This window comes from Cavia porcellus, unplaced genomic scaffold (genome assembly GCF_034190915.1).
Source record: "Cavia porcellus strain 051 isolate PalLab524CR breed Dunkin Hartley unplaced genomic scaffold, mCavPor4.1 scaffold_14, whole genome shotgun sequence".
Lineage (NCBI taxonomy): Eukaryota > Metazoa > Chordata > Mammalia > Rodentia > Caviidae > Cavia > Cavia porcellus.
Window position 1 is genome coordinate 46,789,547 of NW_026947497.1, and position 72,089 is coordinate 46,861,635.

The 72,089-nt window shown below is 40.7% G+C and overlaps 1 protein-coding gene across 1 annotated transcript; it reads right to left on the reverse strand.

The window, feature by feature from the left end:
• Positions 1 to 13,465: 13,465 nt before the first annotated feature.
• LOC100718982 (alpha-1,3-mannosyl-glycoprotein 4-beta-N-acetylglucosaminyltransferase-like protein MGAT4D) lies at positions 13,466 to 52,096 on the reverse strand. The gene is made up of 12 exons (XM_063260522.1): positions 51,828 to 52,096; positions 46,367 to 46,525; positions 44,062 to 44,199; positions 42,147 to 42,277; positions 38,895 to 38,941; positions 36,223 to 36,333; positions 34,710 to 34,785; positions 32,432 to 32,546; positions 29,890 to 30,020; positions 27,927 to 28,034; positions 26,323 to 26,372; positions 13,466 to 13,505 (listed from the first exon to the last, which is right to left on the reverse strand). The coding sequence occupies exons 1-12, from the start codon at positions 51,928 to 51,930 to the stop codon at positions 13,466 to 13,468; spliced, it is 1,209 nt and encodes a 402-aa protein (XP_063116592.1). The 5' UTR covers positions 51,931 to 52,096.
• Positions 52,097 to 72,089: the final 19,993 nt, after the last annotated feature.

Below are 72,089 nucleotides of genomic sequence, written 5' to 3' on the forward strand. Positions count from 1 at the left end.
GGTGAGGGAGACCTCAGTGATGGAGACAGGAGAAGGCAAGGCCGAGGCTGAGGGAGGCCCCCAGTTCCCGCAGAGAGGACACACATGGCTGCAAGAAAGCTGGCAGGTGTTCTCAATAAGCAACTGAGCTCCGAGATGATCTCCTGCCCACAGACAGCACGGCCAAGCCCTGTGGGCACCACACTGATGCTGTAGAACTGCTGGGTAAGAACAGAGCGCTGCTAGACAGCCGCACATGGGCACCGTGGCCTGCAGGTGTGAAGACAGGCAGCTGCTGAGCTGTGGAGTCTTCACTGCTTCCCAGCTGGTTTAGAACCTGAGACATCTGGTCCTGTAGAACAGCGCTGTGGAGGAGGTAAGCTTCGTGGGGAAAACCCACCGAATCCCAGTGCCTGCATGCTGAGTGTGACCACCCCTCACACCTCCGCATTCAGGAACCCTGCAGGAGGAACAGCTGTTATCTAGAGCAGCTGTTCAGACCCACACAGGAAGCTTCTGTTTATCCACTGATTGGCCTCATTTCCTTTATTCACCTGAAGATACTGATTCAGAGATCTGGAATCCAGAAATGTACTATTTTTAAAAATGCTCATGTTCTTATTGCATGCACACAAATGACTCACTCCTAGGAGACAATGCCTTTAGGTCCCTAACTCAGGATACCTGTATTTTCTGGTGGATCAGCAATGGTTCTTAACACTGGCAACGTGTTCGAATGGCTAGCAAGTATTTTTTAAGTAAAATATTTATTTTATAATAGTTTTATATTTAAGGAAAATACACAACCATCAGCTCCTGTTAGCCTGGCCTGAGGGTTTCTAACTTACCAGCCTCCATCTCTGTGTGTGGTAATTCCTAAAAATAAATCTGTTGATATGAACAGAAGAAATGGGGGAAATGGCTTGGTCACCCCTCAGCAGTGCAGTTAGGAAATGAAGGAACCTTGATGAGATTGGCCTGCCAGAGGTGTATCAGTTTAGCAGTGATGGTGTTAGATTAACCTGCATGACCTTATGCATTGTGCATGACTTTAAAAAGCATTGCTGACATGGGCGTAAACCGTAAGTGAAGATGAGCTCCAGCAACCTGGCCTGTCTGTCAGATTCTTGGGTGTTACATGGTTGGATAAGACCAGACCTTTGAGAATATGCCGGTGACAGTGTATGTGGTCTTGCTGGGTCCCTGGTAGATGCACCACACCTAGCTACTCTGCTGTGCCCTTTATACCACAGGACCAAATGGGCTGACGTGGAGTTAAAGGGGGGAAGCAGAAGCACTCTGCTGGGTTTTGGTCATGGTTTTGAACATGAGCTGAGAGCCAGCATTCCTGATTGAGACACAGTGGTGCTAAATGCAGCTCTTTGCGCCTGTGAGGAATCACGGAACAGATTGAGGGCTGATGAGGATGGAAACAGCCACCCCAAGAGTGGAGTGGCTCAGGCAACTACTCTCATGCACCGGGAACATAACTCCAACAGCAGGCCTCTTTCTTAGCTGGTCTGGTGGCAATGGTTTGGGGACCTATAATGTACACGGCCCAGGAACCCACTTGGGAGGACAGACTATAAGGTATGACCTCTAGACCTTATAGTCTACAAAAGGAAAAAGAGGGACCTCCAGCTGATACCAAATGCACTGATGGATCTGGCCGTGACTCAACCCCACAATTGACAGAGGTCACTGTCCAGCCCTGAGTATCGAAGTACTCTGATTTAAAACCAGAGCAGGCAGGTGAAGAAGCCAAAGGACAAAGCTGGGGACAATGTGATTGCTTGTGATGAATAATAATAATAATAATAAGAATAATAATGATCTCCTATGTGTGTGCAGAGACAGCTGGGCCACCTGTAGGGGGCCAACACTCTGGTTGCCAGCTTGGGCAGCTCAAGAGCAACAGATAGCACAATAAGAACTGACAGAGATGCAGCCCTGGATTCTCCACTAAGGATCCAATGGGCTCTTCCTGACGATTGCTGAAAAGCCTATCCTGATGCATCCAATCTCTGAAGACCGCCCCAAAGAGAACACACTCAAAGCCCTGCCCTCATTACCCCGGAAGCTGACAGACAATGCATGGCTGAAGATTGAACGTTCACCGTACACTGGAATTTCTGAAACTTCCACGTACTGCTCTTTTATTGAATTCTTGGTCTTTTCCCTCTCATTAGTCTTGGTGTTTGCTGTTGCATTTTGGATTATGTCCCCAGAGACTGGGGAGTTCTGCTCTTTTGTTCTTTTCTGCTTTTGTTGTAGTTAGTAGACTAAGCATGCTTAACTGTTTAAAATGATTTTCCTGTGGTTAATATGCTTCAGCATACTGGGAACGTATGGTAATTCAGGACATTGGGAATTCAAAATTCAAATTAAGTCCTGTCGTGACTAAATCAGACCAGATGGAAGCCCTCCCAGCCAATGGTGTATCTTTATTTTGATACCTGCCCAGCTCAGGCTGAAACCCCAAATTAAAAAAAAAAAATCACTACTCAGGATGCAGAGGATTAGATTGAGAACAAAAATGTCACCCCAATAATATGTGTATCTGTCTAGAATGATGACAGAACAGGAAGTACTGTAACTTCCTATTTGTTCCAAAGATCAAAAAGTCTCTGCTGACCTTAGGTGTGCTGACTGTTACTTTAGGTTCTCTAGGGGCTCCCCATGGAAGTTTCTCTGTTTGCTCGGATGGAGACCACCAGATGTTTATGGTAAGCCTCCTCTGTGCACTGGCTTTTCTGGTCCCTGACTGCTGTGTTTACTCAGGTCATTGAGGCCCTATGCACACTCACCAGTCTCCTCAGAAGCATGAGCCTGTTACATTGTCCATTCTAGCTGGACAGTGATCACATAGATAACACTAGGTGTCAGTGCCACAGCCCTGGGTTAGGTCACCAGCCAGGCTCACAATTAGCAGGAGATTTTGCTAACATACAAGCTTCTACAGAAAACACTGCAAGACCAAATAGATTCCTTGGTTGCAGGCTTCCTCCAGAAAAAAGCACTTTGGGTCTCCTGAGGCCCAGCAGGGAGGCACTTATTACCCCTGGAGGGAAAACGCTGTTACTATATCAACGAGTCAAGGATCCTGAGAAAAAACTCTGTCAGCTCTGAGAATGTCCAGAAGAGAGAACTATAAACAGGATAGGGGTTTCTTCCTGGTGAGGGTCTCTGGGTTTTCCTCCTTCCTGGACAGGAGCATTGTTTGGGCCAACAGCCAGGATAAGGTCCCGGCTGGTGGAGGCCCGGGCTGCGCCGAGCTAGGCACCCATGTCTCCACACAGCAGGTGGACACGGCCATGGTCCAAGAAGCCGGCAGAGCCCACTCAAAAGCCTTGCCCACTGCACCTCCATCTTCTAACTCGACACCTGCCCTCAATGGTCTGATGGATTGGGCCTTTGCAGTCACAGGAGAAAGGGGTGCAGCCCAGGACACCCCCCCCCCCCCCGCCTTGAGCAGAGCAGCAACGACCCCATCCCTCACTCCAGCCTGAGCGCAAAGCGAATCAGGAAGCTGGCCCGGGCCTCACACACCAGTGCTGCTCAGGGGCCCGGCTCTCGCACTGCGGATGGCGCCCCGGCTGTACCCTAGTGACTGTTAAGGGCGCCTGAACACATGGCCACTGGCTGGGCGCATGAGTGCAGACCCTGCTCCAGGGCCGGAGCCGCAGGACCATGTCCCTTGTTTCCCCACCCTCCCCTGCCACTCCCCAGTCAACCTGCTGGGCCACACTACTCATGCTTGAGCCTGCGCCTGCCCATCGAGCATGGGCTCAGCCCCCAGAATTCTTCCTGCGTACTCTGAAGGCCTGGTCCTCTGAGCACTGCCTGCCCTCCCTACACTGCGGTTCCACCTATTGCTCCACAGCCGGGTCCTGAATTTTATTTAAATTGTGCTTGTGAAAGGTGCCCACTGCTGGGGGGTCTTGCAGAGTTCGGTATTTTAGGAGCTGAGCTGTCCTTGTGGTCAGTGGAGAAGCTTCCTGTTTCATGTGTTTACTGTGTTAACACAATAGGTATATATGAAAGTGTTTTCTTTTCTGACAAGGTTACAGTAATTTATGTGGACACATCTTCTAGTGCTTCTTATCGTGATGGTTTCAACCCTTGTTGGCACCTGGAGTCCCAAATGTTTCGGTTTTGTACTTGTAATTGTAAATAATCTCTGTGAGCAGACTGTGACATTATGTAAAACCATCCTTCATCATTCTTCATCACAATGTACTCTATGGCCTGGCTTTAGGATCTACCAGTCATTTTTGTCCGAATAGTGTTTTCCTAACTCCATCTGTATTTATTAGGCAGCATTCTATTAAAATAAAAAGAACTTTTATTTATCCATCATCTATGTGCTTTATTTTATTCAGTACATTTTTATCATTTTTTTCCCCATTACTAGGGATTTTCATTATATAGCTACGTCACTCATGTCCCCTTTTTTATTCTTTATTTTGAGGTAGAATTTTACTGAGTCTGCTATATTGCCAGTCTCCTGCCTCAGCTCCTTAGAGTTCCGGAATCACTGGTGTGCACCACTGTCCCTGCCTTGTTGGATGAGTTTTAATTCGTTACTGTTTTTAGTTATTAGAGTGCCCAGGTATCAGAGGAAGTCTCTCCAGTCTAGTTCCCGTGCCCTTCTGACATGATTCCACTCTTCTTCTGACATTTATTGAAACATGTTTCACATGCAGTTTGATGATGTCTGACACATGATGTTTGACGATCAGCCACCTGCAAAAGTTCCTTATCTCCTAAGCCATCATGGATTTGTTTTATGTCACTATTGGTTTTGAGTGCATTTTGCTTAAATTTACATAAGTGGAACTGTTCAGCATGTACTTTTACTTTGGTCTGGCTTCTTTCAATGGGCATAATTATTCTGAGACCCACGCATGTGTTTGTGTGTGTCGGTAGTCTGCTTTCTATTGCTCTCTTAGTAACTTTCTCATTGCTAGGACAAAACACCTCACACCCGCAAGTTAAAGAAAGAGAGGCTTATTTCAACTCACAGTTTGTAGAGGTTTCAGTCCATAATTAGCTGGCTCCGAGGCAGGTCAGCATGGCAGAGGGGTCTGGTGGAGGAGAAACAGCTCATGGCAGGGCTGGCAGAGGGCAGCAAGCAGTGGACTCCTTTTCCCTTCTATTCCATCCAGGCTGCAACCCTATTAGTTGTGGTGTCCCTCACCCAGGATGGGCCTTCCCTTTGTTCATACCCAAACTATGTTAAACTTGTCAGTGGGCTAATTTAGTTATCACACCCTTAATCCCGGCTCGCACACCTTAGATCCAGCCATGTTGTAGTTACTTGTCTCATTATTGCTTAGACCAAATACCCAGCACCCAAAATTAAGGGAGGAAAGGTTTATTTAGCTCACAGTCTATAGATATTTCAGTCCATAATTGGCTGGCTCCAAGGCACAGTGGGTTGGCAGAGGGGCACCCCAGAAGAGAAACAGTTCATGGTGGCAGAAGACAGCAAAAGCAACAAGAAAAAAAAAAGGGCGGGAGCAGGGGTAAACAAGTTTATTTCTGTGCTCCTTGTATCCAGACCATTAGGATTAGAGCAGTGCCAGCATTGATCCCAGCATTATCAATCACAAACCCTAAATTCAGCCTCCCCTAAGAAGCCTCCACAGCATGACCAGGTGTGGCTTTGGGGCAGCATCCAGACAGAAACCATAACAAGCCATCTCGGAAAAGCCCCACTTAGGAGCACATGAGGCTTTGAAGGGACACTGAGACATGAGCCATAACATTCCTCAATAATATTCCTGGATCCAGATGCAAACTACTTCTTAATAGACATTTTGCTTTTGGCAAATGTTTTTGGCAGCTTTAAGCAAAACTGTTACAAGCATCTGTGCACAAGTTTTTGGGTGGACCAATGCTTTCATTTCTCTTGAATAACAGGGAGTGAAATGGGGGGGGGATCTGTTTAATTGATTAACAGTATTGTTTTCAAACTGTACTGCTTTAGTTCCTGCCAGTGATGTGGGAGGGGGTGAGTGCCCCCATAGTATGGTCAGTCCTTGTTTTCAGTCTTGCAATTGGCCAGTCAGAGATATCTCACCATGATGTAAAACACATGGTACATAGCTTTGCTGTGTGTTTCCAAACTCCCTCTGTGATGTTACATCATTTTGTAGTCCCACTGTGTATGACAGTGTTTATTCCAACATGTTTACGCCCATTCATTGTAGTTTTAATATTTTTGTGAGAAATAGATACTGAACTTTATTAAAGGTGTTTCCAACCTCTGTGGAAGCAATCATATGATTTTCCTCTTACATCTGTTAGTACTATCTGCTAAATTTACAGATTTTCGAGTAGAATCCAGAAGGTTCTTGCACTTCTAATACAAATACCAAGCCCCAGGGCTGTTTTGTTAATGTGGCTTAGAAGTCTATAGTTCCTAAATGTAGTCCAATATTGCACTTAAAATTATTGCACTGCCATCAGTAAAGATGCTGGTTTGTTGTTTCTTCTTTGTAAGCTATTATTGTTGGAAGTGAATTCTGTTATATTTACATCATTGAAAGAACTTGAACATTTCCATTATTTATGGTACTCAAAGGCTATTTAAAAATACTAAGGGTATTTGATCTTTAAGAGTTTGGTTGAATTCCCCTGAACAAGCCTCTGGGTCTTGTGCTTCTTTATCTTTTCTTGTCATTTTCTTTGACAGTTTTCTCTGCTTCATCTATGAAAATTATTGGTTTATGCATTCTGTCTTTGCAGGCATCAATTTCTGTAAGTGTATTTAAGAAATCACATTTTATCTGGGCTTATAAAAAAGAGAATATTGGCAAAATATCAGCTCATATAAACTTCTTCATAAGTCATTGTCCAGCACACCAGCGGGGAGAGTTTAAGATCATTGCTCCCAGTGGTCAAAGACCCGCTTAACTTCCAGCTACACTAGACTGGGCTCTGCAGGTTTTGTGGCCTGACTAGACCACTCCCAGCAACCTTTTTACATCAGCGAAGTTGAGGGCATATGAAATGAGTTCCAGCGAATTGGTGCTTGCCTCAGGAGAGCTTTAGACTATCATTCATAGTGATTAGGTGCCCACCCAGCTTCCTGGGATGCTGGAGGTGGCACAGGAGGTCCTGTGGGCCTGACTAGACCATGCTCAGCAGTCTCCATTCAGTCCCAGGAGCCGAGGGCATAGGAGACATTTCCAACATGCCCAGGGGAGGCTTTGGAACATCACTCGAAACACGGAAATATAGGAAAATGACAAAACAAAAGACCAAAATGCAATCTCAAACCTCCAGCTCATCCCAAGAGAGCCTAGGAGCTATGTACATGGAAGAAAATATATGCCATACACCTGAAATACCTGAAATAATAGCAACTGAAATAAAGAAGCAACTCTGGGAAATTTTAAAGGAATTCAAATTATAAATAATCTCCCAGGTAAAATATGAAATGATAAAAGTAATGAAAGAGATGTTGAATACATCTAAAGAAGACACAATTAAAAAATTAGAGGAACAAAACAAAAAGATAGAATCCCTGGATGAAAAATATAAGAAACAAACAGAATACATGAAGCAGATTCAGAGAGATACACAGGAAATCAACAATTCCATTGAAAGTTGTCAAAACCACCTCAATGAAAGTGAAGATAGAATTTCAGACCTCAAAGACAAGATTGCAGCTAGTGAACAGGAAAGGAAAGATCTTTTAAAAATAACAAGGATTCAGGAAATAACAATTCAACAGCTGCAAGATGATGCAAAAAAAAAAAAAAAACAACATAAGACTGATAGGAATAAATGAAAAAGAAAGAGACAACACAAATGATATCAAGAGGCTATTTATAGAAGTAATAGCTGAAAATTTCCCAAACATGAGAATGGAAAGTGACATCAGGATCAGTAAAGCATATTGAACTCCAAATAGCCATAACCAAAATAACACTACACCCAGACATATAATAATCACCATCCCAGATCCAACATAAGAATAGAATATTAAAAGCTGTTAGAGACAAAAGATGGATCACCTATAAAGGAAAACCTATCAGAATCACAGCAGACTTCTCAACACAAACAATGAAATCAAGAAAAGCATGGAGTGAAATATTTCAGATCCTAAAGGAAAATGGTTTCTAACCTAGACTGATGTATCCTGAAAAACTATCCTTCAAAATTGATGGAGAAATAAGATACTTCCATGACAAAGAACAACTGAAGAACTTCATGATCACCAAACCAACTCTGCAAAGAATACAGAAAGACAGTCTAGATACACATAGGAAAAAGCCACTAAGCATGGCAGACAATTGAACAGAATGGAAAGATAAAGATGCAACAGCAGAAAGATAACATCAACAATAAACCAATATATAACAGTTATACCCATTAATGTAAATGATCTCAATTCACTAATTAAAAGAAACACACTGGCAGAATTGATCAAGAAACAACATCCAACCAAAATTCTGTCTATAAGAAACCGATATAACCCAAAAAGAAATTTACAGACTGAAAGTCAAAGGATGGAAAACAATACTTCATACAACAGGAACCCCACCCCCGAAAGCAGGGGTAGCTATTCTGTTTGCAGACAATGTGAACTTCAAACCAAGAATGATCCTAAGAGATAAAGAAGGTCAGTACCTATTAGTTAGGGGAAAACTTCAAGAGGAAGAGATAACAGTCTTAAATATATATGCACCAAATTCCAGAGCATCCAGTTATACAAAGCAAGTATTAACAGAAATGAAAAATCAAATAAGCAATAACCCAATTATAACAGGAGACCTTAACACACTATTGACACCAAGGGACAAATCAATGAGAAAGAAAATCAGCAAAGAAATAACAGAACTGGATCACACCTATGAACAAATGGACTTGATAGAAGTATACAGAGTGTTCCATCCAACAACATCAGAATATACATTCTTCTCAGCAGTACATGGGACATTCTCTAAAACAGACCATATATTAGCTCACAGAACATATTTAAGTAAATGCAAAATAGTTGAAATTATCCCATGCATGTTATGAGGTCATAGCTCCATGAAACTAGAAATTAATGATAAAAGAAACTTCAAAAACCCCACAGACACATGGAACCTGAACAATACACTCTTGAGCAATCAGTGGGTCACAGGAGAAATTAAAGAAGAAATTAAGCAATACCTACAAGCAAACAAAAATACAAATACAACTTACTGGTATCTGTGGGATGCAATGAAAGCAGTCCTCAGAGGAAAATTTATTGCACTGAGTTCCCACATCAGGAAAACAGAATGAATACAAATAAATAACCTGATGCTATACCTCAAACATCTAGTAAAAGAAGAGCAGGTCAAGCCCAAAGCCAAAGAAGGGAGGAAATTATAAAAATCAGAGCAGAAATTAATGCAATAGAGACTAAGAAGAATCCAAAGAATCAATGTCCAAAGAATCAATGAAACAGAGAGTTGGTTTTTTGAAAGAATAAATAAAATTGATAAGCCCCTAGCCAACCTTATAAAAAAAGGGAAGAAAAAGCTCAAATTGATGCAATAAGGAGTCTGGAAATACAGAAGATCATGGACATATATTTCAAAAACCTCTACTCTCATAGGTTCGATAGCACAGAAGGAATGGACATATTCCTAGAAATGTATGAAGTACCAAAGCTGGGTCAAGAATATGTAAAACTGCTGAATAACCCAATTTCTATGAATGAAATTGAAAATGTAATTAAGTCCTTACCTACAAAGAAGAGCCTAGGCCCAGATGGATTCACTGTGGAATTATACAAGAAATACAAAGAAGACTTAATGCTGACACTCCTCAAACTCTTCAGTGAAATTGGAAGGGAAGCAATCCTTCCTAAGTCATTCCTGGAAGTAAATATTACTCTAATACCAAAACCTGAGAAAGACTCAACTAAAAAAGAGAACTACAGGCCAATCTCACTAATGAACACAGATGAGGAAAAATCCTCAATAAAATATTGGCAAACAGGATGCAGCAAATCATCAAGAAGATTATACCCCATGACCAAGTGCATTCATCCCAGGTATGCAGGGATGGCTCAGCATATGTAAATCCATAAATGTAATCCACCATATCAATAGGGCCAGAAGTAAAGATCACATGATCATTTCTATAAATGCAAAAAAGCTCATTCATGATAAGAATGAGCCCACACTCATTCATGATAAGAACCCTACAGAAAATTGGAATAGATGGTCTTTACCTCAATATGATAAAGGCCTTCTGTGACAAACCAACAGCCGGCATCACATTAAATGGCCAAAAACTGAAGGCCTTTACCTTAAAATCAGGCACAAGACAAGGATGTCCCTTATCATCACTCCTATTCAACATAATACTAGAAATACTAGCCAGAGCAATTAGATGAGAGAGAAATAAAAGGGGTAAAAATAGGAAAATAGGAAGTTAAATTATCATTATTTGCAGATGACATGATACTCTACATAGAAGACCCCCAAAACTCCAATGAAAGATGCCTAGATATAATAAATAAATTCAGCAAGGTAGCTGGATGCTGAAAGAGTTTTGGCCCAGACAGGATACTGTAGCCAGTGAAGCCTTAAAGGCGGAACCAAGGAACTCCTGTCTCCCTTACCCTTAGGAATTTACCTGTGATGCCATCTTCCCCACCCCCTAGGAATTTACCTATGGCGCCAAACAAAAGACCAATGGGTTACCCGTACATCCCTGATGCCCCTTTAGGTTCCACCCCAAACTGAGGCTACTTACATACCCCCCACACCACGTGTCCGCCAGAGAGAAAGCCAGACTCCAGCGATCAGGTTTTGGTTTTCTCTCTCCGTGTTCTCAGAATAAAGGCCTCTTTTGTTTTATACTTCTCATCTTTTGGATATAATCTTATCATTTGGTGCCATGACTTGATCGGCAGGCAATTGACTCCTGGGACACACACCCAGTTGAGTCCCCAGCCGATTCATGAGCTGGATTACATCCTGGATTACTTCTCTACTTTTCCTCTCCCGGGACCTGCTTGACTTGTCGCCTACTGCTCGCACACAACACTGGCCCAATTAATCTCAGGTGAGCAAACTCTGGAGAATTCTTGATGCAGGGCTTGGCCCCAGGTGAGTTTTCTCCCTCTTCACGTGGGTTTGTGATGCTCTCACGTCCTTAAGACAGCCCAGGGAAGGGTCTTTCTGGGCAACCTGCATCCACACTCGAAAATCTCTCATGTCCTTTGGGTTCAGATAGCCCAAGGCAGAGTTTTCTGGACTGCCCACACTGTGAGACCCTCATGTCCCTCAGAGCTTCACACCCTCACAGGCAGAACTGTTACTGACCCCACATGGACTCCACTCGTAAATCTCTCAGTGATGACTAGAATATACAAGTTTTTGGACCCTAACCACCGTTAGGTGCCACGGGATGAGTGATGGCTCACCCTCCAGACCACGGCTCATTTCTTGCCTGAATTAGTCATGGGAAATGTTTTTTTCTAATACCCAAAAGAGGCCTCTGCAATGCCTAATTTCCAATCTACGTACTTTTAAAATTAAAAGCACCATAAAAATTAACGATTAACTTTTTACTGCCAGGAGGTTTGGCCGATCTACCCACTTATTGGCAGCCCTTGGCCCAGAGAGGGGACGTTTGACCCCTATATTTTCAAAAGCCTCTATGATTTCTGTCAGTCTGGTGACAAGTTAACAGAGATCCCTTATGTACAGGCTTTCCTTGTTCTGAGAACACGCCCATCTCTCATTAAATCTTGTACCCCCACCCAGAGTTAGGGGTACCCCTAACTCTGCTGCGTCTCAAACTCTCCCCCCTGCCTTCATGATCTGCTTGATGAAGTACCCCTGGTTTTTTATTGGCCACTGCCTGCCTACCCCCAAAATTGTTCCTCGCCATTACCTCCCGCTGTGTGATCGTCTTCCCCTCCCTCGACCCCTAATTCACCCAGCAGCTCTAATCTCTGTGTCACAGTTATCTCCCACTATGTGATCATTTTCCCCTCCCTTTCCCAGAGCCCATAATTCTCCCAGCAGCTCCAATCCCTCTGTTAGCATTTCCTTGAAGTCTCCAACCTCTTATTCTCCTGAGAATTCTCTATCCCCTACAGCATTCTCTCCTCCAGCCCACCATACTAGGTTTTGGTCACTGTTTCCTTCTGGTAAGCCATGTGACTGTTCCAGCTTGCACTGGGAATAGTCGCCATGTTGTGGCCCTCTACCATATGACAGGGCGCTGCCATCTTGGGATGGATCTCACAGTCAATGCCTGTCCCTTGTGGCTCCTCTTGTGATCAGCAACAGCAACCCTGTTGCGGATCATATGATAGTTCCCTGTGTCACAGACAGCAATTTCATTGCTGCCAGGCACACAGTGAGACGCCATCTGCCTGTGTTTCCTCATCCCAGGATAACCGGCAGCCACTTTGTGGCTGATCCACAGATAATTGTTCACATGGATCTGCTGGATGGATGGCTGCTGAATGGCCATCTACTCTGCAATCTTCTCCTCAGTCTCTGCTACCATTTTGAGAGCAAGCTAGCCCCAAGGGACTTGTTAATATACATGTGCCTTTCTCCCTTTCTGACTTATCTCAGATTACCCATAAATTAGGTAGCTTCTCTGTTGACCCACAGAATTATATCAGGCCATTTGAATTTATAACTAATTGTTATGATTTACATTTTAAGGATGTTTATGTGATTCTAAATACCATGCTCAGCTCACAAGAGTGAAATCAGCTGTGGCAAGCAGCTTGAGAAGAAGCTGATCACAGACATAAGGCAAACACCACTGATAATGACCCTGGGCCTGTAGCTGTGCCAGAACAAGATCCTAACTGGAACTATTAAAACGGTAAAGTTTCGACAAAATTACGTAAAATGATTGAGTGTCTGATTGTGGGCCTTAATAAGATTGCTCACAAACACACTAACTATAACAAACTTTTAGAACAGGTCTAGGAGGCTAATGAAAACCCAGCTGTGTTCCTAAATCAGCTTCAGGAAAACTTAATTAAGTTTACTAATGTGAACCCAGACTCTCATGAAGGGTGATTGTTGATAACTCTTATTTTATTTCCCAGTCTGCTCCTGATATTTGTGCAAAGTTACAAAAGGTTGAACATGGCCCTCTGCAAGGGGATCTACTTAAATTAGCTTTCCTTGTCTTCAACAACAGAGATAAAATTCAAAAAGAGGAAAAGCAAGCTCAAAAATTAAAGTTTGCTAAATATCAGTCTGATCTCTTAGCAGTGGCACTCAGGACTCCCAGGACAAGTAATCCAAAACAAGGTGTGGTTGCCTGAGTCCTGCCCGGAACATGCTTTAAATGCAGCAAACAAGGACACAGGGCAAAGGATTGCCCCAACCCTGGCATCCCTCTAGGACCATGTCCATACTGCAACGATAAGGGCCATTGGAAAAGTGACTGTCCTAGCCACCAGCAAGCAGGTAAGTTATCCTCTAATCCCTTGCCCTCACAGGAGACTCCGTCAATGCCAGATTCGCTGCTGACTGACCTTCTCGGACTTGCTGCGGAAGATTGACAGGGCTCAGGGCTCACAGCCCCCGCTCGGTAACCTTGTCAGAGTCCCAAGTCTCACTAGAGGTCTCAGGTAAGATAATATCTCTGCTTGTAGATACGGGGACAACTTATAGTGTACTTCCTCAATTTTCAGGACCTTGTAGTAAGTCCTTGATTTCTGTTGTGAGCCTTGATGGCTAGCCTACATAGCCTTTGCAAACTGGGCTTATCCGATGTCGATTCCAGACTCTTTTCTTTACCCATAGCTTCCTAGTAATCCCAACATGTCCCACACTCCTTTTAGGTAGAGACCTTCTTCAAAAGCTTAATTTTTCCTTTACTTTCTCTCTCCCCACAGCCCTAATCCTCCAAACAGCCTCACAATGCATCGCAAAGCCATTCCCTCTCCTTCCTCCTTCTCTGGTTGACCCCATAGTTTGGGACACATCCAATCCCACTCTGGCTACACATACCATGCCTGTTTTAATCCGTCTCAAGGATCCCTCAATTTTTCCCTGTGTTCCCCAATATCCCATAGCTCCCCAACATTTAAGGGGACTTAAATCCATAATTAAGTGTCTTTTGGACAACAATTTTCTTAAACATACACATTCACCCCACAATACTCCCATTCTCCTGGTACTCAAGCCTGATGGGTCCTATCGCCTGGTACAGGACCTTAGGGTAATTAACAGTGCTGTTATCCCAACTCACCCAGTTGTGCCAAATCCCTATACCATGCTCTCTCATATCCCTCTCTCCACCACTCACTTTACAGTTATAGATCTTAAAGATGCCTTCTTTACTATCCCCCTACACCCTGACTGCAAGAACCTCTTTGCATTTACATGGACAGAACAGACAGTCTCAGGTCTCAACAACTTACTTGGACAGTGCTCCCCCAAGGGTTCAGAGATAGTCTCCACTTCTTTAGTCAAGCCCTCGCTACTGACCTCACAGAACCTGATCTCAAATCTAGTGTCCTTCTTCAATACATAGACGACCTTCTATTATTTCTCCATTCCATGTTAGCCATACACCATTCAGCCAGTCTTCTTAATTTCCATGCTAGTCATGGATACAGGGTCTCTCCTGCTAAAGCCCAGATAGCCTCCCCAAAAGTCAAATACCTAGGTCTCGCTCTCACCACCACTACTCATTCCATCACCTCAGATTGTAAGGCAATTCTTTGTGATCTCCAGGTGCCCACAACTAAACAGCAGGTTACATCTTTCCTGGGTTTAGCTAATTTCTTTTGTCTCTGGATTCCTAACTTTGCATCCCTAGCTCAACCCCTCTATAAGGCTGCTAAGGGTCCCTTATCAGAACCCCTGGACCCTACTAGGCCCATACATGCCTCCTTTCATAAATTAAAAGAGGCTCTCCTAAAAGCTCCAGCTCTTACCCTTCTTGATCCCATCCAACCTTTCAGCTTAAACACTACTTGTCAGGTCCACAAAGCTATAGGCGTACTAAGACACAAAAAGGGACCTTCTTTTCAAGCAGTAGCTTGTCAAAACAGTTAGATCACACAGTAAAAGGATGGGCTCTTTGTCTCTGAGCTCTTGCAGCTGCAGCCCTCCTGACACAGGAAGCTAAGAAGTTTACCTTAGGGCAATCTATTACAGTATATTCACCTCATACTTGAGCTTATCTTACATAAGGTGCTCCCTGCCCTAATGACCCCTTCTCGCCTTCAACAGGTACACTTAGCTCTCTCTCAAGACCCTTGCATCTCTATTGCAACTAGTGGTCCTCTTAATGTAGCAATCTTACTTCCCACCTCAGAGGGCCATCCTCATCATGACTGTATTCCTACAGATTCCTACAGTTCCTACAGATGACTCCTACCCCTTTCCCTCACATTAGTAGCGTACCTCTCTCTTTGGCCTTTGACACATGGTTCATAGATGGGAGTTCAACAAACACAGACAACCAAAAGAAGGCAGGATATGCAATAGTTAACTAGTCAAAAGTTATAGAGGCAAATCCACTGCCACCTGGCACCTCGTCGCAGAGGGCAGAACTTATTGCCCTTAGAAGGGCTCTTACACTAGCAAAGAACAAGATTATAAATATATACACTGACTCAAAGTATACATTTAGCATTTTACACTCTCATGCCTCTATCTGGCAAGAATGGGGTTTTATTACCACTCAGGGAGCCCCCATCATTAATGCTCCCCTTATCCTTAAACTTCCAGAGGCAGCCAAATTTCCAAAGCAGGCAGCAGTTATTCATTGTAGAGGACACCAAAACTCCACAGATCCTATTGCTCAAGGCAATGCCTTTGCAGATTCACAAGCCAAGTTAGCTGCACAAGGGCCCTGGTCTTGTCTTCTCCCATTAGTCCCAAACAACCTACCTCAGCCTAATTATTCACCAGAGCAGTTATAGTTACCTCATAAACCAGGTTACACACAAAACACTCAGGGATGGATTTTTCAGGGATCTAAACTTGTTCTCCCACATCAACAGGCCTTAGACATCATCACTGACTTACACAACTGTTTTCATATAGGATCACAGACCCTATACTGTTGGGAGCCACCACATTGCTGAGCCGCCGCATATAGCGATCATGCGGCCTGTGGTAAAGAGTAAAGCCTGAGTTAGATTACCCCTCCCATCGAGCACGTTAGTTTCCTGCTTACCGCGTAAACAACCCGCTCAATAATATGTTAGCCAATCAGCTTGCCTTGCTTACTTTAACATGATTGGACACTGTATCCGTATATATACTGGTGCCACCCCTGGGGGGAAGTAGAAGCCCGGAAGGAGCCGCGGAGAGCGGACCGGTAGAGGCTTCGGAGCGAAGCACGGAAGGAGCCGTGGGGAGCGGACCAGAGGAGGCTTCGGCTGGGAGCGATCCCAGGGCAGGCTGTACAGAGAGAAAATAAAAGAAAAGGTTGTCCATTGCCAGACTTTGTCGTGTGTCCTTCCTGCCGGCCGGGAGCGACATCGACATTTGGTGGCCCGCACGGGGAACAACTGATCACCCCCGAGACGTGGTAGTGGACAACGTTCCTTGATACAGCACTGCGAGACAGGTGAGTAGGGGATAAACCTGGGCCCTGGGTGGCGCGCACCTACAGGGTTTTTAGACTCCCCTCAGGCTCACGCGTAAGTGGCGGATTTTTGGGCCTCACGCGGTGAGTAACATATTAAATATGGGTAACGTACCGAGTAACGACACCCAGCCCTTGGTACAGGTCCTCCGGAAGCTCTTAAAGTCCAGAGACCTCAAGGTGGGACGCAAAACGCTGGAGAGCTTTTTTGAGGAGATTGATAGTTTCGCTCCTTGGTTCTTGCCCACAGGGCACTTAAACCTGCCCTCGTGGGAGAAGTTGGGCAGGGATCTTTCTCTAGCGGAAAGGGAGGGCGGGGCTTCGGTCTTCGCTCGGCCACTGTGGGAAATGATATATGCATGCTTGAAGAGCGAGGGTGGTTGCAGGGAAGGCTCTCAAGAGCTCATTAAAGTGCGTAGGGCATTCGAAACAGGCCCAGTCAGGGAGCTCCCGGGAGGGGTCCGTCAAAGGAGACAAAGATATAAAGGAGGAAGACGGGGCTCAGGCCTCGGAGTCGTCTGACTCCGAGAACGAGGAAGGCTTAGACAACGATGAGACCAAGGAGCCTAGATGCCAAGAGGATAGGCCGCTCGATAAGGAGTCGCAGGGTTCTTTCCCAGCGTTGCGCCGCGAATTGCGCTCCGCTCAACTTGGTCTGCGGAGGAGTAGAGAGCTCCTGAGCGCCCCCTGGCGCGAGAGGGAGGCGAAGCCTTCCACCCCACCTTGGGGGCTGTTCCCGGAAGCGATCCCTCTCCACGAGGCGGCCGCGTGGGAGCTCCCTCCCCTTTCGCCAGAACAGGAAGTGATGCACGGGCCCCCATTTTCCGCCCAATCACGGCCGCCGTCTTATGCTCCGCCGCCGGCGGGTCGGTATTTTTACAGGCGGCTTTGGCAGGGGGGACGTTTGTCTCATGAGGTACATCCACCACCTGGGATAGATAGTGGCCCCTACGGGATATTTCCTGTACAAGTAGCTATGGGCCAGGGACGTAATGCATGGGAGCCTTTTGAGATAAAACAGATTAAAAAACTTAAAAATGCAGTTACAACCTTTGGGCGGACTGCGCCTTACACCATTGCCATGCTGGAGAACCTGTCTTCTGAGCCCCTCACCCCCGCGGACTGGATTCAGCTGGCAAAGGCGTGTCTGCCCTCGGGTAGTTACCTGGATTGGCGAGCCTGGTACGCAGAGTTCTCTGCCGAGCAGGCTGAGAAAAACGCCGGTCGAGGAAAAGGGGGCTGGGGATTTAGCTCAGCGGCATAAGCGCCTGCCTTGTAAGCAGGCAATCGCCATTTCGATCCCTGGTACCAATAAAAAAACAAAAACAAAAACAAAAACAAAAACAAAACGAAAAAGATAAAAATAAAAAATAAAAAATAAAAAATAAAAAACAAAAAGGGGGAGTAAGCCAAGGCCTGCCTCCAAAGGCGCGGTTATCTATGGCATGACAATGGATGGGCCCGGATCCGGTAATCAGCCGGAACCGAGGCGCGGTTTGTGTTTTTCTGCAGGAATCGGGACGAGAACCACTGTGGGTACCGGAGAGACTGACACGGGCGACAAAGCCCTCGACTGAAGATCAGGCCTGCCCTACCGGAGATCCATCACAGACCAACCAACAAGATGAATAGAAATAGCGGTAGCCCGAAATGGACAAGAAGATCCTCAGGCATATGCATGGCTCGCTCGCCTAGCCTACGACCGAGTCTAGGGACGGTGAGCTTCCCACACTCCTCCTCTAAAAAATTATGATATAGCAGGGTAGATGAGTCAATGACGGGTAAGAGCATGCCTCCCCAGCATGACTCAACCTAAGACAGGCCCTACCCCATACCGCACGAAAGCCGCTGAATTACTAGGTTCCGCCCAAACCAAATGTCGCCCCGGGGGGATCATGCGGAGCGACATGAGTGTATGCCTGTGTGCATCCAGGTTCCGTCCAGTTCCTTCCTGGCCCTGGAAAAAAGACGAGGGCCTCGGGGCCTCGGCAGACTCGGGGACGGCCGACCCGGGCCGACGCCGAGAGCCCTTGGTGGGCCTCCTATCAGGGCATAGGCCTCTACACTCAATTCAGGACGGGCTGCGATGCGTAGACTTATTTAAAATAAAAAAGGGGGAGATGTTGGGAGCCACCACATTGCTGAGCCGCCGCATATAGTGATCATGCGGCCTGTGGTAAAGAGTAAAGCCTGAGTTAGATTACCCCTCCCATCGAGCACGTTAGTTTCCTGCTTACCGCGTAAACAACCCGCTCAATAATATGTTAGCCAATCAGCTTGCCTTGCTTACTTTAACATGATTGGACACTGTATCCGTATATATACTGGTGCCACCCCTGGGGGGAAGTAGAAGCCCGGAAGGAGCCGCGAAGAGCGGACCGGTAGAGGCTTCGGAGCGAAGCACGGAAGGAGCCGCGGGGAGCGGACCAGAGGAGGCTTCGGCTGGGAGCGATCCCAGGGCAGGCTGTACGGAGAGAAAATAAAAGAAAAGGTTGTCCACTGCCAGACTTTGTCGTGTGTCCTTCCTGCCGGCCGGGAGCGACATCGACACTATACAAACTCTTAGCCCGGTCATACACCCTTCTCTAAAAGCTATCATTCTTAAGATTACTCACTCCTGTTATCTCTGTGCTAGGACTCTCCTCAGGGACGTATGGCACCCCCTTCCTTTCCCATCCATCACTTTCTAGGACACACCCCTGGTCAGGACTGGCAGATTTTACACACATGCCCCGCCACAAAACTCTTAAATATTGCCTTATAATGATCACATTCATTAGTTGGAATGGATTTATCCTGGTTTGTTTGATTTTATTATCTGGGATGGTATGAACAGCTATTTTGAAGAAAATAAGACATTATAATAGTAAGTGCTGATTTAATATCATCTTGCTTTGAAGTCCTACCATGCTTTTGTTCTTCTGTTTCCATTGGTTCTATCATGTTGCACCTTATTGGATTTTATTATATGTGATAGTATAAACAAATTTTTATGGAAAATGAGATAATATAGTAGCCATTGTTCATTTTCTGTTATTTGGTTCTGAATTCCCTGTAATACTTTCATTCTCTCGAATGGTTTTATACTATTTTGTTATGTTTGATACTATTGTATGTGAAGGTATGCTCAACTATTTCAAAGAAAGACACATTATGGTAGCTACTGTTAATATCAAGTTGTGTTGTAGTGAAATACTGTTTTGCTTAAATTGTTCTGTCCTGATCTGCTTTGTTCTCTCCTCCTTTGTCTCAATCTCTTTAAAATAAAAAAATAAAAAGAAGATGAAATGGACATACCTCAACACTCATCTTGTTATTCTCTTCATAAACTGGCATACAACAAGTTCATACAGTGTTTTTAGTAAAGGATAAGACAGCTTATGGAAGTTAAGGTTTGTAATGTGTATTAGAGGATAAGAAATAACTATTTCTTATCATTGCGCAGAAAAAGGGTAAAATTCAATAGACTATCAGCAAGAGAATGATTTTAATAAAGCCCTGTAAGAAAATGATGGATTTGGCAGACAAAAATTAGTAAGAGTTTAAAAGATTTAAACAACTTAATTAAAAAGCCTGATATAAAAAGAACACTAAAGATTTTTCAAGGCACAAAACCAAAATTTGTAATAATGAATGCAATGCATTTTAAAATGCAGCTATGCAGGGTCTATATATTCTTTCCACAATGTCATGGAACACGAAGATTCAGATTTTATCAAAAACTTCCGTTAACAATGCAATTAAGTGAGAAGCCAACAATAAAAAAGGGAAAAACAATGCATTTGGGAAAACACTCCTAAACAATCTCTGAGTTAAACTATGAAGTCTTTAAGGCATACATACCAAGATGTTTGAGAATGAGTTCAAATGGTTCTTAGGGTAAGTTTATACTTAAATGGATTTATTAAAAGACAAGAAGACAGGCCTAGGGATGTAGTTCAGTAGCATAAGTGCCTGTATGGCAAGTGTGAGGTCCTGAGTTCAATTCCCAGTGCAAAAAAAAAAAAAAAGACAAGAGACTAGAGTCTCATCAGACTCTGACTGACTTGCTCAAATTTGTGCTGTTTCTTTTGGTGTCTCAGCAAAGTGGATAACAGCATGCACCTACTCACACAGAATTTGTCTAATGATATGAGCTATTTCTTATTTATTGAGATTATGATGCACTACTATGTAAGTGAATTAAAGTCTGTTCTTTTAAAGACATCCTGCCTTTATTAATTTTAAATTAAACTGTAATAGAGTACGAAGATTACAAATAAAGATGATATCTTTTCTTGTCATGAGAGGTCATTTAATACTTTTTGATCTACTAGTTTGTTCATTGTTTTTTCTTCTAGATAATTATATATTTTTACCATTACAATTTCCAAAAGATGCCATTAAATATCAAGAACATCTGAGGTCCCAGGTATTACAGAGTTCCTTTTTATTATTCTTATCTTCAAATTTTCTGAAATAAAAATAAGAAACATTATATCTAGAAATAATACACTATTAATTCATACAGATAAAACCATTTCTATGATTTCTTGACATTATTTCCTTATGTTTTTTTTTGATAATGTCACACTATTCCTTTGAGAAGATAAGTTTGCACTGATAAAGGATATTATCCTTAAGATGTATTATTAGGCAATACCAGTTGCAATATTGACATAGTGTTAAAACTATTAAAAATGGATTTCCAGCTTTGAGATTCCTGGAGAGCTGTACAGTCAGATTATCATCACAGAAAAAGAACTGTTGTAGGTAACACACAAATATTTTAAAACACAATTTCTTTTTTGATTTAAAACATAAACATACAAATAACCAAAGGTAGCTTGCAGTGACAACACATACAAGAACCTTTAATATTATATATGAAAGTCAGAGATTTTACAGTTCAAAGAACTGAAGAAATTATGCTCTTGGTGTAAAGTAATATGGTTACTACATTTTACAGGAAAATAATTTTGAATTTCTTATAAGACAGTAGTGAGAAATATTACAAAGGACCAACGGAATTATGGCAGTCTTTGTTTTTTTAAATTTTTTTTTTATTTTAAAGAGGGTAAGATTAAACATAACAAAACAGATAATAAGGAAACAATTTTAAGAAACACTGATTTCAAAGCAAGTCCACTAGGGATCTTCACTGTCTATCTTATTGTCTCTAGTTTTCTTCCAAATAGTTGTCCCCATCTTCACACACATTGAATACATACTGAGCATTATAGAACTAACCCAATCATAACAGGATGATGAAGGCTTTTTAGGTCTTCAAGACCTGACATTGGGGAAGTCAATAATGACTGCCATAATGTCTTTCATTCTCTTCGTAGTAGCTGTCCTTATCTTTACATATGCTGAAATTGAACATAAGAGACGAGACTAATATCACTCTGAACAGTGAATAATAGTATTGGTAGATTTTATATCATAATGCAACAGAATTAGCACTGGGTTTCTTAATGTCTCTTCTTCAGAGTATCTGTTCATTACATCTTGCATTATATAATCTGTTCCCATAAACTGTTTAGAAATTCTCCCCATGTGTGAATCTCTACATATATGTCTATACTTTCTGTATTATAGGGAAAACAGATCATAACAAGACAACAAAACAAATTCCTAGAAAAACAGGAAGTGAAAAAGACATATAGGACTACAATATTAGGTGATCTACAGTAGTTACTATGCTTTCTCTTGTTATTTTCAATAGAACTGTCTGTATCATCAGACATAATATAATTGAACATAGCATTACATAGCAATTTTAATAAAAACACAACATTGGAGACATTGTAGGACTTCAAAAGCAGTTAATAATCAAACTGGAATGGGTATCTTATTATATCTTGTCATCTTCAGAGTAGTTGCCTCTACTTAGACTTGATACTATTCTCTAGCATACCAAATTCGAATAAAATCAGTCAAGACAAATTATCAATCTAACAAACCAGATTCAAATAAGATCAGTGATAGTAAGAAAATGTAAGTAATACAGGGCTTCAGTTTAAGTTAATAGAGAATTAAGGATATTTATTGTAGAATATCCTGCTATTTTTGGGATAGCTGTCTGTGCCCTCAAATCTAGTATGAGTAGACAGACCAGAACAAAATAAAATCAAACTAAACAGAGCGATAAGACCAATGTGGCTTTTAAATCCTGATACACTACTAACAATGTCCTCTGCCTTCCTTTTTTTAGGCAATTTCTCCCCTTTCCCTTTCTCAGGGGGCTTTGTATATTTTGGGTCCCACTAACTCCTTTAGTTTTTAGATTAGAGGGCCAACCTATTATCTAAGTGGTGTTGAAACTTTTTTACCCCTGAGCTTGATCTTGAGCTGTATTCCTTTACTTACTTAAAGCCACAAGGTTTTCCTTCCTTATAGCTGAGTAGTTTTCCACTGCACAAAAGTGTCATGACTTTCTAACCTATCTGCAGCTGCTGGATGAGTTGTCCCTATTTCTCTCTGGTTCCCTGTCACATGGAGAGTCATTTTCTCATCTTTGACTTTCAGTTATAGATCTCTTGTCGTTTTCCAGCCTTGAATTTTTACTTCCTGGTTCCTTGTTATTTTTAATAGGTCTTTTGTTTCATGATCACACATTGTAAATCTCTCTTCAAGTTTTGAAAGGCTAACTTTAGATTCTGTCCAGGCATTTTGCCAGCTTTCAATGGAGTTTTTAATTTCCTGGTAATTTCTCTGGATCTGTTTCATGTACTCTAGATTTTGTTTATTTTTCTTCCTTTTCTGGGTTCCTCCATTCTTCTATCTGTGTCTTCTTGAGAGGGACTTAGCATTTCTTTTATTAATCTTTTTTTACCTTACCTCACTTGGATTAGAATTTCAGTTTTAAGTTCATCTATGAGGTCACAAAGGTATTTCTTTATGTCCATTGATATCGTGGTCAATATTGCATGATTGCTGCACTGGTTCTCTTCTGTATTTACCTCTCCTGGGCTTATTTTCCCAGGATCAGCGGTTGGAGGTTTTTTTCTTATTTTTTTCCTCTTCTCATGTTTTATGGTGGAGGTCTCAGGCTGTTTGTGTTGCTTACAGTGTTCCCAAAGCATGCTGGCTGGGGGCTTGCTGCCTTCTCCAGTTTGCTGTTATCTGAGGTACATGGAGGACTATGAGCTGGCCCCTCTCCTCTGAACCAGTCAACTGGCAAGTGCCTTCAGCAACTGAGGCTGTGCTGTGGTGGACGTCACAGGGTTGGGACAGTTTCATCCCTGGCTACTGGGTCCTAACCAGGGGCGTGACTCAGCCCAAGCTGATCCTACTAGTCCTCTCTGGGCCAGGGGCAGCTGACTGACACCACCACGGTGCCAGGCTCTGCCCCACTCCAAGATGTCTTCCAGCTGGCCACATCACTGCAGGACCCAATTTCCAGCACTCACCAAGAATTAAGACAGCTCTGCACCTTAGCTCCATTCCACACTGTGCTGCGTCCTCCCACCAAGCGCCCTGGACTCACCAACTCCCGTTATTGGCGCCCTCAGCTTCAGTGCAACTGTGAAACATCCCACTCCAGGGCGCCCAGCACAGCACGGACCAGTCTCAGTGAGCGTGTGGGCTCCCGCCCTCCACTGGCATTTTTCCTTCCTCTTCCTGTTTTTCTTTTTCCTTCAGTTTCCTACTGGGGTCATGAGAATTCCTCTCCACCTCATCCAGCCCTCTCCATGTTGTCAAATTCTGAGCTGTTTTTCCCAGAGAGGCTCTCCACCCAGCGACCTAGCAAGCCGCCATCTTCTTCCAGTCTCCATGGCAGACTTTGGAAAAAACATAAAATTTCTAGTTGCAAGTTGTAAGATAAAATTGTCACATGTATCTTTACATAAAGGAGAAACACAAAAAGTTAACATTTTTGAATAAAATGCAAAAATGTTGGTTATCATTCTTTAATAAATGTCAAGGATGTCGTCTTAAATAAGAATTCAGTCAAAACTATTTTGATGGGAAAGCTGAATCTTGTTTCCTCTTCTCCATCATCCTCAATGAGACATAGTGCTCAGTAACAATGACAGAACAAAAGTGACATACATACACAAAAAGCCATTGTCTACTAAAATTCAGACAGGTATAATGTAAATTATTTTGGCAAACCCATCTGTAATACATTAAAATATCTGGCCCTGAACCCAGTGCATTGTTTTGAAAGAAAAGTGGCTTTTCATATAGGATGGAACATTAGCAAATTATAGAAAAACACATTATTTCTTTGCTTTTCAACTGCAAAAGAAATCTTTCTCTTTAAGTACTTTACTTGAGTTTTCAAAAATTACATTATTAATGCCAAACTATTTTCTTTTCCAAAAGATTATGTTATGTTTATTACAATGTTCCAATAAAGAACATTTATTTGAATTGAAGATCTAGGCAAATTTCAAACAAATTTTAAAAAACTAAAAAGGTTCATTAGTAAGAAGACCTTATAGTTTTTTGTTTCATTATGTTAAAATCATAAGTAGATGATTACAGATGAAATTGTTTTGTAACTTAATAAGGCTACAGTATAGAAAATTACCTTTTATTTAAAAATATTATAAGTGTAATACCTAATTTAAAAGATTTAAGAAAAGTTTTCAGAATGACTTAAAGGAATGAAAACAAAATAGAGGGCAAGTATCTGCAGAACACCAGGATTTAAAATATAAGATTAACAATGATAATGTCATGCTCTGTGCTTATCACCCTAGTAACCATGTACCTGGAGCACCGACCATATTGTTATAAATTAGTCATAAATTAACTGAGGTGTCGCCATACTGTTCTGTATGCGTCATCACCTTAGTAACTTGTTTTCTGTGTCAACTTTTGTTCCCCGTGTAAGAGACAAATGATGCTGTATCAACCATTGTTCCCTTTATGAGAGACAAAAGTTCCTGGAGTTGGCAGACCAAGGGCTATGAGTTGGCTAACCACCCACTTTGAAATGCCTCTGACCTCAAGCAAAGGGGAACACAGGCCCACCTTGTTTCTGTTTCTCATCACTATGTACTTAATGATCAATGAGCTAATCATAAATGAACTATAAAAATCAGTCAAAATTCTAACTCAGTCGCACAGCTTTGCAAATTCCATCTGCACTGTATCACTGGGCCAGCTAAAATAAAAGCGCTTCTTTTTAAAACAACATCATCTTGCCCCATTTTTTGTCTTGGGGGGACCGTTTTGGGGGGGCAGTTACAACAATAATTGTATATTTGTATTAATTTTATACTTACCACTTCATTGTTAATTTTTAAAATATAATATAGCTTCTTATTTATACTTAAAAACGTTGAGAAATAGTCTTATTTTTTATTTTTCCAAAGAATAAGATAATTTTTAAAGAAACTGTAAATTTATGAAACTTCTAATAAAAATAATCATGTTACGGATTTTAAAAAGCAATTTAAATACACTCAGACTTGATGTACTACTAAATTGCTATGGATTTCTATTTTATACGTTATAAAGCGTAAAAAATGAAAAAAGCACACAAAGTATGAGTGATTATGTGTATGTTCTTAAACTGTTATGATTTTACAAAGGTGAATTTAAAATATTTTCTGGCAAAGCCATAGAATGTAAGAGATGAATGTGTGCTTATAGTCTTGAGATGCGAAATGGAGTTTCTTTCTGCATCATCTGCTGCCAGGTTTTATGTTTTCAATGATGTCAGTTTTTGTTTAAGGATTCACAATGGTTCCATGTTCCTAATTTCAAACACTGCTTTGTTTTATCTGATGCATACGTTCCCTATTGGACTCCACTTACCTGACAGCTGATGGCCTGCACCGGCCAACCTCACACAGTCGTGCCCTTCTCTAAGGAGTGCAGAGGGACACACAGGCATGGAGTAAAAAAGTGGAGGGAGGGTGGGCCATGGGTGATGCATGTGTACACTTGTCCTCTCAAATGGTGAAGGACTGAAGAAATCATTTCCTTCGTTGTGTGAAGATACTAACGTTAGAGATGCTGGTAGTGTCTCAAGGGCAGGAGAAGCCTTAAAGATCATTTAATTTAAACACTTCATTGTACAGATGGAGAAATCTCAGAGAAGTGTCAGGTCTTGCCAAATAGTAGACACACTGTATACACCTAGGTCACTCTGGCTAAACTCTTGGTGTTTTGATTCTGAATGTGTTGTTTCTCATACTCTATCAAGATCCTGCTGTGGTCTATATAAATGCTCCCCCCAAGCCTCATGGGTTAAACACTTGGTCCCCAGCCTGTGATGCTGCTCAGACGTGGTGCAATCTTTAAGAGATGAGGGTAGAGGGAGGAAGTTAGGTCATAGAAGATGTGCCCTGGAAGGGGGGACTATATTCACTTTCCTGTGCCTTAGACACCATATCTAACACTGGTAACTCAAAGAAGGCGTTGAGTTTGGCTCATGGTTTCAGGATATTCAGTCCATGAGAGGCTGGTTTCAAGGCAGAAACCCCACAGCAGAAAGGCTTTGTGGAGGTGCTTAGTTCATGGTGACTGAGAAGCAGAGCAAGGGAACCACTCAGGAAAGGAAGTGTCAGGGACCCCATATGATACTGAGCTCAGCTCTCCTGACTCACACACAGATGCAGGAGTGTGATTTACTAAGGGCCTTCAAGCCAGCCAGGCTGACACTGAAGCTTAGCCATCACAGGGATGTTATGACCTCCTCTTTTGTTCATTCTCACCTGACTGCCATGACTGAGGAGCTCCTCTGCCGCTTCTCCCACCCTGATGCTCTGCTTTATCACAGGCTCAAAGCAATAGGGTCAAAGGTGTAAACCCTCTGAAACACTGAGCTTATGTAAACCTTTTTCCTTACTAAACTGATCGTCTTAGGTATTTTGTTATGGTGGCAGAAAACAGACTAACATAGATTCTAAGTGTTTATCAATGATGTTATTTGTCAAAATAATGCAGACTTTAAGAATGACTAAAAAACAACACTGAATTTTTCTTCATGTGATTAACAGTGGTCTAAATCAAAATATTGATCAATTTAAATTAAATAAGTGTTTGAAATATTCTCTATGTTTATAATTTATAACATAATTTATCATTTTGTCTATAATTTTGGATTATACATGAAAACAGCAAATATTACTGTCAAAAACACTTGGAGTCTTATTATTTGAATTGCATGCATGAAAAGGATAAGGCAAAGAAGTTTACATAAGCTGACTTTTCTTACCACAATAGATAACTGAATCTGTAAAGACATTTGCTGAATTTATAAACACACTCCACAACTTATAGTTCTGTCACAGAAGAATGGTGGTTAAACCACTATGTTCCAGCATATGTCTCATATTACCACACCTTCTCTAAGTCATGTTTTACAAGTTCATGAAACACTGCACATTACCAAAATTGCACTTCCAAAATCTTACTTCAAAGTGTTGTACTGGTTCGGGTGCTGATGACTGCATACCCACATGCTGGAAAAGAGGAGAATTATACTCTATACACATTTCCCTCTTTCGTTTCACACATTTTTCCTAGGGAAAAGGAGAAATGATTATCTTGTGTAAAAACAAAAATTTTTCTTTCTATTGCATTTATCAAAAGTATAGTTTTTATCATGTTAGTTTTTGCTAAAGTTTTATGTTAATATTTGAAAAATTAAACAAAACATTTAAGTCTTGTTCTTTTTCATAAGAATAATAGAGCAAAAAAGTTGAGATAAGAGGGATTTTATCTAAAGTCATGTATTTTTGTTAACTCTGCCTCCTAAAAGTAGGAGATAGCTAGAATTTTTCTCCTTTCTTCTTATTCCAATAATTTAAGTGAAATCTTTAGCATATTCCTATCCATTTCTGTCACATTAGAGCATTGTCTTCCCCTTTCTATATTCATTGATAAATTCTGTATTGAGTTACATCCTCCTTGATATCTTCTTAAACAATAAAAGCTATGATTAAAACAAAAATTCTGTACTTCATTTAATGGGTAAAATTGGATAACCTCCATACAAATAAGGAAGATGATCTATGGCATCACTCCTATTAAAAACAAGCATGTGTGACTGGGTGGGAGCTCAGTGGTGAGTTCCTGCCTCTGGTGCAAGGCTCTGGCTCCAAATTCAGCTCCGAAAAAACAAAACAAAAAATATGCAAAGTGATTATGATCACTACCTGAGAATTATTTTATAGATTCTATGTAAATTAAATCCAGAAAAATAAATCTCACATTTATATGCACAAAAATATCTTAAACAGCATTTGTACCCAATACTGACAAGTAGAAAATATTATACTGAGAAATTATTTTTATAATTGTAAATTTAATGATCGAGAGTTAATTGAACTTGAACTAAATTAACATCAAAATTAGTCAAGCAGTTAAAATTGAATATAACAATATTTGCTAAGCTATTGATAAAAGCTTTAGACGAAGAGTATTATCAAATGCTGGGGCCACCCCCCCCCATACTCCTCAGATAGCTTGTTGGTAAAATAAAACTGGGTTCATTTCCTATTGCAGTAAGAGCGGGAACAACTGGATGGCTTCTTGAGCATTTGTTCAGATTTTTGCCTGTTTTTTAATTGGATTGTTTGTTTATATGTTTTTGGGTTTTCAGTGTTTTATATATTTTTTCAGTGTGAGTCTTTCACTGGATATAGAATTTACAAATATTTTCGCCTAGTCTGTAGTTTCTTGCCATCCTCTTAACAGTACCTTTTGCAGCAAGAAAGTTTTTCATTTTGGGTAAATTCTTTCTACTCCTAGCTCTCCTGGTCTGCGGAGAATTTTGTTATGAATAGGTGTAGAAATCTGTCAAATGTTTGCTCTGCTGTAATTGGTATTAACATATACAGCTTTTCTTCCTTGCAATCTTAAATTAATGGATCATATTTTATGGTTTTTAAGCATAACAAACAGTTTTCTATTGATTAAATACCAATTGGCATATATGCAGAGTATTCTTTTTACATACTGCTGTACTCAATTTGCAAGGGTTTTTTGGTTGAGGAATTTTACAACCATTTTCATGATACATATTTGTTGATGGGTTATGTTTGGGATTATATCTACCATTATTTTTCTTTATTCAGTTTTTTTTTTTTTTTTGGTACCAGGCTTTGAACTCACGACCTGCTGAGCTAAAACCCCAGCCTCTCTTCAGTCTATTTTGTTTGTTTGTTTGTTTGTTTCAGTCTGTTTTTACTTTTCACTCCATATTTGGCCTCTCATGATTTATTATGCAAAAATTTCAGTAAATATTTAGGTTATCAGAAGATAAAAATCTGATGCACTCATCAGATTTGGCTTAGTCAATCAATTTAGATAACTACATTAAACAGAGAATGTTTTCTTAAAACATTTGGCATTGTAAAGTAAAGAAATACTCACTAGTTTTTCCTCTGCATCACATATCTTTATGTGAAAAATTTCATCTAAGAGTAAGTCAATACGTTTTTCCTTGTAGAACATTAAAAAAAAATGTAAAAATCCAGGTAAGTCTTTAGACTTGAATAGTTTTCCTAAGGAGAAAGGGTAAATAAATGCAATAACTCACAAACAGTTGCCAAACCCACTCAAATGAGAAACGAGAAAACATGATTGAAACTTAAATGTATCCTATTTTTTATAAAGTTTGAAGCATGAAGGGAGTTGGAAGATGAAGTAACACATTGCATCTACTTAAGTTCTTATTAAGGGGCACAAGTGTGGAAAGAGTTTAAGTCTAACCAACACTCTTAGGAAATTAATTTTGATATCTAATGCAAACTGGTTGTCTAAATCAAGTGACAGATCAAGTAAAAATTATAAAAGCTGAAATTTCTTAATTGTATAAAAACTGATTTTTGACTCATTTTTGTAGCACTTTATCAATCTACCACATACTCACTTTTGGTACTTGAATTTTATTAGAAACATTTATTTCAATATTTGAACAATGTCTAATCAAAATTTTTATATTTATGATTCTATTTATTCCATTAAATTGTATAACCTATTGCATCTTTAGTTTTAAAATGAAATTGAAGGAGTAAGATTTAAATTTTCATTTTAAAATAAATAACATAAAATAAAATACCTATAAATAATAAGCACGGCAGTAGAATGCATGTTTTAGTTTTTCCTTGCCTTTGAGTCTGTGTGTGTCACTTTAATCAAATGAGTAGCTATTATTGTAACTATCTCTACTCACTTAACTAGAAGCCAAAGCAAGTGAGTCAAAGATGAAAATACTTGATTTATTTCCCCATCTGCTGTTGGCATGCTGTAAAATCCTGTTTATCGGGCTCATAATTTTAGTAAATAATGAATTAGATGGCTGTTACTGTGTTACTTTTTAAAAGGAAGTTTAACTAAGGCTTCGCATCACACATAAGAGAGCCTTGCTCGGCTGCTCTTCTGTGATTAGCTGTCAGCACCCCACTCTGTGTTTCTTATACTTAGCTTGCTGGAAAAGACAAATTTTTTGAAAATTTTAAACTCTAGAGTAGTAAGTACAGCATCGAGAGCAACTCCTCTCCAAGCTTCTTGTCAGGTGTTCTAAATACCTACAGTTTTTCTTATTTTGGCCAAAATTGAATAAAAATCTTAAAATTTTACAGAATAATTGAGGACAAAATGGTGCCCAGATAAGCACATGATGCTTATCTTTAGGTAGTCTTATTGGCACTCAGAAAAACTTTATATTCCTCTGAATGACAGCAAAAATAAAGTAATTAAATGAAAAGTACAGGATGAAACCAAATGTTGACATCTTATGGAGAAACACAGCTCATCCATGTTACTCACGACAACATAAACCACAGAGTCAGGCACGAAGCAACAGGTTCTGCTAGTTACCCAGCTGCATTTGCCCTCAGCAACCCCACCTTGGGGACACACGTGCCATTTCATTGTTTCTGGAGTAGCAGAAAATTGGAACCAATCAAGGTTGGCCACTCAGGGAACGGACGGCAAGCCAAGGGGATTACCCTGCACTAGGTATGTAGCAGTAAGAAACAGGAAACTAAATGAGTGAAAAGCAACACAGTGGACATCTGAAAATCTGGTTTGGAGAACAAAAATGCAAGGAACAGAAACAGGCTTGCGTGTTACCACTGAAGTAAAGCAGACACAAACCGGAGGAACACTAAGTGCCATCCCTGGATGTACACATATTTATATTTTGAACACATTCAAGTGAAACATCTTAGGGTCTGAGAGAAAGTTGAGGTAGGCATTGGGAACAGAAGAAAATAAAATGACGGGATAGGTCAATAGATAACAGATGAATCAATAATGTCACACTGTGAAATTCTACAAGATGCCTTGAAGGTCAGCGGGAAAGAAGTGGAGGGGAGGAAAGAAGAATGGGAAGAAGAAAGGGAGTCTGGATGAGCGGGGAAAGAAAGTCAAATTATGGGCTCAGTTTCAGTTTTCTGTGGTGGGCATAAATCGTATTTAAAGAATGTCAGCCTTGGCATTCTAGAAACTTCAGACAGTAGAGTACAATAGTCCTGAGACAAAATTCCTTCCTTTGTATCTTCATTTCTATGAGGTTCAGATTTTTCTTTTAATTTTTGGTGCTAGAGACTAAACCCAGGGTTCTTGCTCTTGCTCCATCCCAGCCCCTCTATATTCTTCTAAATAAAAAAGAGAAATGTACAACTTTGTCCCTAGGCCAACAGGTGCCAGACTTAGTAATGGTTGCTCTTACATATTTATGTAATATGTCATTTGTCTCATTAATGTTGTCTATCTAGAAAAAATTGTTCAAAAATATGTTACTGAAGTTGTAATACATGAAGCTGACTTTATTATTACAGTTATAGGATATTTATAGGAATTATGCCTTTCCTTCCCATATAGTAACCAAGTTTTTGACAAATTCTTTAAGTCTGAAGAGTATTGTGTGCACAAAAGCTGGACCCAACAAAATAAATCCATCACTTACCTGTGAATCCCAGCGCTGAAAACTGAATACAAAACCAATCGTTCGAAGTCATATTACTTACAAATTGGATTAATTCTATAAAGTATGTCTTTTTAGCTATTATATTATCTTGTAGCTGGAGAAAAAATACATTAAAAAGGCATCAAGATTTTGAATGCTTCTATTGAGTAAATTATATGAGCTTAAAGACTGAAAATATTTGCAACAGTATATACTGAAAAGATGCTTTTATGAGATAACTTCATTTTCAGTCTAATTTACTGAAGACATTTTATAATCAGCTTTTGTTTTATGATTCTGAAAGTAACCAGTGAGACTATATTTATCTTTCCTAAATAATAACCTATACCACTCAATTTAAATTCTCCATGGAAGGGTCCAGTTGTCAAAATCCACTTTCATTGTCACAAGTACTTCAGTTTCTAAGGTAAGAGAGAGTTGGGCTGCTATCATTGTGCAAATCTGACATCAAACCAAATGGACGATCCTCTGCCCTGAGGCGCTGGAAGGCAACTGTTTATTACACAAGTGGGCTGGTGGGACCAAGCCCAAGTCACCAGCACCCACTGAGAGTGAAACAGAGATGTACGCACATTTTATGAGCAGGAAGTTTAAAAGCTGACAGAGGTTGTCCTATCACTGGTTACATGAATCAAGTTGTATGATGTCAGGCCAGTTGTCTGGGCAGGGTGGTCAGAAGGGTTATCATAATAAGGCAGGAGAAAACAGGCAGGGAGGGAGCTGGGGCTGAGGGATGGTTGAAACCAAGGCTGTCTTTGGCTAGTTTGTCTTGGTTGGACAGTGATGCAAATAGAATACGTTTATGTGTCAGTTGTCCAGATAGATGCACTCCGACTGAGCTGGGTCAGGCTGTCCCTAAGTTGGTGCCATTGGTCTGTCAAGGCTGACTGAGTCTAAAGATCTAACTACGTGGTGGGCTAGGTGAGCACAGTGACTTTATAGCGAATTGGACTGCTGATTTTTAACTTCTCTGTTATACTCCCACAAAGTACTTTAGACCAGCTGGCTTATAAATAGTGGTCACTTATGTCTCACAGCTCTGGGTGCTGAAGGTTGGAGTTCAAGGCTCCAGCAGACCTAGCGTGTGCTGTGGAGGAGAACCCACTCCTCAGTGCTGTCTCCTGTATGCCCTCATGAGGGGAAAGGGTCTGTCACATGAAGGCACTCGCCCCAATCACCACCCGTCAACCCTCATGATCTGATCACCTCCAAAGGCCCCAAACCACCTTATAGCACTGCTTTGGGGGCCAGGACCCCAACAGTCATTTTGTGCCAAGGAACACAGAGGTCCTGACTGCAGCAAGACTAACTTTGTGCTTGGAATGACAGGTGCCGTGTTCTGTCTCCAGCTCTTGTGACTGAGAAAACAGTCCTTGGCAGAGAGGTGACAAAAGGAAAATGAACTCTTCCCACCCACAGCTGGCTGGTAAGAGAGATGGCACAAGGACCCCGAAAAACAGGGCTCCCTGAGAGATGGGGAGATGAAAACAAGAGCCAGTTCTCTTTTTCTTTTGTTTTCCTTTCACTTAACGTATATTACGAGTAATCGAGTAATCCGTAAACATGTAGGTCCTCTCAATGATTTTGAAAAGTGTGGAAGTCCCCAGACACCTCACCAGGGCACAGGATGTGCAGGGTTTTGCTGGCTCTCCTGTTTCCATTTTACTGCCATTGAATAGAGATCACAAGGGTTATTTTCCCAAGAAAAGAGAAAATCTTGCATTTAGTTTTTATCTAACTTCCTACTTTCCAGTGTGCTAGGTACAGACTTATTTTTGGGCACCATGCCATTACGATTTAAAAATATGGAGGGAATGAGAGATAAAAACTGATTTATATTTACAGATACATCAGGCACGTAGAACTATGTAACTCATAAAGTGTGAAGTGATGCAGGGAAAAGTGAAAAGTACATGCAACGTCTGACACAAAGGAAGCGCTCAGAACACAGGTGCTCAGTCTAGTAAAATTGTGGGTGGAAACAACACAGGCAGTGCGATTTCTTGTTTTCTTCCCTAATTTAGATTTGCTTTTCAGTTTGTTTCAGGTGATTGTAATTTCTTGTATTATAGTGATCCCAGTGAGGATGTTACTATATAATCAATTTTTAAATTCCTCTTGACATTTCAATATTATGGGTATTTTCTGTGTTCTGGTACAAAGCAAGGCAGAGGAACACAGTAAGAAATAAGAAATTAAAAGAAGTAGGGAGAATATAATGCTGTCATTTTAAACTGTACCTCTATCAAGTTCTCACCTGTAAGTAATATGTGGCCTTAGGTTGGGCATATGCCATTAAAACACAGAAATCCAATACTTGTTTTATACGCCAACTACAAGTAGACAAGAAAATCTGTTAATGCTCATCTTTAGAAGTGTATGCTAGGAAACAAAAATACTTTCTAAACACAGTTTATTAACAGTAATAGCTGTATTAATTAAAATTGAATATATTTATGCTAAAAAGTTGCTTGTTTCTCTATTCAGTGGGAGGTATCTGCCATTGCTAAACTAGGATAAACATAATCTAGTTTTTATAGCTTCAGTTAGTTAAATTTTAATGTAAGTGAGGAAGTTAACATTATTTCTGACCTTGAGTTTTGTTCATATGAATGCATAAAAGAGTTTTATTCTCATTTGATACAAAGCTGGACTCCCAGACCAGTGCCCTTATGTCTGGATCACATAATCTACTATGAATCGGCAGAGAATTAATAAGTAAGCATCGGAAAGGTAGCTCAGTGGCAGAGTTACCTGCCTGGCATATGAGGCCCTGGGTCTGATCTCCTTTACTGCAGAAATAAATAAAATTGTGTGGGCTTCTAAAACACAAAATCAGGACACCTGGGAAAGTGCCATGTGACACAGCAGAACAAAGGGCATCGCAGTGAAGTGCAGCGAGTGGGCTCGGGAGCCAGGCTGCTCCTCGAACACCGAGCAGCGGTGCACAGGCCTGAATGTGTGTGGGGGCACCTGTGGCACACAGCCTGGAGCACCGAGTGGGATGATGCTGGCCATGGCAAGGGCGGCAGTAATCACGTCATGATGAATCTGTGATGGCCAGAGGAGGGGAGAGAGGCCTGAGTCCAGGCCCAGGCAGGGAGGAGAGCAATAATGTGGAGAGAGATTTTAAATGAGATGCTGGAGGGGTGTGGTGGTGCAAGCCTATAACTCCAGCAACAAAGGCTGAGGCAGCTTGGACTATAGAGAGTTCAAGGCCAGCCTAGACTGCATAGCAAGAAGCTGTCTCAAAAAAAAAAAAAAAAAAAAAAGTGCTAGAGCTATAAAGGGCAAAAGGAAAAACAAAAGTCCAGGATAACCCCTAGTTTATGATTGTAAAACTGAGACTAAGGTGAGTAACTAATTAAAAATCAAAAAAGCAAAACAAAAGCTGAACAATAACCCCTAGATGCTGACATACTACATTTTATTTTATTCCTATTTTTATTTTGTTGAGACAAGGCCTCTTTCTGTAGCTCAGGTTAGCCTTAAACTGTCTGTAGTTCAGGCTGGGCTATCTCTCTGTGATCCGCCTGACTCAGCCTCCCAAGTGCTGGATTATAGGCATGCGCCATCATACCTGGCACCACTTACAACTTTAAAAAAAAACAAAGCTAGTCCCCCATGCTGATTCTGCCTTGCCACCAACTCACTGATGACTAAACCATGAGCCAATGGAAACCTCTCCTTCTTTAAGTCGTTGGTGTTGGATATTGTGTCTGAGTGAGGAGAAAGTAACTGAGGCAGTGCAGCTCTCCAACATGTCCTACCGCTTCTTCTTTTGGGCATCATCAGTTGGTTCCTCGTGTAACATGCTTGGATAAAAAAAGTCAGGGACTGAAATAACTTCTAAGGATCCAGACTTCACTTGACTATAGAATCTGTAAATGGAAGTAAATGACCACATTTAATATTTAATTTAGCAAAACAACATAAATACTGAAAAATTATGCATTTATCCACATAATATTGTGATTTGAATTATTTCACATGTTGACATGGTATCAATATCATATAACTACTTTTTAGCTAAAGTAGTTCTCTTCCAAATTAATGGCAGACATATTTAAAAATTAACATTTGAAATAACTTCAATTTGTAAAAATTATAGGTACTTTTTATTTGGTCAGTTGAGGTGCGAGAGAGAAACAAGAAAGCAGAAAGAAAGAAAAGAGGGCACAGAAGGGCTGCTAAAGTGAGGCAGGCCCCCTTAGGAAATTCTGGGGGAGAACCACGGGCTTTATTTTGAATTTGACAGGGGCAGAATTATAGGGACTGGCGGAATGACGTACGGATAGCTGATTGGGAGAGCCTTCGCACGTGCGCAAAAAGTGGGACATTTGACTTTTGGGTTCACGAGAAAAACACAGGAAGGCGCTGTCCAACATCAAAAAGAGGCACTTTCCAGGAAAAACCTGTCACTTTTAGTTTTTCAAGTTTATAAACGCAGGTGTATGCTGACATTTAAGATACTGCAACTAATGTAATGAAAACAGCTCCAAGAAAGCAATATCATTAGATTTTTTAAATGTATAGATTTGAATTTAATGAGAACTATGTGTAATGTTTTATGATTTTTTAAAAGTTAATACAGAGATCAACAAGGACATTACTAAAATCCATAGCATACTGCTCACAAAAGCTGTCATACGAAGTTCGTATCATCAAGATAAAGGATGGGAAACCCCATAGAACTTGAAATGATATTCCTTTAGAGACATAAACCAGTGCTAAGAAGGATTTGCGTTTAGGAATAACATTATTCATCAGAATGTTAAAGTCTCAAAAAAATGTTTATTTTTCACTGTCTAAAGTAAAAAGTAGAACAAAGCTTTATATACACGGCATCAATATTGTGCAAAACTGGTGGCTCCAACTACATCACTCCGAATGCCTCAATTACAGTGATGGTGAGTTAGTCAGGCAACAGCCTCCCCCACCATACTGTTCAGACTGCAGGCATCATGCGGTGTTAACCAGATCATCATGCAGAGAACAAACTGCACCACTGATTCCTTCGTGCCCAAATCGCCACAGAAAGAACAGGTGCGCATCAGTGACTGAGCGCAAGGCTACTGCCAGTCAGTCGGCAACCGGTCCCCGTGCACGGGTTATGCACTTACAGACAGGAAGGCAGGCACATGTGCTGTCCCCGGAGTCTCCTAGTCGTCAAAAAACTCATGTGGCATTTAGCAGAAGTGGGAAGCGACAGAAGGAATCCACAAACAGATGAAAGTGCAGAAAGCAATGGTGCTGGCAGTGATTCTGCAATGTGAGTACAAGGCAGCCTCCCCAGAATGTTGACAGCTTCCACTGGGGAGACCCCAGAGCCACATCAAAGGGACGCTGGTGGAGGTGAACGTGTCATGAGGTCAGTGAGGAAGGTGGTCCCCATGAAAAGCAAGTCACGCTGGAAGTGAAGCTGCTAAAGCAAGCTCACTAAGGAAACTCAGAATTAGTGTTTCACCCTGGAACTGCAAATGATAAAATGTTCAGACCTGGTCTGAACTCAGAAGTAGTATAATTTGCCAAAGTAGGAACAGATGTTAGCCTTATATTTGAGTTGTATGACAAACAAGAAGGTAAGCAGTGTTTAAACTATTCTTGATACATTTCCTAACAGAAATAAAATGCTTAATACTCAATGATTTCAATGCTTTAAAGTACAGCATGTATCCTTGTTTTCCTGAAGAAGATCTCCTGACACATTTAGATTCAACTCAGTCATTACTTCTTGAAAAAAAATCTTTTTTCCTTTCTTTCTTTTGTGTACTGGGGCGGTGCTCAGGATTAAATTACGTCTCAGCCTTTTTAAGTCTTGACACAGGGTCTCACTAAGTAGCTAAATTGTCCAGGCTGAGCTTGAACTTGTGATCCTCCTGCTTCACCCCCAGAATGCTGAGACTGCAGGAGGCGGCAGCTACGCCCAGGGGGGAATTGGCAAAAAGTTAAATACTACTTCTCTTGTGTGGTCTTGAATCCCCATACGGTTTAATGACAGCCTCCACACTGTGATTTGTTTTTAACGAGTCCTACTGCCCATCTGAATATAAGCTTTAGGAGACCCGAGTCTCTTCTGTAAAGTCTTGCTTTATAGATAATTTTGCGCTGATTCGTCAACCCGTGCTCTGGCTGGTTCCAGCACTGTATCTCACACAGTAGTGTTCTGAACACTATTTAGCACTCTCTGTCAGGTCAGTAGATTTCATGAAGGACACATATTTTAACAATAATAACCTATGAATTTTAATAAGCTGGTAACTTGCAAAATCAGAGAACTCATAAGCTATACCTCATCCCAGTTTAGTATTAGCTACCAGGCTCCTGCCGCACAGCTACATTGATTACAAAGAATATGATCCTAAGCAAATAATAATGTTACTGGACAGAGAAAAGCATGGCAGAAAATGAAAGAAAGGCTACTTTATCATGCAGTACTCACTTTTTTGTAACCATGTCACCAACCCACTTTACATAATCTTCATTACTCTACAAATGAGGAAAAATTTGATGAAAGCAAGCATGACTCATGGTTTTATTATTAAAACATTTTTGCTATATGTGGATCTATATGTGGAATGTTAGCATTCTCATATTTTCTAGTGTTTCCTCTTTTTATATGAGATTTATAAATCTACTTTAAAAAATGTGACTTGGATGCAGAAAATATTTCATCACAGTCCCTTGGCCACAATATGAAAAATCACTAACCATTTTTACACTTAAACATTAGTACACGGAATTGTTTACTGATAAAGGATTTTGCTCTAAAAATGGTCATCTTGGTATGATTTAAAGAACTGCTTTTGCAGAAAATACCTTCATTTTCTGAGTATTATGTAACAATTAACTTTAAAATTACACCACAATTTTTTGACAGTAGGACTCAGCTTGAGTTCCAGATTTCTTCTGTCCTAAATTCTGACTTGCTATTTGAACATCGAACAGTATGCTAGATCGGACTACAAACTCATTGGTGAAAATCTTCAGGTGTTTGATCCCTTTGGGACTTTTTAAAAAAATAACTGATGCTGTTTATAACCCACAACCTCAGAGCCCACAAATGTTTCCAGTAAAAAATTCTGAAAGTATTTTAAAGGATGACAGTTCTGTGGTCAAACCTGAGCACTCTAAAAGGCAGCTGACTACGCATAACCATGTTGTTTTAAAACATCAGATATAATACAGCCAAGTGTATTACAGTACCTAAAATTCTTAAGAGAGCCATAAATGGAATCAACATTGGAAGATATTAGTTTAAATATCACTTAATATACTTCTTAAGCCTTCCTGGTGGCAATTTCAAGTTGGTTCCCCAATATTTTATTTGCTAAGCATTTTGTTTATATTTATTTATTTATTTATTTTTGTCTAAGTATTTTAAACAGACATGCAATGTGCAAAAAGCAAACAAATAAAGACTATGGAATACAGAAATACATGGGTGATGCACGCCTATAATCCCAGCACTGGGGAGACTGCGACAGGAGGATCGTTCTGGGTTTGAGAACATCCTGGGTTATAAAGTGAGCTCAGGGCCAGCCTGAACTGCAGAGTGAGAGCCTTTCTCAAAAAGACAAAAACAAAAACAAAAGCAAAAAACCAAAATAAACACAGAAGTTTGTCAAAACACTATGGGGATTATGTATGTGCTTCCAATATATGTCATGAAACCGGGATGAACTGGAGTAAGTGTAATCTTTTGTTTACATATTTCTAGTAGTTATTCCATTGACAAATTTTGTGTAGAGGGCTTTTTTTGCACATTCAAATGCATCTTTATTTTAAGACATTCAAGTGAAAGAATAATCATGATTCCTCTAACTTCCAGCATCCAGAGATAAGCATTATTTCTATTTTGGAGACCGTTATTTTAATGCTGTGGGTTGAATCTTGAGTCTCCCAAGGCCATGTATGCAAGGGCTGGTCCCAGCCTTAGGTCACTGGGGTCCCGCTCTAGAAGGAGACCCTGAGACCCTCGCCCTCTGTTTTCCAGCTTCCATAAGTTGAGTGCTTTCCTCCAGTGTTCTTCCACAGTGGGATTCCTGCCTTGTCTCAGGCCTAAAAAGTAAGGAGCCAAGACACCTAGCCTGAAATCTCCGTAACCATCAACTGAAATAAACTCTTCCTCCTTTAAGCTGCTTATCTTCAGTGTTTTGTCATAGAGACAAACAGCTAACAGTCGAAAGTTGGAAAAAAATAAAGTTGGCAATTCTTTTTTCTTTACACACCCATTTTTATGTATTTCTTCTTTCTCATTTTACATGGAATACATTATGCTAAACGTGGTGCTTTATAACTTTTTCACATTCAGCAATATGGTAAGGGTATGATTTTGTATCAGTGTAGAGATACTCTTTTTCCTTTTAGTGACCACAGAGTGTTGCATTAGAGATCTAAAATGTTTAGTTAGCCTCTTGTTGGTAGATATTTTGTTTTTCCCCCCAATATTATGCTGACATCAAGCACTACTGCACTGAAATAATTATGTTTTGCATAGTTTTAAGTCAAGTACTTTAAAGTATGCTAGCTTATCTCCTCCCCAAAGAATGCTGTGGCACAGGTGGCATCAGCATCAATAAATAGACAAGGAAAGTGGGCACAGAGAACTTAAGTAAGTTGCCCAAGTTTACAAGCCAGGAAGCGTGGAAGTTGAAATTGAACCTCGGCAATCAGATGTAGAGCCTGAGGTTCAACTATTACTCTAAACTGTCACCGTTTTATTGTGTTTAAACTCTTGCATAAATATCTACTAAGGATAAGGTCCTCGAATTTGGATTTCTGAGATAAAAGATTTACACATTTTAAATATGATACTTGTTGCCAAATTCTCTTCAAAAAGTCTTATGGTACTAATATATACCCAGTACAATGTTGCTTTACTTAAATTTTCAAGTTCTACAGTGATTATCATAATGGTGTTGGGGGTAAAGTAGAAATCTTTGGAGCCATTAGAGAAACCTAAATTTGAATTTTTAATTACTGATCAAATTCCTTAGCTTTCTTTAAGCTCTTTTTTCTTCATCTGAAAGATCAGGATGGCGATATTTATTTTCTAGGGATGTAACATAGCTTGTAAATAATGTCTAGAAAAATTTTCCACAAACCCTCAGGCATAAAGAGTCCCTCAATTAATGTTAATTATTGTGGCTGGATAAATTATTTCTGGATATATGTGTGCAGAACTTTAAAAAATATTTTATTATTATGCCTTAAAATCACTAGATAGCTCCAGGTGGCCTTGAACTCATAGCGATCCTTTTACCTTGGTTTCCAAAATGCTGGAATTACAGGCATATGTCAGCACACCCTGCAACATTTACCATATTTCATTGGGCTAAGCACATCTGTTACCATAGCATCAATTTCAGTGTTCTTGTTTTTAAATATAATTTTGTATTTTAGAGAATGCATAGAATGTATCTTATAGAAAGCTATATTAGATGCAATTCAAATTTATCAAAACTATCTCTCCCACATTAAACCATTTTGTTTTCTTTATAGTTTTATATATTTAATTCTCTCTCAAAAGTGTCAAAATATATTATAAATATTGTCTGCACCCCAAAACAGGCATGTATTCCATTTTTAAAAATTTTACCATAAAAACTTGAAATTATAAAATGATTCCCATGAAGGAAGGGAATTTGGAACAATAGGGAGGGACTAAGAACTTCTTATTTTGCATACATACATCTGCGACAGAAATGATCACTACAGCATCCTCTTCCCAGGGCTTAATCCCGGTGACAACAGAGTTCAGCACTTGGTTCAGGTAAGTGTGATTTCCTCTGCTCACAGTGGGAATTCCTAGCGCAAAAGAAACTGCAGACACAGGAGTGTGGGAGCGTCATGTCAAGGCACAAAGAAAGACAACAGCATTAATTTTATGCTTCTTTCTATGTCTGGGTTTGTCTTATGCTTAGAAAAAGTGTTTGAAACTACATTATAAAAATAACTCTATGCTATCAAATCATTCATTTTCTGTTGGAGGGAATTCTCATTTCCAGTTGATTATATTTTAGTCAGTGGATTAAATGTGCCCCACAATGGTCTTACGCTGGAAGGTTTTGGTGCAATGGAAATCAAATCAAACTCATCATGGCTTTCACTTAACTCGGTACTAACTGTCACACAATGGCTGATTCTCTGGCCTTCTTCTTTGAAGAGACTGGAACCAGTGAAGACTGTGAGACATCTTCATTATTGAGAGAGATGTGTGAAGTAATTCCTGAGTGGTTTGGTGGAAGGACTCCATGCCTTTCTGTGGCCCAGTACAAAGTGAAGCACTAAGGATGACCAGCCCACGTTATCCTAAAGGAGCGCTGCATGAAGATTTCATCAAGGAATCTACCCACAGCCAAGCACGGCGGCCCCAGTTCCTGGCAGTGTGAGAGGAGGGAAGAACACAGACAGCCTCTCTGTCCTCAGTTTCCCCACACTGAAAATAAGAGGGACTTCCAGAATGGCTGAGTGAGGGTTTCTGAAAATCATCTTTTAAAAAGTAAGAAAATTAAATCACCAGATTGATGAAACAGTTATTTTAGGGCTATAGTATACAACAAGCTGGGAAACGTTTATTTAAAGAAAGAGACTAAGCTTTGGAAATAACAGGGAAAATTAGTGTTTTGCAGATTACCACTGAGTTTGAATGCTTGGGAGCCCTTAGGTTGAGCTCGCTGTACCCCTCCTGCCTCAGCAGAGCGCTGGGATTACAGGTGTGTGCCGCATACCTGGCTCCTTCACTGGTTGACTGATGCTCATTATATATTTCAAATATGAGCCTCTTGTTTGTTATGTGTCATAAAATATCACCCCGATTCTGGGTTCCCTTTTCGGCACTGTGTCTGTTAACGTACAGAAATTTTGAATTTTAATGTAGTGCAGTCTAGTCGTCATTTCCTTCATAGTTCGTTCACTCTTTTGAGAAATCTTCACTTATCTCTGGATCCTAAGGATATTCTCCCAAGTTATCCTCAAGAAGGCCTATTGTCTGTCTTTCAGTTTAGACCTGAAACTGATTCTTCTGTGCCATGTGATGAGGGATCAAGTTTCAAGGGCTGGAACACACTACCTTGGTACAGTTCTTGAGGTATCTTCCACTGCTATAGGATAAAACTCAGCTTTGGCCCAATATTCTTGCTTCAAATTCCATTTTTTTTCCTATTTTGTGTAACTGAGCTCATCTCATGCTGCAGGGGTGAGCGCTGTTTCTGTGTAAAACTTTGGCTGACCAGGCTCTCTTTTTAGAAGATGGCAAAATAGGAAACCAGCTAAGTACAAATAGCTTTTCAAAACCAAAGAGAAAAGATTTGTCAAGTATTTAGCAGATGTTTAATGTATATTTGATTCGTATTGACTTATTTTTAAAGTATCTATATTAAAACAGATTTTTAAATCAAAGTACTAAATATGTATACAACTATTCTTTTTCTGCCAGACCAGAGAATATCTTGGCTGCTGATGTACAAGGCCTCCCTAAAGCCAAACAGGGGCTGGAGGGGTCCTCTCAATCTCCTGGGATACAAGTGATTATACTTTCAAACTTTAAAGCATATTCCCCCGAATATCAGAACATCTAGCAGTTTTCTACGTCTGAGTCTTCTTACCATCTGTTTTCCCTTGGCTCATGATTACTTTAGGATAAATTCTTTTGACACTCCTTAGATGAGGTAGAAACAACTTAAAGTCTTCAAATATTGTAGAAACTGTTTCTCCTTCACTTGGTATATTCATTTTCTTCTCATCTAAAAGAGAAAATAACTAGGCCTTCTGAGTTTTTTTTTTGTGATAACAGGGATCGAACTCACAACCTCGCACTTGCTAGGCAGATGCTTATACCACTGAGCTAAATCCCCAGCCCCGCTTCTGAGTTTTCATTTTTTATTTTATTTTATTTTTTTTTGTGATACTGGGTATCAAACTCATGACCTTGTGCTTGCCAGGCAGGCACTTACGCCAATGAGCTAAATCCCCAGTCCCACTTCTGAGTTTTTAATCAGGGATTTTTTTTCTATTTGATACAGATTTTTAAAATAATGGTTAGTAAGTTAATCGACATTCTAATTTAGGATAAAAAAGAAATATATTCTTAAATGTGAATTATCAAAGTTATACTATAATAACACATACTTAGAGATTATTGATTCATATTTATCTTAAAAGTTATTTTAATTTAAACCCAGCACCATGAGCTGTTACACCACAGGGCAGCAGGATGAAACATGCGGGAGAAATGACTTCTTAATTCTGATAAATATCGCTTCGTTAAAGTTTACATCTTTATAATCATTTTCTAGCCCTTAAACATTTAGTGACTGCATTTATATCCTCTGTTAAAATTTTCTTAAACAATTACAAAAACAAACTTGGAGGACTCATAGTACTGAATTTTAATTCATTCCACATAATCTAGTAATCAAAATGGCATGGTATTACATAAGAACATGCAGTGGAACAGACTGGAGAATACAGAATTGGTCCACCCACCCACACATGAGTGATTCTGACAAAGCTGAAAGGCAGTCGATCAGCACAGAAAGACAGCTTACAGTCTGGAGCTGGACCAGTTCAGCATCCAAATGAAAGCCCTGAGCCTTGCTCTGTACTGCAGACCACTTACAAAAATTAGCTCAAAAATACAAGTGTAAAACATGAAACTACGAAGTCTTTAAAAAACAAAGAAAATGCTTATGACCTGGGCTAAGGAAGGAGGCTTTCAATACAACATAACAATACAAAAAAACCTGATTAATTGGACTTCAACGAAAAGAAAAGTGTTTGCCCTCTGAAGAACATCAAGGAAATAAAGCCAAATATGGTGGTGCTCATCTGTAAACCCAGCATTTGGGAAGCTGAGGCAGGAGGATTGCAAACTCAAATCTTGCCTGGGCAACTTAGTATGGCCCTGCCTCAAAACTTGAAAAGCGTTAGGGATATAGCTCAGTGTGAAGGCTTGGGGTGGTTCCAGCCCCAGTACCAGGTCAGGTGGTGGAGAAAAAGACAAAGCCAAAGACAAAAAGAAAAAAGGTAAGTCAAGCCACAGAGTGGAAGAAGTATTTCCAAGTCACGTATCCACCTGGTATCCAGGATAATATTTAGCGCTCTCAAAATCCAACAAGAAAGCAAACTGCTCAGTTAAAAAACGGGATAAAGATTGGAACAGATGTTTGTCAACTGATATCTAGATAGCAAATAAGCACATAAAAAGGTTCAACGCCACTATCATGGAGAGAATTAATGCTTAGAACTGAGGCATCTTGACACTGGAATGGACACAACAGCAGGAATGACCCTCTACTCTGCTTCAGAGGCCGCGAAGTGGTGCGTCCACCCTGGAGAACAGTCTGGCAATTTCAATCAAGTTAAACACAAACTTGACAACACCACATCAATTCTAGATGTAATCCTTAAAAATTAAAATGTCTCTTCATTTGAAATAAAACAAAACAAAAAAGCCCTCGGTAATGAATGCTTACCGCGGCATTGATTTGTAATTGCCTAAAGCCAAAACGAATCAAATGTCTTTGGTGGAAAGGTGAGCCTGTCTCCAGGTGACACCCTGTATGGCTGCATTTGCACAGCCGCCAGGAAGCCGGTCCGTGACCGCCAGGGCTGAAGTGTGGGGAAGAACTGGATCGCACGGGAGAAGCACCCTGGAGCAACGAAGCTTTGCACTCAAGATGTTGCAGCCTTCCCGTTGGCCATGGTGGATACAAATAGGTGGGTACAAGACCAGAGAGAAGAAAGAACTGGAGTGTGGTCCTCGGCCTCGCAGTAAGAACATGGAACTAGCTTAGTGATGGCCATGGAGGGGAAAATCCCTAACAATCAGAAGGCATTCGATCTAAATCTCCAGAAACTGAACCATAAGACAGATAAGCTACCATGCACACAGACAAAAGCAACACAGACCTACATCTCGTGGCACATTTCTTCTCTGCATAATTTCAATCTGCATCTCAGTCAAGGCCTTTGCGAGTTCTTCACTATTTCTTTTACTTCTACTTTTTAAATGTAGTATGGTTTCCTTAAACTCCAAAATATGGTTTTTGCAATTAGTTAGTTGATTACCTGCAAAGAAAAAGACAAAAGTATGTATTTATACATGTAGCAATTGTACGACACAATTTACAGGGATTAAAAATGTAAAATATGTACATCCACATACTTATATAGAGGGCAAATAATATATACACACTTATAACCAAAAGTGTCTTTAGGAAGTGTGACTGGAAACGTAGGGGATGCTGCTGCCCAGTGCCACCCAGCAGAAGGACAGGCTCAAAAAACATGAGGCTGTGTCCTCAGCCACCTGATCCACCGGATCTGACACCCCGTGATTTCTGGCTTCTTCCCAGAGTCAAAGTGACCATGAAATGGTTTCAGAACATCAGCACAGCCACAGCAGGGAGGCTGAGACAGGAAAGAGGGCTCCAGCACCACTTCAGAGAGTGGTGAGTGGGGTGTTTTAAGGAGAGTTAATGGCAGTGTCTCTTACTGTACTAATTTAAAGTTAAACATTCACCCTATGTTTTGACCATACCTTATCGCCAGAGAAACTATTAGGGACATGAGAATATGGATAGATGTTATTTTAGTTAGCAGAGAAAGGACAGAAATTGGCAATGATGTGAGTGGAACCAAAGTTGAATACATGACTTGGGTGGCAATAAATTTCAATGGATTTAAAAAAAAAAAAACGTAAGACTCAGTATGAAACTAAACAAATAGTAATGACTTTTTTAGGTTCCATTTTTTTTTTTTTGGTACCAGGAATTGAACTCAGGACCTTGTGCTTTCCAGGGAGAATCCTGTGCCACTGAGCTGTGACCCAGCTTGGGTTCCATACTGACTGCTTTTCTTCTGTCTGCGTTGGGGCAGCAAGGACACACATGACAGGTGATGGCAGATGCTGGGGGAAGCCACTGCTCAGCTCAGAGCCGCCCGAGGCCTCAGAGCACACACAGAGAACAAGCCACAGGCCTTCCTGTTGCAAACTCAGCTCTAACTGTCTGCTTTTGGGTTCTGCTCTGGCCTCATTTCCTGCCCTCCCTCCCAGCTCCAGCTGCACAGTCCTCCTAGCTGAGCAGATCCTCCTCCACCGTGGGGTGGGGTGCTGGCTCCTGGGCGTTCTCCATACACAATGCTCACCCCCAGACTACAGCTTCCAAACTGCGTTCAGTTTTCTGCTGTTCAGTTTTCTTCTGTGATAAATCAAAGGGTCAGTACTCTAGTTGCAGTATTTATAGTGCAGTAGTTGGGTATTCAGTATTTACTGAGAACAGCATGTTACCAAGCCACTTTACAGAGGTTTGAAATAAGCGGTGATGAGATGCTTTGAGTCACCGAGCATCTCTGTAATGTAATAACACTGTGAGAACAAACACTAGTTCATGTGCCTAAGGAGCCAGCACCATGTCAGCCCAAGTAAAAAAGCTCCCGGTGAGATCCTAAATACTACAGAATCTTGATTCTCACAGCAGGGGTCAAACACTGCAGTCCTGTAGAAATAAGATACAAGCCTCATTTGTAATTTTAAATTCCAGGCAGCCACATTTTTAAAAGGTAAAAAGGAATCGGTGAAGGCAATTTTAAATGATGTTTTTTAACACCTGGCATGCAAATCTCTGCAGGTCAGCTCTCATCGTCCTAGAAATGCTTCTCAGGCCACTCATCTCAAACCAACTGAATCAGAATGTGCATGTCAGTAAGGTTCCCAGTTGACCAGTGTGCACATTAAAATTTGCGAAGCACTGCTGCAGACCTCTAATAGTTTTGTCTTTATGATCACCGACATTAGCATAGTACAGCCTTTACTGCTTACAGCTGTAGGACTGTAATTGCCTCTTTATTGGTCTCTCACCTCCAATTCATGACTAATTTGGAAACACTGCTTTGGGCCTACAAAAGGTGCACGAGCCCCGACTCCTTACCCTGGTACACAAGGCCACAAACAATTGGGCATGCCCTCCTCCACTGGCTTTCCTCATTCAGTAAGTACCCCGGTGAGGAGAGGCAGGCTGACACTTTCATTCTTTCTCCCCTTGACTACTTACTGTGTTTCCCTAACTGCAGGTTAGGTTCTCCAGGTTACAGGAGAACAACAGGCTACAGGGTAAAGCCAGGTTTCCACTCTAAATTAACTGGCTAGCAGGCTGCAGGGAATGGGACAAGGAGCATGTATTTAAACAACCAATTATAACTCTTACACTAGAGCTATCTTCCAGAGCCACACGCCCAGAGATGCAGGAAACACACTCTTAAAGGAGGGAGTCTGGGACCGGTTATCAGTGATCACTCCGACACTGGGAATGAGACAGCATCAGTCTCTGGTATGTGACACACATGGGCACAATGGTGGCCTGAGTAATTGTCCATGTTGATGAGGATGAAGCATCTCAAGAACCGAAGGCCTGGACACAATGGGCTGTTTGTGGTCATCAATGATGGTCAACAGGAATGATGACCTGGTGGATAGTGAGATGGCTTTTCACTACTGCACTGGAGAACTTACTCTGTCTTTCACTGTGGCGGTCCTCGTCTCCCTGAAATACCTTCTTGGCTTCACTCTCTTGCTTTCCTTGACAGTGAAATACTGTAAGCCTTACTGCTTGGTATTTTCTGTCTGTTCCCTGCTGGTGTCATCCTATTCCATGGCTTTGATACTGCATGGTGACAGTTTTCAAGTTAATCTTGCCAGTGTGGATCCAGCCTGACACATCCGATGGCCCACTCAATTCTTTCTCCAGGATCTCTAATGGGTACTTCATGCCTAACAGAAATACTGATTTTTACCACCAACACCTGCTCCTGCCTGAGCCCCCAGTTCAGTAAATGGCAGCTCCATTCTTAGCTATTTAATTCAGTTGTGTCAGTGCTTTATCCCTGGGACAAGACGCCTGTGAAAAACAACTGACAGCCAGACAGGTTTATTTCTTCTCACGGTTTCAGAGCTTCAGTCCTTGATTGGCTGCTGTATAGCCTCTTGGCCTGTGGCAAAGCAGGCCCCATGGTGGAATGGCATAGCATAGGGAGACTGCTTACCTCACAGCAGCCAGGAAACAATGAGAAAGGGAAGATGACAGGGTAAGGGACAACATGTAGTCTCCAGGGAGACACCGATCACTCATGTCCTATGTCTGGGCCCTGCCTCCGAACAGCCCAGGCTGCATGCACCTGTGAATAGACTCATCAGCAGATTCCTCCAGTGATGAGACTCACACTCTCATGGAAGACATCAGCTGGAAACCATGCCCCCAGCACGTGACCTTGGGTGGCATTTTAGATCTAAACTGTAACAAACAGTGATTTTTCAAACATCAATAGTCACAGCTGGAGTGGGGACATAGCTACTGGTATCTGCTGGATGGAGTGGAGAGATCCTGTGAAAATTCTGCAATATGTAAGATGTGCTTCTTATATCCCCAGAAGGGGTTATCCAGTGCAAAAAGTCAACACAGCTACGCTTGAGAAACCAAAACGTCTGGAATATTTTATCTTTTCTTTTCTTTTCTCTCTCCTCTTCCTTTCATTCATAACCCAAATCCAACAATCATTTAAATATATTCATACAATCGTGCCCCTCCTTTACACAAAACCTTGCGGTGACCTCTTAGTCCTACTGTGGCGTCAAACTAAACACAACCCAAAGTAACTCAGGGCCTTTGCATAGGTTTTCCTCTTTGTCTGGAGGATTTCTCCCCAAATATCCACACAAATGCTTCATCACTTCACTTAGAAATCTGTTCAAATATAACTCACACAGAAAATCCTTCTGTGACAACCACATCAGAATACATGGGCTCCTTGGTAACCTTCATTGATTAGTTCTAGGAAGAGCAAAGAGCACCAAAAACCGAGTATCCCATCAGTGGTTTTGGCTGAAAAGGGTAGTGAATCACAATGCGTTTGCTACCAACAAATTCTTTCTTGTGCATAGAGTAGCAAAGGAATGACACACATGGGGACTAAATATGGAGTCAGAAAGCACTGGAGGTCAAGTTTGGTGAGTTTCAAGGCAGGTGAGCACCCAAGTGTACCTGCAGTACTTTCCTTCCTGCTCCTGCCTACACCTGACTTCAGGCAGTAACCACATACTACACATGTGCTTCCCCAGCCATGACATAAACTCCAGGAGCAGGATGGTGGCGGTGGTGCTGGTGCTGGTGCTGCTAACCTAGGGCCTGCAACGCAAACAGGTACTCAGTAAACTCAGTCACTCATTCTGGCACCCATCACTCCGTGTTTCAACAAACACTTCACTCACCTATCAGCTGTTGCACAGTTCTCCAAACGCTGGGGACAAAAGCAATGCTCAGAATTCGGAGAGAGAAAAGGTCTGTGGCAAAGCCTTTGAAACCATGAGAAGAAACCTTTCTGGCTTTAAGACAGAAAAGAGCTTGTCTTCCTAGAGTTTAAATATTTGTTGAAGAAATTAATGACTAACATGATAAAGTTATAGAAAATTAAAACTCCAATTTATTTGTTATTTTAAGAGTGTTTCATTCTCAGAGATACATGAATCTCTGGATGATGGGAATCTAAATCCTTTGAGGCAGTAAACTTCTTTCTGGTTGTAACTAAAACAAGAACATCAAAATGTCTGTATGAATCTCGGTAAATCCTTGTAAGAATATTAATTATATTCTTACAAGAATATAAGAATATTAATTATATTCAATGTTCTCTAAAGGTACTACTCTAAATCGCCTCCCCAAATTACTTGCTTTCTGGTTACAAGAAACCATTTATTTTTGTTATAAACGTGCTCATTGTTTGTTCTAAGACAAATAAAAACATTTTAATAGTCTGGAGAAAAGGAAGGAGGACAAAAAGAAGAAGACTAGCAATCTTACAACGTACTTTGTAGTATCTCGCTGAGATAGAACTGGACGTTTCTGTGGACATTATGACACCACACAGTACTGACTAAAGGACTTAATATGAGGTCACTTTCAGACTCCGGCTTCAAGGCAACTGCTGAGATGACCTGGTTTACACCCAAGTCATAAATGCGTTCAGTGGAAAAATGAGAATTTAACCTAAAGCGATCTGGATTAATAAGTCCCAGTTTGTCGAATCTTAAAAAGCTCAAGTGTATGAACTCTAAAGGTCACAGCATGGACAACTAGGGTGAAAGATAAGGCAGACACTGAGTCAGAGAAACAGGGCAGCCCACAGCCTCGCGGTTCTGGAAACAAAGGGAGCCCCAGGGCACAGTGGCGGGGTGGAAGGCCGAGAGCAGACTGGACCAGACCTGACCGGACCGGACCAGACCGGACTGAACCAGACCAGACCGGATCAGACGGGGCGCCAGTTACCGCGGGGCCAACTGCGGGCGGGCATGCGCGCGAGGTCCGCGGTCCCCGCTTACTGGTCTGGGTCATCCTGGAGAGGCAGAACCAGGTGAAGCTGAACAGCATGCCGTGGACCAGCGTGGCCAAGGCCACCAGCAAGTTCCCGCGCTTGATCCGCATGGCGCAGCCTGGGCGCGGGGGCCGGCGGCTGGAAGCGGGGGTCGTGCACGGGGTCGCAGGGGTCACCTAGGTCGCCAGGTCGCCGGGTTGCGGGTCCCCAGCGCCGCCTAGCGGTCCCCTGCGCGGAGTTGTGAGGGAGCTCTGAGCCTTTGCTTCCTCCCGCGGTGCCGCGTGCTGCGGACCCCAGCGAGCCCGCCGGGTGGCCTGGGCCTCGGCCCTGGTCCAGCGGAGGAGCCGGGCTGCGCCCAAGCCGGAGGGGCTGGGGGAGCCTCAGTGGGGCCCCCCACGCCGCTCGAGCTCGCAGGCCGTCTCTGGTGGGCCTGGAGACGGGGGAGGACCTTTGGTGGAGCAGGGACAAGGCCAGACCTCGAGAGGAATGAGAGACATGCTTCAGCTTCCCCGCTCCTTCAACCTACGATTTATTTTATTTATTTATTTATTTTTCGTACTGAGGATGAACTCAGGACCTCGTGCTTGCCAAGCAGGCGCTTGTGCCTCTGAGCTAAACCCCTCCCCTCCCAGGCTCCAATTTCTTGGCGACTTTCCTGGAGTCTGAAGTCTGCAGTTCACCTTGGGCTTTTATTATATGGGCACAGCAGCCCTCCTCTGGGGTGGGAGAGGGCCACTGTCCAGCGCAGACCTTCGCAGTAGCAGGGCTTCTGTCCTCTCCCTAGAGCTCCAGTTTACGTTTTTAGCTGCTTTCCCAGCACTGCTGCTTGGATGGCACATTCGAGTTCAAGATGTAACTTCTCCAAGTGAGCTATCACGTTAGGGCCCCTCATGTTCATCAGTGCTTCCGGGTCTAAAACTGCATGTATATTTAAGTGTGTAAGATAGAAAACCATATTACTAAGTTTTTGTTGGATCATGGAACAGAACTGCTTGCAATCTCACTGTTTGAATGTCCACTTTGTATACTTTTGTTGAACAATTTCTTTTTTTTTTTAATTTAAGGAGAAAAACAGAAAAAGGGTACAAGTTAGACAGAATTTCAGAAAAAATAAACAATAGGAAATCACTAGTTAATAGATTACATATTGTTATCTTAGAAATAGTTGTTCAAGTTACAAAATTAAAGCATATAAAGTGGACTTTCAAACAGTGAGACTGGAAACAGTTTTGTTCGATGATCCAACAAAACTCAGTAATATGGTTATCTATGTTATACACTTAAATATATATGCAGTTATATTCTTTAGAGCACTTTCTTTTCCTTTCTTTTGTACAATGACAATTACACATTTTGGGTGTTATTATTCCCACAGTTCTTATTACTTTTTTTTTGAAGAGAGTAAAACCAAATGTGACATAACAGAACAGAATCAGTCAAATCAAAAGGATGGACATAATAATGTAAAAGCAAAATACTAGGTGATCAACAATGGTTACCATACTGCCTCTTGCTATCTTAATGTAATTTGAACAATTTCTAAGATGACAATATGTAATCCATTAACTAGTGATTTCTTACTGTACATTTTTTTTCTTGAAATTCTATATTACTTGTACCCTTTCACTGTTTTTTTTTTTTTCTCTTTAAAGAAATTTAAAAAAAAATCAATAGGATCCTGCTCTGAAACACTTTGTTTCCAGACAGGCATTTCTGTTGTCATGAGTAACCCCAACCGATCATAGTGAAGTTCTGGCCAGTGTCACTGTGGCACCTACCCCAGGCAGTCCACGCCTTGTCCAACTCCAGATGGCCTGGCTCCCGGTCCTCCTGTGTGAGCAGCCCTTCTCTTCCTCCAGGATAATACCAACTCAGTCAGGGCCTCTCTGCTTCCTCATTCCCCCGAAGTCTGCCTTAAGTGCCCCAGTGATCTTCCAGGCTTGCTTTGTTTTTGTTTTTTGATTCTACCCTGAACATCTTACATTTGCTTCTTGCTTTCTGTACCATTCCCCTGCCTCCCCAATGTCTGGCATCCTCTAGAACCATTCAGATCTTTCAATACCTTGATGCCTCGTGTATTGTGTGTTTCACGAATCAAAAACCTGAGCACAACAGATCACTTTGATTTCCCTCCTCTGAATTCTATTAGTATGAAAGGCTGCTATCTTTCATGTTGGGATATAATTTTATGCACTGGGGGTGGGGTGCCCCAAATGAAGCTAAATTACGCTGGTGATTGAGGTAGAAAGCTACTTAAAGCAGATTGGATTATTAGTGGATGTCCAAGAAAATGTACCTACTTACATGTGTCAGCATGGGTGGTTAGGGAGGTATAGGAAAAGGAATTTGTGCATTAATTCCTGGGCAAAGAGGGTTCCTTGTTCCTTCCTCTTGTGCTATAGAGAAGTCCAAGAGGGTAGAGTAGTTCTGTGGGTGCCCTGTTTTCTACAGGGGTGGAGGTGAAGGTTTGAGAAACAAGGAAAGCTGTCAACAGTTCGGGGAGGCAGGAGGACCAGTGCTGGCTTGGTGACTTGGTGACTGTAGTTAATAGGTGGCGGTTTTCAAGAACGCTGAGTAGATTTTAAATAATCTCATTAAAGGAAAGGGTAAGGGTGTAGGATACTAGATATACTTATTAGCATGGACTGGTCATTTCCTGTTGTGTAAATGCATCAGAATTTCAACTTGTACCCTGCACAATTGTTATGCCACTTAAAAATAAAATTAAAATATATTAAGTAATATATGAAAATAGAACTAATTCCATGGAAAAAACTAGAGATTATTGAAATAGCCTGACATTCATGAACCTTGAAGGTGGGATCAGTGCAAACAGTAGGAACCAAACAAAGTGTTGGTGGGTTTCATTATCTGTGTAGCTTACCAGGCCGCTACTGTACATAGAAAGGGAACCAGGTGTAAATATGTTTCAAGGAACAAATACATGTGCCCAACAAAAGAACCCTGAGATTGTTTTGATTTTGCTCAACCAAGATAAGAGCTTCTAATGGTTTGAATGTCTTTAAATCTCCAGTTGCTTTTATTGGAAGCTTTTCATGGTGATCTGAAGGAGAAACGCAGGAGCACTAAGTAGTTGAATTTATCACCTTTTCCATGTCTTTTGGAAAACACAAAGAGAGCGTGGTAACAAGCACAGAATGGGGTGAATTGACTGAAACCATTGAGGCTTCATGTGGCACTCCTTGATTAACTTTGTCGCTGCCTCAATTCTTTTAGGTCCAGAGAATGAGAAGGAAAGTTTACTGCCTTTTAAACATTTCTGAACACCTTACACTGCAAGTTAAACCTTAACAGCTATTTCAACCAATTCACAAATGCAAATAAATGGGTTTTATTGATAAGTACTAGTTATTTGCTTTCTAAGTTTAAACCAATTAGCAACTGATTGGTTAAAATGCCAGCTCCAGGGACAGACAAGCACCTCCTTAGCTTAATACAATAGATTTTTTCCTTGTCCAAGGAATGTCTGATACCACAGCTTTTAGTGACTTGACAGCTTTCCAGGCAATCAGGCCTTTTCTGTCCTGTAGGTTTCAGAAGTGTCTCCCTCTGCTGGAGCGTGGGGATAAAGCATGAGAAGAAATGGAAATAATTGGGCACATATTCTCCATGGGAAAGAATGCAAAAGAGCTGAAAACTGGGCTCCTTGGCTGGGCAGCTGTTTCCCCTCAGCTCCTTGACTATGGGAGGGGACCACAAGCCTCCCTCTCTAACACACCGAGCCGGAAGTCTGTGTCTCCAACACTTGGCCTGAAGTGTAGCCTAGCGGGCAGAGGGGAACCTTAGCCCAGGCCATGCCCCGCCTTCAATCCTTACTGCCTCCCAGAAAAACACAGAAAAGGGAGGAAATTACCGCAACCCCCCTTACATCAACTGTTAATTCCTGGAGTTAATAAATGTCCAAATGTCATCCTGCATGAGAATGAGCAAAGTATAGAGAGGAAAATGAACGTCCATATGAAATATGTAGTTACTTTTTATTTTGTGTTTGAAGGCAAACGATGTCATCATTCACTAACAATGTCATGTTGGGAAAGTTGCTTTAGTAAATATTTGTAGTACATATTGCTTACATTCCACGTGTGGAGTTGGTACAGGTACAGAATGCATTTTAATTCCTTCTGCCCTTACCTGCCTGCCCTCCCCCTCCACCCCTTTACTCCCTTCCCCTTTGACAGGGATCTATGGCCCTACTTCCTATTCTCTGTCTTTTATTTTGCAGAAGAATCTTGTGATATTTAACATGCATATCTGATTTATTGAGGAAATGTTTCTAATTCCCTCTGGGCTTCAGCTCCTTGTCACTTAGATGAGATAAATGCTATTTGTCCAAGGTTGCTGAGGTTTAATAAAATAACATACAAAATAATTTAGCATACATCCTTTCCTAATCCAAGCACTCAGGACATTTAGCTCTTTTGTGTCTCTGTCATTACTCCAAAGCACGGACAAATTTATCACCTAATTATTGCTTTTGAAACAAATACCTACTCTAAAATTTATTCTTCAGTGAGTCCCTGTTAAAAATCAAAAGTGCTGGTGAGTGTAGCAGCACATTCCTGTAATTCCAGCACTCGGAGGCTAAGGCAGGAGGATCACTGAGGCCAACCTCACAAAGTGAGTTCAAGGCCAGCCTGAACTGCATAGTGAGACCCTATCTCAAACACACACACACACACACACACACACACACACACACACACACACGAGTCTAACATAATATTTCTTCCTTTGATTTTTTTCTTTCCTATTGGCTGTCAGCTTCAGCATATTCCTTATGCTCACCCAGGGACTGCACCCTCTAAACACATCTCTACCTCTAGAAGGTGGGCAGGCCTTCGCTAAAAGGCCGCCACCTCTATAAAGTCTTTACTGACCACCATGCGCAAAGCAATCCCTCAGATTTCTCTCTGGGCACTAAGTTTGCCTCATATGCAATTGTCACGAGTATTTTACTCCCTATACCACGTTATAGGCCCCTAAAAGGGGAAGGCCATCCCATTTTCATGCCATATTCCCCATTACACCTTTTAAGGTGCTTAAAGCTCAAAGGCACTACTGCAATACAGACCACTGAGTACCACTGAGTACTACTGGTACCACTGAGGTGTATCTAAAACTGACCATCTCCAGTCACTACCTGCTACCAGAGCCCTAGCCATCAATTTTATTTCAGGAATCCCATTGGACAGGGTATGTGGTAGCATTCTTGAAGATCTGCAGCATTCCCTTTTGTGTTTAAAAATAAAAAGATATATATTTGCATATTATGTATTATATACAGGCACAGTAGTGCATGCCTGTAAGTCCAGCACTTGGGGAGCTGAGACAGGATAATTCTGAATTTGAAGTCAGCCCTTGGGTTACATAGCAAGTTCAAGGCCACACTGAACTACATGGTGGAGGCTCCCAATGGTGCCCCTATGTGCTGTATTCAAAGGCTCTTACGCAAAATGCTCTGTCCCTAGAGGTTTCTGAAGGCCATCTTTGTTGGGCTACATTTTCTGTTTGGCATTCAGTAGTCTCTTCCAACACCCATGGCTTAGGAAAGGGGCAAGTGAAATATGCACATCACTGCACCCATTAATGCAGGACTCTGGCAACGCTGTGCCTACGCAAAAGTAGCTCTCTAGGTAGCTACTGCCAGAGGGTTGCCAGGCCGTGCATGGAAGGTCAGCCACCTTTGAAGCAATCTTTCTCTCTCTCTCCCTCTCTTCCCTTTTTAGTCCCCTCTTTTTGAGACCCAGCCTCATATGTATTGTAGTCTGGACTTAAACCCACTGTATAGCCCAAGCTGGCCTCAAACTCCTTCAGCTCCTGAGTGCTGAGACACATAGCACCGTATGACAACATTTGAAACAGGTTGATTCTTACTGTGCGCATCTGTGTGATCCCACCTTCCATCATCCTCTCTTGGAAGCCCCACAGGGCCTCCCTCAACTGCGTTCCTAGCACTTGTCACTCCTATTTCTGACCATTGGCTATTTCCTGGGACTCTGCATGCAAATACCGCCCAAAGTACAGTGCTAAGGTCTCCTTTCTCGGCCACCTACACAGCTCTCAATTCAGCAGATAAACTTGTTCTGTCTTAATGCAGACTTCACATTTAGACCATTCTGCTGCTGATGTGGCTTGCTAACTAGCTGGCTCAATAGCAGAGATGCTTTCTGCTCAAGTAGGGTCATAATTCCCCACAGACACCTCTCAGGACATGATTTCTTTTGTTTTTCTTACAGCTTCTTTCTGATATTGTCAACAACATGATAGGTAGTTCAGATCTTAATGCAAGTTGATGTTTTTAAATTATGGTGATGATTTTATTTTTTAATATTTACCATGCTACTTGTACATATGGATGAGATTCAGGGTGATGGTTTCTTTTTTTATTAGAGCACATTAATTTTACACACTAAGAGGTCCCATTGTGGCATTTCCCTCCATGTTCACATCGTGATCACATCCATTCTGCTTTCGCCCTCTCTTGGCCTCCCCTTCCCTCTTTGCTTCCCTTCTCATATTTCTTAAGTCTGCTGTCTACTTTCATTCCATATTTTCTCACAGACACCTCATGGGAAAGAAAATATCTGGTGATTGTCTTTGTGACCCTGGTTTGATTCAGTTAACAGGATGATGTCCATTGCATCCATTTTCTTACACATGAGGTGATTGCGTTCTCTCTGACAGGGTACCACCCCACTGTGCACATGTATTCCATTTCATTCATCCACTCATCCCATGACGGTCATCCAAGTTGATTCCATCACTTGACTGTTTAGAACTGTGCCACAGTAAACATGGAACTGTGGGCATCCCTTAGTCCTCTGGGTACCTAGGTCACTGAGTACTACTGGCAGACCGTGAGCTACTTCTATTTTTAGGTTTTGAGGAACCTCCATACTGATCTTCATAGTGAACCTACTGATTTGCATTCCCCCCAAACAGTGTAGAAACAGTGCACCGTTTTTAACAGAGCCTCACAGCAAGGTCAGGGAACAAGTAGGCTCTCCCCAATCACAAGAAACTTTTAAAAGCCAAAATTCCTAGGAGTTGCCAACTGGTAGCAGTGTTATATTTCAAAGTCTAATTTGCATGCTGGCTAGTGCCAGAAACTTCTGAAGTCCTGTAAATGTTTGGAAAACCTAGGATTTTGTTAACATGTTTGGGTCACTAAGCACTGTGTGTTTCCCATAGCTTGCCAAAGAGCCTCTTGAGTTGTTGTCTCTGCTTTTTTATTAGCAGAGTCCTGGAGTACCAGTGATGTATTGTTTGTTGTTTATAGAATATCTCTGGTGGCTCACAGGCCCTCTTACTCATTTCACTGATTGGGGCAGGTTCTGAGTTTAGCTGGATTTTTTTTTAACTGGGAATTGAACTCAGGACCCTGCACTTGCTAGGCAGGTACTGTCCCACTGACCTGTGTCACTAACACAGACTGTACTGGCTTAATCAGCATTTGGTGAGTCATATTTGCTGTCACAGGTCTTAAGTTTTCCTAAGTTTCTCTTTCCAAGAGGGAATCATCATCATGTCACCAGTAGGATGAGTATATGTCTATACTGGTCATGTCTAAATCCCATCTCACCAAATTTGTGGCAGTGAGCTGGGAAGGTCAGGAATTCCTAGGGAAAGGCCATGTTTCACTCCTCCTCAAACCGGGCTTGACTTCCCTTTGAGTGAATTTAGGGAGGCTGCATTAGCTTAATCCAGACCTCTTGTGCAACCTGTACAGTGCCTGGTACAAGTAACATTTGTCTAAGACACAGAAATAGTGTTGTTTAAATCATAAGAGTTAAAAGTTATCCCCAAGAACCTTCCTTTTTCCTCCTACATAGGATTAAAAGAAAGTATTAGTGGAGAATAGCATTTCTGTTTTCATCATTTCTTAAAGATGCAATTTTTCTGTCTTTTCTGATTTTGATACTGCCTGACATTTACTATCAAGAACTGTTTGAGTAAGTCTCAAGGCTTCCATTTTGCATGTCTAATTAAAATTATGTGAAGGGTGTACTTATCTGTCTCTTAAAGACACTGAGCTTTAAACTGGTAATAGATGAACTTCTATCTATTCTAATTGTGCATTCAGATAAAAGAAGAATTGGTTTTCTTTCTTATTTCTCCATCTGCATTTTTAAGTAATAATTTGGTGCTATCTACAGCAACATTTCCATGTGCTCTAAACCTCAGTTTTCATACCTTAATACCATATTGCCTGTCCATTCTCCTGTTGGTACCTGGTAGATTTTGCATCATGATCATGGTTCACTCAATAATCTACATGGTTTCTATTTTCCTCTGCCCCTTGATGTCAGCAACATCATACAGTCTTGGACCCTTTTCCAGGAGTCAAATGAGGATATGTCCTCTCTCAAGTTAATCATCCTCCCACAACCTTAATAGATGAATTAAAAGCACTATCTAGTGCTAAGATAACCCTTCACAGTCATGATCTCTGCGTAAATGGATTCAACCAACTGAAGATGGAAAATATTTGGTAAACATTACATTGGGAGGAGGTAGAGAGAAGAAAGCCCCAGATGGAGGGTGCCTGAAAGCCAGAGGAAAAGGAGGAAGCAGGCTATGCAAAACCACAAACAGTGCCCATAGATGACAGCCAGTAAAGTGAGGAGGACATGTGCCCCATATGCTTCTGGTTGGTCTAAGATAAGCTCTCTAAAAACCAGAAAAATTCACCCACCTCTCACAACTAAGCCTTCCTGGGGACACAAGCATTATAGAATACTGAAACAATCCAAAGTGACCTCAACTTAATTATAATTAATTATAATCTCATTTACATCGTGGTACATTGACCCCACTCCCAGCTTGGGCACCATGATGGCTCCTCACAGGTCCGTGTGAGGACAAAAACTTCTTCTGTCCACAGAAAACAGGAGACTTTTTCCTGATTGGAGTCAATCTTTGTGCCATTTCAAAGAGCTCCTCCCTCCCTGTAAAAACCACAGTTAGATACTGAACCCTGGCTTCCTGCACAGTATCATCTCTTTCCCCTGAGGAATCTATCTTTGCTAATAAATGTATGCTTGCATGTTTATGTCTGTGTGTTCTGCTCAGTTTTTTTGGGATACCAACAACCTAGGGCAGCTACAATCTCGGCACTTCAATGTCTAGTGCTCCATAATGGGTATTTGTAAAATGCTGGTTGAGATGTGGAGTGCTTGCTTTAGTGTGTGTTAACAAGGAGAGGGAGGGAATATACCAATAAGCCCTTGCATAGTGTATATCTGGAAATATAAATAAGAAACAGAGATTGCTCCTGAGCAAGAGGGCTAAGGAACTAGGAGTCTTTGGTGGTGTGAATGGGAGTTGTTTGGAATGGAAGCTGTTTTTCATATTTATTGTCTACTTTCCACCTTGCTTTCTTTTTTAACCACATTAGCCTTCTTGTTGTTCCTCAGTTATTTCAGTTATGCTCGATTCAAAACCTGTGAACTTGTCACTCGGGAGCCTGGAATACTCTTTCTCCAGATTCTGTCAGAGCTCCCTTCCTTACTTCATCCAATAAGGTTCAAATGTCATTATTACTGAGATATTCTCTTGGCACTATATATGATGACTCCCCTTACCCCAATATCCATTAACTAATTCCCCTTAACATCTTTAGAAATAACAGCTGTGTCTTATTTTTTTCTCATTGCTGAGAAAAATACCTGACACCCAAAATTAAAGAAGGAAAGGTTTATTTAGCTTACAGTTTGTGGAAGTTTCAGTCCATAATCAGCTGGCTCCAAGGCAGGGTAGCATGGCAGAATTGCAACAGTTCATTGCAGCAGAAGACAGCAAAAATAACAGGAGCAAGAGGGAAGGAGCCCAGAGAGAAGACTGTTGTGTGTAGGCTATCCACCTTACGGTGGGTGTAGCACTTGAATCCAAAAATCACAGCATTGGACCATGAATGAATCACAAACTCTAGAAACCCACCTGCATGACTGCATGGAACTTGGGGGAATATCTAGACTCAAGCCATAACAACCTGATATTTCAAATATTTGCCTGTTGGTTTACTGTTTGTATCCATTTTGGAACACTGCCTGCTGCATTGTAGACAACCAACAAGTATTTGTGTTTTTTTTCCTTCTCTTTTCATGTGTGTAAATTACTTCTTTGGTAGAATTAATCTTTAAATGTTTATTATTCTGGAAAATGTCCTAAGTTCTCACAAGATGTAAAGCTCTCTTTATTCATCACTTATTGGCCATGGGCAAGTCTAGAGATTTGTTTCTTTTTGTCATCCATAAAATGAGGCACTTCATGATTATTACGTCACAGAAGATTATATGTGAGAGCGCCTTTATAACCTTGGCAATATGAAAGTTACCAAAGGAACACACTTTTAGTGTTGGTTGCCTAGCAACAGTACAGTAAACCTTACAGTATTTATTAAGGAAAAAACAACCTTGAGGGTGCTATGAGAGATAAAGCTGGTGCTGGGCGTGTCTCCATGGAGTCGTTACCAGGGAAACTACCCGGTGTCTCCAAACCCCACCCATGCTGTGCCTGGCGCATGCGCTGGCCCTGCCTTCAACTTGGGCCATAGGCGGAGCACTGGCCACTCCCCTGCGGGTGGCTGGGTGCCACCAGGAGCAGAGGAATGTTTAAGGCTGTCCAGCAAAGAGATGAGCTTTTGTGTTAAAGAATCTGTCCTCACGCATATTTTCATTTACCAGAGTTTCTTCGTTATAACATCTGGGATTATTAAGTGTGTAGTTTTTTAATTGGGATTATTTTTTACTTACTAGGATTTCTGTCCTTAACTGAATGGAAGATGAAGAATTAGTGCGTGATTTACTCTATTTTCATTTTGGGTGGTTCAAAAACGTAACTCATGTGTAGGGTTTTTAGCCTATAAACAATGTACTTTTCTAACTTAGTCTTTTATTAATGAATTACTTATGTAAAAATGATTCATGTACCTGAATGAATACTCGAGACCGTAGTCTAGAGACATCTTTTGTTCAGAATCCTCGGATGTGGTCAATTTTTTAAAGATGAGAATGTGGGATCTAGAAAGCTAACAAGTTGCTAGGTTAAATATTTTATTTGTTCCTTGTCCACCTACCTAGTTGCTTTAACTGAATCTTGGGGTGCAGCTTCCAAAATTAATAATATCATAATTTATAGCAGATGTATGTGGATAAGTATTTTATCTGTGATCTAATTACAAGAATGGTTCTCGAACTTGAACAGCATCTTCTGGAAGCTTATTCAGTAGCCCCCAAGATTCCTGCCTGCAGGGTCTCTGATTGGATTCTGATTCCATTTCTAACGTGTCCCCAGGTGGTACTGTTGCTTCTTTCCCGATTCTCAGGGCAGAGCTTCACAGATCATTATATTAGTATGCTCGGGGGTTTGCTCTGTGTTTGGTCTTCCAACGCATGACAGAGAGAGAGAGAGAGAGAGAGAGAGAGAGAGAGAGAGAGAGAGACCCAGAAAGGATAAAGGCCTTTATTGTGCGCTGCAGTAGAGAGGCCAGAACCTTCTGGAAAGTTCAGGAAAAATATCGTAGGCTTTATTTGGAATTGACAGAGACAGAGTTAAGGGGCGGGCGGAATGATGTAGTGACTGCTGATTGGAGGAGCCTCAGCACATAAAGCAGGAGGTTTAATTTTTGGGTTGGCGAGAAGGGCGCCGGGAGCCAGTGTCCAGCTCCATGTTAGCCCGCATATTGGGAAACACGTGACACTCTGGACCCCAAGCGCTCTAACCTTGTTTCCATAGGAAACAGTGCGTTTCCCAAACTGACCATGTAGTATTTCAAAATGACATTCATTTGGACGTATTTGTGTTTGGTGGTGAACCCTCTAAAGCGGATTGTGCTGTGAAATGTACTGTTCGCTTTGAAATCGCAAAGAGAATGAAACTGGAACTAAGCTCGTCACACCCACAGTTTCTAGATTGCCCCCTACTTCGTCGGGAGTCCAGACTCTTCTTCCTCCTGCCCTGTCTTAGGTTCTTCGTCAGTCACGAACTTCCCTCAAAGCGTTCTGACCACATTCTGACCACCTTTGGCTTCAAATTGAACTCCGCAACCCTCCCTGTCTTCTTTCCTTGGCTGTTTCACTATATTTGACTTTACACTTTTCTATTCTCTCCTTATCCAAAGGAAATACAAACAACTAGTGTTTCTTATTTTGTTCACTAGTGCAACACTCGTATGTGCAACAGTACCTGGGGTAGTAAACATTCTGAATATAAAAGGATAAGAAAGGATGAAGAGTAGCTAGTAAGGGGAATTTCCCTTTTCTACAGATAGTCTGGAGCGTGTGTTCATTACTGCAGAGAGAGGGTCTGGAACTGTGATGCTATCTTATCTGTTAGCACATTTCATTATTAAAATTGACTGTAGCAACATTTTCGTCATGGAATTTATTTATTGCATTTTAAGTGGTAAAGTTTTTTGAGGTTTAAGTCCAAAATGTTACTTGACCAAGGAAGGACGTGAATGACTCCTGTGCATTCAACATTCCACCAGTCTTTGCTATATAAAAGTTTGATACTCAGTGTAAACAGAAAGCAATAGACTGATATTAGTATGATGTTTAGAGAAGGGAGAGTTACATGTAAATCAGAGTGTTTAGGAACCCAAAGTGATGTTTATAAATGAATGAAAAATAATATGCCTTTTAGTTCTTATTTAATGGCTATTGAAGAGTAAGCATTAAAACTCTTCATTTGAAGAGTAAACATTAAACTTCTGATTTCTCCTTAAAAATAGAAATTGCTATTAGTGTTTTGTAGGTTGTACTACAAAGAAAATGGTCAACAGATGGGTAATGACGGAATTAAATCACAGGCATTTTTTTCTGAAGTTCTGAATGTCAGGCAGACCCACCATATATATAGGAAGCTTTATCATTTTAAACATGTTTTGTGTATCTTGAATCTCATTTGTGTGTTCCATTTACTTTGTAGAGAAAATCTTATTTTGATTTCGTGATATTTCCAGATCTACATTTTATTGTATGAGAAAATATGTGAATTTAGACCCTGATTTTAATTACCTGTTTGGCTTTGTGCAAATTACACATTTTCTCATCATAAAAGTTATTAATACTCATGTGGTTGTTTTAGAATTAGAGACATTGGTATGAAAGCAGTGTAAGAGAATGCCCAATATTAAAACTGTTACTGATAATGCAATTAAGCTGATATACTGCAAGAATTTTAGAAGCATTTATGAAAACTTACTAGTTGATTAAGTATTTTGGATGATTTCTTGTGAAATAAAAGTTGATTTTTCTCTACCAAGGCTGATTCCCAGAATAAGTGACTACAAAGTGGTCTTGGTCAGTTGTGAACTTTTCTAGAGTGAAAATTGTTTCTCAGTTGTTAAAAATTGGGTCTGCTTTACTTGCTTTTAGATTAAAGAGTATTTATCAATTACATACCAAGATCTACTAAAAAAAAGAAAATCCCTATATATCTAGCAAATAAATATCTAAATAACTCATGAATCAAAGAAGAATTCACAGGCAAATATGAAAAGAAAATTGAACCAAATAATAATGAAAACATAATATATCAAAATTTGTGTTTCACCATCAGAGTTTTTGAAGGTTTTGAAATCAATAATTTTGTTAGTATGTGAAACTATGAGAGCAAATTAGTCCAATGTAAGTAAAAGGTACACTAAAAATAAGGTAAAAAAATCATTGAACTGTAAACAGGCAAAATCAGAGATGTTAACATGAACAAATCACATGTGTTGGTAATAAAAGTAGGGACAAGATAAAACCCAGTCTAATGACTAAACTTGACACCAGAGCCAGTTTTTAAAGAAGGGTCACCAGTTGCTCCATTTTATTTTAGGTAACAGGGTACTTTTATTAGGAGTCCTTTGCCTAACAATGCCACGATGGTAGTGAAATGCAGGGTTGTGTGTTTTTATTTTGTACATTTTCACAAGCTTTTTGTTAAATCAACTTCTGTAAGTCTGTTTGGCATTTATCAGTTTTGTTGATATTTGCTGATAACTGTTGTTAAACACTGTGTCTTTAAAAGATATTTGAAACCAAGTCATATTTTTTCCTTTAAAACTGCAAATTTATAAAGTAGTTATAAGTTGGGATATTATGAGTTTCAGGATCCTCTTCCTCAGACCTAGTTCTATTATAAAGTATTATAAAGTAGCCAATTGAAAAACACGGGTGAATTGTCCTAATACTGTGTTTTTCTCAGGCAGGTAGTTAACCAATTCTGGTGGGCATATATTAAATAGTAAACAAAAAAACACCTCATTGTTTTAGGTTTCTTTGTATTATTTGCTATCTTTTGAAAAATCTATTATTTTAACAGTGATTTTAGTTGAATAAATATACTGTATTTTTTAGGGTAATTGAAAAGTTTTCTAAACAGTATTTGTTGAGCTACTTATGATATATCTGCAAATGTTTTTTAATCAAAGGCATTCAGTTACTAGTTATATAAACCACAAGAAAGGAAATGTCTTGGTAAATTCAGAACATCACTATTATTTGTCAGCATATTTGTGCAGCTTTGGAATCTCCTGATGCCTGTGGTAAAGCTGACAGAATCTCCAGGTTGTGGGCTGACACTGGTTTCCAGGATGACAATCACAAACGGACTTGAGAGGCATGGTCTTAGTTGGATTAATCAATCTCATGTAAGTGAAAATAAGCTTGCTTTTCTTCCCTAAAGAGATAACATGTAATTTCCAATCTAGTTGTGTTCTAATAAGAATCGAGCTAGTTGTTTCATATTATCTCTGAATTTTAATGCAATGCTCCAGGTCTAGGTCTGGAGGAGGCCGAGGGGATTTCTGTACACTCCAGTTCTTCTGTGATCTTCCCCTTCCTGGATCCCTGTCTGGTATTTCTTTTCACTTTGTGCCTATTCATTTCTTGCTAAAAATGTCCTCTTGCATTTTTTTCTCTAGACTCTGATTCCATTTAGGGAAAATAACTACATAGGATGATAAAACATCTCTTCATATATATTCGTCGTTACTTCTGAGACAAATCCCTGACTTTTCAGAGCCAACATGGACTTGCTCTTTCTGTTTTCTTTATTATGATTGTGTAACTCAGTGAAATCCCAAAACATGCTCAATTTATAAATGGTAGCCACAATTTTTCTAGAGAAAAAACTGAGAGATGAATGTTTTACTATTAGTAATTATAGATTTTAGTGTTTGGGGCTGTACATTAATTATGATTTAAAGACTATGTCTAAAATGGGAAGCCAACTGTGGATTCTTATGTGAAAAAATTAATTCTGAAATACATCTAAATTAGGTTAATATTGAGAACAAATATTTGAATCAGTATCAGTAAGGTTGTGTTGGGGAAAAAGGACTTTATAGTAGGATTTCAATATCCACAGTTTTTTCAGCTATAAAAGTAGGTGATTTCTTGAAATACCTAAGCTTTACAAGCATTTATGTTTCCGTAACTTGTGGGGAACCACTTCGATGACTCTTCTTGGAAGAAGAGCAATTAGCTCCATTTTAGATAAACTTGGCCCTATCTCCATGTATTTTCCCCCCATGTATTGATATGTACAGAGCTGGTTAGGCCATATCTTTGTCTCTTTAAGTGGCTTTAAGCAATGTAAGCTGGGCTAGCTGAGGAGTTAATGTGTAGTCTTTGAAGCAAGGTGACAGTCACCGTTTCCCACCCAGTGACTCCCTAACTCTGTTGTTGAGCTGTGCAGGATGGAAAGCCTGCTCCATGCTGTCTACTGGGACTGAAGCTCGAGAAAGAGGCTATGAGTCCCACGGCAGAAAAGATTACACATCAGAGCTGAAGCACCGACCCCAAAACATTAGATACTGCCTCTAACTCTGTTACTCCTTCCACAGATTGCAGAGGTGATCTCAGGCCTCCTATCCTGCCCACCTGGAGGTACTCATGTATTTCTGCTACTCTCACTGTCACCCCTCCTTGAGCCACTCCCCTCATGGAGAATAAATAAAACCCCTGTTGGGCCCTGCTTGGCGGCTTTTGTTCCAATGAACCTTTATCCTGGCTGGACTTAGGACCCCTTGGCTCCCCATAACTGTGTATATGTCTTCATTTTTGCCTTGCGTTGCACGGAAAGTGGTAGATTGGAATTCACTTATTGACATTTCAATAACATTTCCATGGGATTACAAATATAAACTTCTGGACCATGATGAGGATGGGAAAATGCTCTCTATAATGACTCTTAATTCTTAGAGGTAAGACGGTAATCTTAATTTTTTAATTATAAGGATGATATCTTACCATCCATCAGAAGAGAATTTAGTATAAAGTTTAAATTTAATAGAATTGTACTCTAGGCTGAGGTCAGGCATTCAGTTAGATCTATAAATGACTTTCAGATATTTTCACTCCACTCAGGGCTAATATTAGCTGATGTGAAAAATTACCATATGTTAATAATTATTCAATTGCTAACAGTGTACTAAAATGACTCAAAAGATAAAGGTGAGGGCTGGGGATTTAGCTCAGCAGCATAAGTGCCTGCCTGGCAAGCACAAGGTTGTGAAAGATAAAGGTGATTCCTTTCTAATTTGGTTTGTTATCCTTTATATATTAGAAGCCAAATACGTAGTTGAGGAACAGGCAAACCATTAAAATTATGTCATTTATTATTTTTAAATTTCTTGGCCTTTTTCATGTAGTTTGTTAAGGTGTTTTGAAGTATGTTAACGGTTTGATAAATAACCAGGTTAAGATATAAATGAATGGGGGTGGGTGGAGAGGAAGAAAAGATGTTGTGCAGAAAATGAACTTGAGGGAGACTGAAAAAACTGGATAAAGGAGGAAACTGAAACAGCAAAGCAAAAGGCCAAAAATGGCGGGGAGGAAAAGGAGGAGAAGCGAGAAACGGGAAGCAAGTGTGGCCTTCAGTGAGGATGGTAAATTCAGCTACACAGCTCAGCAAGGGAATTAAAAGGTGCTGTTTACAGACCAAGGATAGCTCCACTTTTAAAATGCTAATGAGCACTGAATTACATGAAGAGCACTGTGTACAAAAATGAACTATAAACAGTCCAGGGATCAAGCAGAATAAGAGTCTTAGGGAAGCGTTGCCCTACGCACACTTTGGGGCTCCACAGGGCCATCTGAGGACCTGAGAAAGCTTTGTATATTCTCTCTGCAGAGAACATGCCCACAGGAACAGCTGCACAGACAGAAAGGAAATTGGAAAAGCCACCTTCACTCTCAATAGATCGGGTTGTGTGCGGCAAGAGCTGAACATGAACAGGTTTGATCCCATCCTTTTTTTCTTTTTTTTTCAGTACCGAGGATCAAACCCATAACCTCAAGCTTGCCAGGCAGATGCTTATGCCACTGAGCTAAATCCCCAGCCCTTTGGGCCCATCTTTAACAGCTCAAGGAGGTTGCATTAACATAGGCCAGGTGTGTGAACTAGCGAATAGGTAGGTAGCTTTCTATGTTTCTCCTGTACCTAATGCTTCTGTTTTACTGGCAATAATTTAGTGTATCCGTTTAAATTTTTTTTTCTGGTAAATGGAGCATTAACTCTTTTGATTACACTAAAAATGTCACTAAATAATACAGACTTAGTTTGCAATAAAGATAATGAGCTTATTTTGACAATTTTATAAAAATAAGAGTAAGCAAATTTTTGTAAAAAATTCTTTTTATATAGAGAGGAAGTCTCTCTTTATGTGACTTTTAACAACGTTTTACAGTCTTGCGAAAGATTATGCTTATACTGGATAGGCCTAATTCCTTAGGGTTATTCTGAGTCAGAACATTTGGGGTGGAGATTGGGATGATTGTGGTAATACTAGGCTTATTATTTTTATTATAGCAGTTGCCTCTGGATATTGTTAATAAGTTTGAATGACATGTGCTCACTTCATTTTTTTCCTTAAAGATTTTTAGGTATTTCAATGAAGATTACACCATTTGAAGGCACTTCAGAGTATTGATTTCAGGATATCAGTTCCTATAATAATATTTTGGTGAGAACTTTATAAATAACATTGAATGAGGTATTATTTTTAGGAAAAATGTGATCACAAACTGCTTTGTATATACAGTAAAAGCTTGATTTGCGAGAATAAGTCTTTCTACTCATAATCCAAAGCACTTAATATGTCAAAGCAGCAAGAGAGAACCAGTTGTGACCAGATGATATTCAGCATGACATACTACTTGTATTGCAAGACATAGTTCATTCACCCATGTTTATAGCTGCACAATTTGTAATAGCCATATCTTGGAAACAACCTTGCATCAACTGAGAAATGGATAAAAAAGTTGTGGTATTTTTATACAATGGAGTACTGCTCAGCTATAAAGAATGATCACATTGAGATATTTATAAATAAATGGACACAGCTTGAGAACAGACTCATAAGCAAAATAAATCAAACTCACATGTATAAATACCGAATTGTCTCCTTAGTATAAAAAATGGCAAGAATACATATAAGTATGTGGTAATCATGATTCCCCATTATATTGCTTTGAAGCCTTATGATGTTTTCATTCATTAGTTGGAATGGTTTTATTCTGCATTGTTTGATTTTATTGTCTGTGATGGTATGAACAGCTATTCTGAAGAAAACAAGACATTATAATTGAAAGAGTTGCTGGCCCAGACCGGACACTTTAACCAGGAGAAGCCTCAGCCAAATTAAGGAGCTCCTGCCTCACCCGCCCCTTAGAGATTTACCTGTAACCCTATACCCCCATCCCTAAGATCCTGCCTCTGGCGCCAAATGTGTGCCAATGGGCTACCTGTGCATCCCTAATGCCCCTTGGGGTCCACCCCAGACAGAGACTACTTATGGGCCTCACTCCACGTGTTAGAGTGTGTGTGTGTGTGTGTGTGTGTGTGTGTGTGTGTGTGTGTGTGTTCCAGAGAGAGACCGCCGGTCCCGGGGTGGAGATGCTGCGCCCCAGGGGCCGGGGGGGGGGGTCCTCTCCCCACATTCCCAAAATAAAGGTTACTTATATTTTATACTTGTTATCTTTGCAGCCACCGCCGCCCACTCCTTCCACGGCCGTCCACTCTCTCCACTCCTTCCTTTCCACTCCTTCCCCCTCTTCCCTCTCTTCTCAGACCTAACAATAATAGCTTGTGCTGATTTAATATCATCTTGTTTTGAAGCCCTACCAAGCTTTTGTTCTTCTGTCTCCATCAATTTTATCATGTTATAGCTTATTTTTTTTGTCTTTTTACTTTTGGATTTTATTATATGTGATGGTATAAACAAAATTTTTATGGACAATGAGATAATATAGTAACCATTGTTTGTTTTCTGTTAGTTGGTTCTGAATATCCTGTAATATTTTCTTATTTATTTATTTATTTATTTTTAAATTTTATTTAAGGAGAAAAGAAAAAAAAGCAGGGAAAGGGTACAAGTTATACAGATTTACAGAAAAAAAATGAACAGTAGGAAATCACTAGTTAATGGATTACATATTGTCATCTTAGAAATAATTGTTCAAGTCACAAAATTAAAGCTTGTAAAGTGGACATTCCATCAATGATACTGCAAACAGTTCTGTTCATTGATCCAATAAAACTCTGTGATATCATTTTCTATCTTATACACTTAAATATACATGCAGTTATATAGTTTGGAGCACTTTCTTTTCCTCTCTTTTGTACCATGACTATTACACATTTTGGGTTTCATTGCTCCCACGGTTCTTAATACTTTTTTGGAAGAGAGTAAAACCAAATGTGACATAACAGAACAGAATCGGTCAAGTCAAAAGGGTGGACATAATAGATAATGTAAAAACATAATACAAGGTGATCAACAATGGTTACCATAATGCCTCCCGCTATCTCTAATAGAATTGCCTATATCGTTAGTTATAATACAATTGAACAAAACAGTAAAGAATAAAACCGACAAAACCAAAACATTGGAGATATTGTAGGTCTTCAAAAGTAGATAAAAGTCAACTAGAATGGGCGTCATAATGAATCTCATTATCTTCACAGCTGATGCCTAAACTTTCGAACCTGATACTATCCAGCAAAACAGAATAGGGGAACATCAGTTAAAAACCAGATGGTGAGAGTAATACAGGGCTTTAAATCAAGGTAATGAAAAGTCAAAGTGGGTTACTATAATATATCCTGCTATTTTTTTTCCTTTAATTAAAAGGATAAAGATAAAAAAGTAAATAATGGAGTGGAGATTGAGATAAAAGAGGGCATAACAACGAAACAGCGCAGATCAAAACATAATCATTTAAGCAGAATAGTGTTTCACCACCAGATAATC

Excerpts from the sequence above, each read along its gene's own strand:
- LOC100718982 (XM_063260522.1), bottom strand. The coding sequence starts at position 51,930 with ATGCGGATCAAGCGCGGGAACTTGCTGGTGGCCTTGGCCACGCTGGTC. Across the intron at positions 26,373-27,926 it reads AACCAGTACAACACTTTGAA|AGAAGGGCACGACTGTGTGA; the intron begins GTAAGATTTTGG and ends TGCACTCCTTAG. Across the intron at positions 13,506-26,322 it reads TGCAGGCCATCAGCTGTCAG|CAAGTCCGAGAAGGTCAGTC; the intron begins GTAAGTGGAGTC and ends AATCTTCCGCAG.